This window comes from Callorhinchus milii, unplaced genomic scaffold (genome assembly GCF_018977255.1).
Source record: "Callorhinchus milii isolate IMCB2004 unplaced genomic scaffold, IMCB_Cmil_1.0 Scaffold12, whole genome shotgun sequence".
Classification (NCBI taxonomy): Eukaryota; Metazoa; Chordata; class Chondrichthyes; order Chimaeriformes; family Callorhinchidae; genus Callorhinchus; species Callorhinchus milii.
In genome coordinates, this window is record NW_024704753.1 from 16,817,804 (window position 1) to 16,887,003 (window position 69,200).

Consider the following 69,200-nt stretch of genomic DNA (forward strand, 5'->3'; position numbering starts at 1 on the left):
TTATGGAAAAAGTCATCCTCAAAATACAAGATGGTCAATAGAACCTTTTGAGGAAACGCTTTGAAGGCTGCAGGCCAAAATTCCAGAGGAGGAGGAGTTATGGAAAAAAAATGCCTCCAGTCTCGGGAAGATCGCCAAAAGTAACATTTGAGGAAATGTTTTGCAGGCTGCACGGCAGAATTTCAGGAGGAGGAGATATGGAAAAAATTATCTTTAAGCTCCAATATTGCCAAAAGAAATGCTATATTATGGAAGAATTGCTTTCCAGGATAGCATTCCAGAGGAGGAGGAGTTATGGAATAAAAAATCTTCAGTCTTTTTGGAGAAAATGTTTTTTCTAGTATAATTTCTCGTAGGGGATATTGAAAAAGTTGTCTTCAAGCTCGATTGCCAATGATTTACTACATTTGGAAGAAATAAATTCCAGAGGAGGAGGCGTTATGGAAAAAAGGATCCTCAAAGTCTGAGAAAGATTGTTAGATCTCTTTGTAGAAATGTTATACAGAATGCAAAAAAAATGCATTTGTGTTTTTTGGAGGAATTGCTTCCTACTATAATTTCCAGAGGAGGAGGAAATATGGAAAAAATCATCTTCTAGTCTCTCAGACTCGGAAAAAACTCCTCTGTTGGAGGAAGAAGATTGCCAGCTAGAATTCCGGAGGAGGAGGTTATGGAAAAGTGATCTTCAAGTCTGACTGTTAGAATAAAATGGTATCTAAACAGAAATACTTTCCAGGATGCAGGTCACAGTTCTCGAGGAGATTATTTTTATTTCTGCAAGCTTACACAGGAAAGTGGTATTTAATTTTTTGAAGCAAATTCCTCCACAAGTGTTGAATTACAGAGGAGCAGATTCTAAAAAAACAGAGCAAGAATCTGGGATCCTTAAACAATGTTTTAACAGTGGTCTTGTTTTGTTCAACACAAATTTACAACTCTCATGGCTCAGTAGAAGCGTGATTTTGATTGGGGAAAAATGAATGTCTCTTCACAATATTTTCAAGATGGCTACGATGGTCCACAAGTACCATCAGAAAAAAATCCCCACCAGGAAAAGTACAGGTTTGTGAGCATTACAATACGGCATCCCACTCCGCCACCCTCACACCCCCCCCCCCCACACACACACACAAAATACCACATTTAATCAGTTTTATGCATTTTGTAGGTTACTCTTAGGTCGAAGTGTGGAATCTGCTTCATCTAGTAAACCGAGATAATTTTCCAGCAATGGGGGATCCAGTCTTATTGAGGTGGACCTGTAAATTAAATAGATCATTAGACATGACTACAATACTTAACATCTCGTAAACCGTTTATCGTTTCATCTTTATATCAGTTAATCTGAAACGATGCTAAATTACACTTTGTCCAGATTCAGTATTTCATAAGATTCTGCGCATTTCTACTTTCCATGTTTGACACATGATCCCAGCAATACAATATAATCTGGGTTCCTGGGCAGGAGTTTGCGGTTGATTCCGAACTCTTCAGTGGTGCGTTAGCTGGTAGAGAGCGATAAGAATAATAATCCTTGCATTTGACATCGCGTTTTTCACGTCTTCTCGACGTCTCAAAGTGCTTCACAGAATAGACTGTAAAGTGAGTATGTTTGTGGGTGAAATGCGGCAGCCGATTGCGCACAGCAGCGTCCCCACAAACCGCCGTGGGTCGAAGTGGCCAATCTATTATTTTTTTTTGAGGGATTATTATCGGCGACGAGGAGACCATCCGAGCCCAGGAACTATGCGTTCCAAGTTTTTCCACGAATCAAGCAATCACCGAGAGCCATCCTTTCAGACCCCAAATTTCAGTTAAGTCACACCAAGGCTCCAAGACTTCAATATTAACCGATTAACTCTCCCGTCGACTCTGGTAACCGTTAGCCCAGCCGTGCGCAACTGCCTGCCGCGCGTCGCCCACCAAGTACGGTCCAATCCGCTCGGCAATGTATCCTGGGAGGCGCTTTGAGGCGCCTCGAAGGCGCGATGAGACGCTATGGTCAAACGCGGGGATTATTATTATCATTATTAATATTGTTATTCTTTGTGAAGCACTCCGTGAGACAATCAGGCGCCACAAACCCACCAGCTTCGGTGTCGGCCGGGCCGGGCCGTCGTTTCCGAGCGGGAACCGGTCCAGGGCGTCCGTCCGTCCGTCGAGGCACGCGCTGGAAGTCAAAAGACGGATGGCTTAACGACCGACCATTTTACCCTCTCCCCCCACCCCACCCTTACCCCACCCACACGCCCCGGTTCACCGCACCCGAGCGAGTATCCCCCGTGAAGCGCTTCGGGGCTTCTCGAAGACGTGATAAGGATTATTGTTATTTAAACACCATTCGAGCCTCGTTACAAACCCAATGCGCCATCTCTTTCATAACTTTACCTCATGGATGGATGGACGTCTAAGAGAACTCACTGCAGGGAGGTTAGTGAAAACCAAGTCACCCCCCCCACCCCCCACGCAGCCGCGGCCCCTTCGAACAGCCGTTGCTCCTCTCGCTCGCGCTCAGAAAACCGTTGAAACCGTTGAGCGCCTCAGACCGGGACCACGTGGGGCCGTCCGAGCGCGCGAGCTCCGTTTTCAAATCCCAACGCTTCTTTTCGGTTCGGCTTTCGCACGCGCGCACGTGTGTGTGTGCGCGCGCTCAAGCCTCACCTTACCTCTCCGTCGTCCTGAAGCGATAATTGGTTATGAACGCCATCGTATTATTATCGGGACGTGACTGCAGCGCTGAGCTTCGCGTTACCGCCACACGCGTGGCCGCGCCTCTCCAGCCTTTCCCTCCAGGACCACGCCAGCTGAAGCACGTGACGGCGGCTCTCGCTGCCTTTTATAGCCGGCTCCGAGCACGTGACACCGCCGAGCCGGTGACGCCACCGCGCGCGGCGGCGCACTCGCGCACGGGCGCACCCTGGCCTCCACGCGCCGCTCCGGACGCGTGACGCGTCGCGTGACGCGTGACGCGACGCGTCGCCATGGCCGCCCCCCCCCCCCTCGCGCGCTCTTCCCTTTCAAACCGACACTGATCTTCAAGTCGCTCTAAACCGAAGAAACCGTTAATTTTAAAATTCAGAACATTAAAATTCCACCTTAAGGTACATATATTTATCTCTATATACCCACATTACATATTACATATCATCTCCATATCTATTTATGTATTCTATATCTATATCGACATTTTGATATATTGTATATTATCCATTTATATCTGTGATATATTATATTATTATATATTGGTTCTATATATATATATATATATATATATATTAACTGTGAGGGGCTTTGCTGGTTTAGATACCGCTTGGATTCTCTGCCTCTGGTTACCTGGCAGTGGGGGGGGGTAGGAATCCGGTTGTTAGTCGGTTGGCGGATCGCTTTCCAGAGGGTAATAATCCCTCCCAAAAAAATATAATAATAATAATAATAATAATGACGATAATGGTAATTCGCGCGCTCCACAACACAAGCGTTCGCGGGTCGCCGAGGGGCGCGCCACCGGCCGCCGCCCTTCGCCCGCGCAAAAAAAATTACGCGGTCGATTCGCTTTGCGGTGTGTATTCTGCGAAGTCCGATGGCGATTATTAGTGGGTGATGGTTCTTGCATTTGCGGCAGCGCCTTTATCGTGTCTCAACGCGCCTCACGGAATGTGCTGTCGTACTTCGTTGTCATATATAATAATAGTCCCTCCAAAAACCCCAAACAGTAATAAATCGGTCATTTTCAATCCACGGCTGTTTGCGGGACGTCGCTGTGCGCAATCGGCCGCCGCGTTCGCCCACAAATATACAGTCAATTCACTTTACAGTGTGTTCTGTGAAGCGCTTTGGGACGTCCTCCCGACGTGAAAAGCGCTGTATCAAATGCAAGGATTATTATTATTATTATTATTATTACTTCGCAGAGTGCAGTTCAGTTGAATGACGATATGATTGGGATTACAAATCGCATTTTTTCCCCTTTGGCTATGAGGTTTGATCTAATATTACTCTCTTCTTTACTGCAGAGGTATAATGACAGAAGATAGCGTCGCTTGTGTGATTAAAACACCAGTCCCGCTCCAAATTGGGGATATAAAATCCAACTCCGGGAAGCCTGGTGTTTTTGCAATTGATATCTCTTTTCCACGTGAAAGGGGAATTAATGTAAGTAATATATTGTTTAGCCTCTTACAGTGGGACTGTTGTGGATTTATATCAGCAGATTAGGCTTTAAATCAGAGTACTATATCTAAGGACAATTTGGATTTTTAGAAAATAGATTCTCTTTGCTGTTTGCTCCGATTTCTACTGCTGTTGGAACCGATGGCCTTTGATTTCCCACAGTATAAATCAGGCATTTCTTTCAATAACATATTGAAATATAATCAATGTATACCGCCACTGAGTGGGCAGTGGGCCTTTATTTGTAACCCGATACATCAGTGTAAAGAAGAGCCAAGTATATGGCTTCTCCTTTCCAAGAGAGAGACAGAAAGTGATTCACCCAGTTTCTCGCAAAGTTACTAGTTTTGAAGTATACATCACTTGTAACAGATCATTTGTGTGTGGAGATCTAACTGAGGTTCAATAAACTACAAGGAATTTAGAACCAAACACTTGATTTGTTTTCCACCAGGCGTACTGCTCCCAAGACCCCTTTTCTCACTTCTCCTTTTACACCTATTTGATGGCTAAGTAATAATGAAGCAATTTCACACAAATCGAGACAAGATTTTAATCTGCTATAGTAGGACATTTTTGATCATCTCAATTTATTTTACTATTCAAAAATATCAGTGTTCAATTTTTTAAAATTGTTTTTCTAATATTGTGTAGCTCTAGTTCTGCCTTTCCATTATATGCTCATTGATGCTCTTAATCCTGATTTTCAATCACTCTTCACTAACAGCTTCGGGCCATCACGTTTAAGAATTACTACACTGCTTTCTTAACTATACGTATTCACCGACCTGTTCTCTCAGAGTCTGACAAAAAAACGGCAAAATGGAATACCTGTACAAGGAATTTACCTCTGATGCCCAATCCCCATGCTGAGAAGGGATCTCAGGACTACTTTTCTGTTCATAAACATCAGGTCAGGCTTCATTCCAAGAATATGTGTATCAATGATGAATATCCTATGTCTGAAAAGGCTGGATAAACTGAATCTTTTTTCTTTGGAGCTCACATGGTTCAAAGGGGATATGATAGCATATAAGATGATGGAAGATTTAAATAAGATGAACAGGGAAAGATTATTTGCAGTGGACAGGAGGTCTAGACCTAGAGGACAGAGTTTTAAAATCATAACTGGGATCTCCAGAACAAAGATTAAGAGGAATTTTTTCAAACAGAGAGTGGTTGGAGTGTGGCATTCTCTGCCTCAGTCTGTTGTTGACTGTGTGTACATTCTGCTGCAACCGTGTGTACATTCAAAAAAAGGATGGACATATGGTTGAGGGAGAATAAAGTTGAGGGATATGGGGAAAAGGGTGGAATATGGAACTAGATAAGCCGAATGGTCTGTTTGGGGGCTATGGATCTCCAAGTGCTTAATATTGAGGAGGTCTGACTAACTCTGAAGTATTGTATACAATGCAGCATATTAGCATGCTTTACTATAAACACAACTTTTCTTATAATGTGTTTGCACTGTAATCCCTATTCACTGTGCAATGGCTTGTACAGAATGGTGTGAGTGGTTCAGATGCTGCTAGGCACTGCCATCACAAAACCTAAACTAGGTGAGAAGAGTTTACTGTTTCAGCAATGGAACTCGTGGTATTTTGAAGGCTCTTGTGACTGACATAAAATTAAATTGCCTGACGGATTAAATTGATCATTATCTACAGATGCTGTGCGAACCAAATGGGGTGACAGCAATGCGCCTGATTCTTCGACAACCATCTCCAGTTTGGCTAAGTTTTTCAGTAGAAGACATCAAACTATATGAATGTGACCAGGATGTAAGTACAGTTGAACCCCCTTATAAAATATTTCATTAAAACAGCTGTTATTTTACAACATAATTGACTTTTACTCACCCAGAAAATTCTGCTCCATGGGAATTTCACCAGCGCAAGACAAAATAGCTGACTTCCGGATCACCAGGTCATGCTGGTGTGACTTGAAACCGCAGGATTAGCAGTGGCTTGTTGACCGACGTTGAATTTTTGGCTTCCCACATCCGGCCAAAAGTTTCTTCTTTCGGCATGCATGATGCATGCAGAACACTGACTGAAGATCACACTCCATAAAAGCACTTGTTGGGATGTTATAGGCCCCAAAACAACAACAAATTACATTTGTATAACACCTTTCACGTTGGGAGGACGTCCCAACCATGTTATAACAAGGCTCCACTGTTTTTAAAACTACCCATTTAAACAGCAGTGGTGTGGACCTGCCAGTACTGAATCACTTGCGCTATCTTACTTTATATCTCAGGGACTGGATTTTGACATGTCAGCATAACATTAGTTGCAAAGGTGTCACTATTTTCAATTTCTTGCAGGTCAAAGCAGAGGGATCTATTTTATTGGTGATGTCAGCCTCCAGTTATTTCTAACATTTTTTTTCCCACTCAACCAATTTATGTTCAACCATTTGTTTTATAGAATCTACAGAGAGGAAATGGATCATGGCTGTCCCATCTTACTCCACTGGAGAGACCTTTGAACTTAAATGTTGTGAGTTTGACTTCACTGAGTTTCACAGCTGACTGTTGTATTTCTGCACCTAGGGAATTTTTTCTTTGGTGATTTTTATTCGGCTTTTTTTTAAACAATTTTTGTGCTAGGACGGATAATTAGATACTCATGGGCAGGTTTTATGCTGTTTGAGAAGCAGCAGCTGGAATAAATCGAAGACTGGGCAGGGCAGGAATTACCTGCAACCGCATCATTGAGGATACATTATGGATTATGGTGCACGAGTGCTTTTCAAATTCAGTAATGTTTTTTATTGTAATGTGGCATATTGCATGACAGTGCTAACATACAGAGGTATTAACTATTGATGAAGAACCACAGCAACTTTTGGCAGTATAGGGAGAAGTCGTGAGCTGAGAAAGATCAGCAGAAAATTCCAGAAGGCAAACGTAGCCTGGACCTCAATTGTTTGTTTTTCAAAACTTTCATTAATTTACTTTGCATTCATGCACAAGGCTTTAACCCAAACTTATACCAAATCTGGGAAGGCGACCTTTGCTTTGTGTTATCTATAAACCTACAAAGATATGATATAATTTAGTTTGCTTGCTTTTCATTTCAGACAAAGCAATAAAAATTTCCAAAGACTAACTTTGTGATCAATAAGTAATTTATCATAATGAGTGTGCCATGGTGTGTTTCTGTTCTTCGTGCCTAACTGTGTGCTATTCCTATGTGTATATTTCCTTCAAAAAAATTTTTTTTAAAAATGATAATTTTGTCACTCAATCCACGACTGTTTGTGAGACACTGCTGTGCGCAATTGGCTGCCACGTTTCACCCACAAAATAATCACTTTACAGTGTATTCTATCAAGCGCTTTGAAATGTCTCAAATATGTGATAAGGCGCTATATCAAATGCAAGGATTATTTTTATTATTTTCACTAGACTTAACTTGTGGTCACTTATCTGAGTGAGACACCGGGAATCTGTTCCTTACATTAAGGAGCAGCTATAGATCCAGCCCTAGACAAGGTCCATTTCTTGGTCTCTGATACTGAAAATTAAGCTTACTGATTCACTATTAAGTATACTTGTTTTAGTAACAGTGTGATATTTTTTGCCCCACTCTGGACATTTTCTGTTTTCAGTGCTTTGAATACCTCATCCCACAAACAAAAAAAACAGCCTAATACTTGGGAGTATTCGATAGAAGATAGCTTACAAGATGCTGGGAAGTAAACTAATGGCAGGTGTTTTCTTGAACTAACTGTAAATCTCCTTTAACAGGGCCTCCCCGATCCTGAGGCTGTGGCTTCCAGTGTACAACACATGTGGCTGTTAACTGAAATGGTTCGAAACACTCCGACTTGCACCCGTGTTGGACGTTTTGATGTGAGTATTGTTCTCCAGCAGTGGTAGGTACAAAAAAAAATCAAAATCAATGTATAAAGAAACTGAAGGTAAAACAAACCGGAACACTGCTCATCAAAGTGCAAAGTTTTTTCGAATAATTGAAGACTTAGTCTCGGCAGTGGTAAACCTTTTAAAAATATTCCAGTAGTGGAAGTCTGAACGGTTTGCCACCCTCCCTTCTCCAGGCCACTCCTCCAATGATTGTTATTTCAATACCCCCGAAAAATCCTGATACTCAACCCCGGCTTAATTTGTCACCACCACTTAAGTCATCATGCTGGTAATATCCTGGCGGTATTTAATTACGTATGCCTAACTTGCCACTCCTGATAACTCATCACTAAGCCACTTTCCCTTGGAGTGACGAGTTATCAGGAGTTTACTGTAATTGCCTGATATACATTCATTTGCCCTACCTACAGGTGGATGGTTCCTATGATATCAACTTGCTGTCCTACACCTGACTGCTCCATCCTACAATACAATTTCTTCTGGGAAGGTCTGAATTCAAAGTATCTTATGTGTGAGTGTACATGCTCCTCCAGGTTTGTGTGACTCGATGTCCTTAACAAAGCTTGAAGTGTCACAGGACCCTTTTTGCTATTTGCCAGACCGCTGCTTGTTATCCGCATATTAAGTTATTAAATCTGATAAACTGTTGATTTACCATGCGTCAATCAGATAATTTAAATGCACTGATATATGCCTAACTCCTGTATGTTTTGGTAAAGGTGGGGTCTTAGAGCTGAAATAAAGCTTCCACTTTTGGTTTATCTGTATAATTCATTACATTACATCAGAAAGAATTAAACTTTACTCCTGCCATCTTAATAATTACAACAGTCTTTTACAATCCAAGAAACCTGAAGCACTTACCATCTTGATAGATGATGTTGTGTTGTTCTTAGTTGCTTCTCCAAATTAAGATCACAAGTTTTCTCAGATTTGAGATGGCATGCCATTGGAGTCCTCGGAGGATAAAGCACTCACTTTCCAAGCGAGACACCTGGGTTCACTTCCAGGCAGGGCGAAACCTTGGGCAAGTTTCCTTACTTCACACGCCTAATAATAATCCCTCCAAAAAACAAAACAATAATAAATTGGTCATTTTCAATCCACAACTGTTTTTGGGACTCTGCTGTGTGCAATTGGCTGCCCCGTTTCGCCCACAAATATACGGTCAATTCACTTTACAGTATATTCTGTAAGGCTATTACCGTAAATGCGAGGATTATTATTATTATTAATGACCGTCAAGTCATTACATATCCTGCATGGCTGTTGAGTTTAGACAAGATCTTCAGAGGCAGAACAATAGCATTTCACTTCACAAAGGTTGTCTAGCAGAAGGAGAATAATACAACTATGGCAACTATCCCTACAACACACTCACAATTGTACATCAGTACCTCAGACTCACAATCCATCAGCACAAGTATGGGATATGTAATACCTACCACACTATGCAAAGTTTTCGAAAAGTTCCAGTCTCATGATCTGCTGTCAGAAGAATCATTGCTACTCCTTACCTTGTAAATTCTGTGCCAGTATGGAATGGAAGTACTGAATATGCTCTGTTGCTGCTCAGTTGTATCTTTTTAACAATTTCATAAACACATGTATTGCATTTGCTTCACTGTGCTATCATATTATCAGTCAAAAAACATTTTTCTCCTCTCATCTTGGAGTTTGACCAGAAATCGACTTCCGACAATATAATAACCTATTTGTTCTGATTTGAGATCAGAATAGGAACCATAAACTTATCAACACTAGAAGGAAGCAGGCCATTAGCCCATTGTGTCTCTGCCAATTCTTTGAAAGTCTATTCAGACCCAATGACCAGTCTTTTCCCCATATTCCTTAGATATCAATCATTTTCCTTCTTGAAAGTTAGCATGGATCCTCCCTTGACTACTGCTCTTCACAGGTAGTACTGCTTCCACATACTAACCATCTGTGTAAATATATCCTAACCTCCCCTATTTACTGACTAATACCATAAAGCATCATTATATATCCATTACGGGCATTAATAGGGCATTTGCGACACATACTCGCTATTTATGTAAGCAGGAATTCTCAATTATGAAGTAGATAAAATGTAAGCACTATATATTGGATGGAAATCTGCACTGTAGTACAAATTGAAGATCTTGTGTTTTAGATTAGTCCTTGTGCAGCTCTACATTACTCAATATCTTAATATTGATTTGAACAATTTCAGACCATAACAGCTGACCTCCCTCTCCTCCTCCCCCTCTTCTGTGACCATTACCACATCATCTGGGTCCCAGACCTTAGTCTCTGGTCTGCCTATTTTGTTGCAATTTCGCCCCCCCCCCGTTTGGCATTATTAACACCTCTTTAACCCATCATCCCATCCTCTACCCCATTTTATCCATTGTCTACCTTGCCTTGCCTCCTCCCTCTCTCTTTGAGCCCTTAAAAGCCTCTCCCTCTCAACACGCCCCAGTTCTGACGAAGGGTCATGGACCCGAAACATTGACTCACTTCTTTCCCCATAGATGCTGCCTGACCTGCTGTGTTCCCAGCGACTTCTGTTTTTGCTCTACATTACTGTTGATCAAAGCAAATTGCCAACCTGATTTAATTTTAGAAGCTTTAGTGAATGACAAAAGGAGCATTGTCTTCAATGACGTATTGCTTGAATTTGATGCTTCGTTATATAATTGTGATTTGCACAGCACAAGGCAAGCTATTAAGCGGTCCACAAAGTGGGGTGGGGTGTCTGGCACATGCAGAAACCCAACACGATGCTCGAGTCCAAACCATACTGCAGAGGGTTCCACATAAGTATAGTTTTGTCGGTCTGGTGTGGGATGTGCATTCTTTCAAAGATTGTAGGCACAGGTTGGCAAGAACCAAGATATGGGGACCCCAGTACATTGGCTACCACTGGAGTTTTTAACTCGTGAACGTAGCAAGCTTTCCACTGGCACCGCCTTCCATCACCTCCGGAATGTCGCCAGACTACGGCACTATCTCACCCCTCACGCGGCTGAAACTCTGGTCCACGCCTTTATCACCTCAAGGCTGGACTATGGGAACTCTCTCCTCGTCGGCCTTCCCGGCCCTCCCTCCACACTGCAGGTCATTCAGAACTCTGCAGCTCGTGTACTGTCCCGCACCAGACACCGCGACCACATCACTCCCACCCTCGCTCGCCTCCACTGGCTCCCCATCCCCCAGAGGATCGAATTCAAGATCCTCATCCTCACCTACAAGGCCATTCACGGCCTCGCTCCCTCCTACCTCTCCGACCTACTATCCCCCTACCTACCCGCCCGTACCCTCCGTTCTTCTGGCTCCGGTCTGCTCCACATCCCCCGCCCCAACCGCCCTACCATCGGTGGCCTTCAGCCCCGAGGCTCTGGAACTCTATCCCCCAGTGCCTTCGCCGCCTCCTCCCTTTCCTCCTTCAAGGCCGGTCTCAAGACCTTTCTCTTTGACCGAGCCTTCAGCTCCCCTCTCGACTCTCTACCCCCTCCTCGCTCCCTCCCTTCCCTCCCCTCACCCTGACCATTTGCTCGGGTCCCGACCCAACTGTACAGCGCCTTGGGACGTCCTCCCGACGTGAAAGGCGCTCTATAAATGGAATCTTGTTGTTGTTGTTGTTGTTGCTTGTTCAGCTAGAATCAAAGCCTATTAGGACTTCCATTTGCAGGGTTGATGATCAGATAGGACACAGTACTGATTGAGTTCCAAAGTTCATGGCTTGAGCATGTAGAACCGAATTAGCTGACTCCGCAGAGATAGCCTAACGCTGGGGCAATATCACACGCACCATCTGTTTTACTGGGTTCAGAGGATTGGCAGCCTGCAGCAGCGTGCCCCAAAGATCAACAGTAATCATTAATAATGATAATAATCCTTGCATTTAATGTAGCGCTTTGTCACATTGTCGAGACGCCCAGCGCCTTGGGCCGCCCTCCCACCGCGAAAGGCGCCCCCTACGAACGCGGTTTTTTTTCTTGTCGTCTCGAAAGCGCTTCACGGGAAGCGAGTTGACTGTATTTTGTGGGCGAAATACGAAAATATAAAAGTCAACAGAAGGGGTTAAATGGCAGAGGTCCCCAGTGCCAAATTTGCACAAGTCCTGAAGATGAAGAGGAAAGTAGCTGAGTATTGTGGAGTCCTGTAGCTCAGGGGTTAGAGCACTCGCTTTGTAAGCGAGAGACCTGAGTTCAATTCCAGGCAGAGGGCGAAACCTTGGGCAAGTTTCCTTACTCCACACAGAGCCTAATAATAATCCTCCAAAACCAAAAACAATAATAAATTGGTCATTTTCAATCTACGACTGTTTGTGGGACAGTGCTGTGCGCAATTGGCTGCCGCGTTCGCCCACAAATATACAGTCAATTCACTTTACAGTGTGTTCTGTGAAGCGCTTCGGGACGTCCTCCTGACATGAAAAGCGCTATATCAAATGCGAGGATTATTATTATTATTATTATTATTACACTCCCTCTGGTGTGTGCACTCAGCCCCAAGGAGAGCCCCTCTGGCGATCAGCTGCTCGCCCCTCCCTCCTGCCAGCGGGAAGCACTGCACCCTGGGAGTTGCGGTTCGCGCTCGCCGCCCCGCACCGCCCAGGCCTACAGCTCCCAGAATGCCCTGCGCGCCCCCCCGAGTGACTGCGCATGCTCGGAAAGTGGCTGCTGCTGCTGCTGGAGGCAGAAGGGAGAGCAGACACACAGCTGTCAGTCAGGCAGTCAGAGAGGGAGAGGGAGGGAGAGGGGGTGCATCATGCTGAGGGTCGGTGTGGGGCTCAGGCTGGGGCTCCGGTCGGGGGCCGGAGTCCGTCCTCAGGCAAGATTCAGCCACGGCGGATCGGTGAGTGACCGTGTCCCCGGGGGGGGAGGGGGGGGGGGGGAGGTGTACCGTGACCGCACAGCCAAGGCATTGCTGTGGAGGGGAGGCGTTGGGTTGGGTTGGCGAGGGGTGGGTTGGGTTGGCGGGGGGTGGGTTGGGTTGGCGGGGGGGGTTGGGTTGGGTTGGCGGGGGGGGGGGTGGGGGTGGGTTGGGTTGGCGGGGTGGGGGTGGGTTGGGGTTGGGTTGGGTTGGCGGGGGGGGCGGGGTGTGTGTTGGGTTGGCGGTGGGGTGGGGTGGGTTGGGTTGGGTTGGCGGGGGACGGCGGGTGTGTGTTGGGTTGGCGGTGGGGTGGGTTGGGTTGGGTTGGCGGGGGTGGGTTGGGTTGGGTTGGTGGGGGGGTGGGTTGGGTTGGGTTGGCGAGGGGTGGGTTGGGGTGGGGTGGGTTGGGTTGGGTTGGCGGGGGACGGAGGGGGGTGTGTTGGGTTGGCGGTGGGGTGGGTTGGGTTGGGTTGGCGGGGGGTGGGTTGGGTTGGGTTGGCGAGGGGTGGGTTGGGGTGGGTTGGGTTGGGTTGGGTTGGCGGGGGGGACGGCGGGGGGTTGTGTTGGGTTGGCGGGGGTTGGGTTGGGTTGGCGGGGGGGACGGCGGGGGGTGTGTGTTGACACGGGCGCATTGGCAGCCCGTCACGACTGGACCATAATAAAAGGACGCCGGCGATGCATTGGCGTCTTGTGCTACGACCGGAGACGTTGGCTGGAGACGTTGCACTAAAGCCCAAAAAATGAGAGTAATTGGGTCGCTCGATCCACGGCGACGCTGCTGCGCGCAATTGGCTGCCGCTTTTCGCCCACAGAGTACACAGTCAATTCGCTTTGCAGTATATCCTGTGAAGCAGGTTGTGACGTCTTGAAGACGTGATAAAGCTCCATATCAGATGCAAGGATTATTATCATCATCATCATCATCATCAGACAGGCTCTTCGCAAACCAGCAGGAGGAATTGGCAGCCTGGGGGGGATTATTAGATTAGATTGGGTGGTGGGGGGGGGGGTAGAGGGATTATCAAACCATCCCTCTGAAGTATGAAGATCCTCATCTTGCTTGTATCTGTCGGGCTACCGGTGCTGCAGCATTTTGGGTTGATTGACGATGAAAAAATAATTGAGTTGCAGACTTTTCGCAGTTAGGTGGCTACGTCCGCTCTCCCCTTTGTTTAACTACTGTGCACAGGACCGGCAGGAGTCTTACAGTTCTGAAGCGGCTTCTATACGGTACAGAGGTCGCTCTTTTTTTTTGGTTTGGTTTAAATTACACTTGTTACCCCTTTCTCGCAGCATCCTATGTCAGGTTGTTAACCTTTTTTTTTGTACATTCTTGTTTTTGTGTTCTTGTTGGCAATCCTGTACATTATAACGTTTCAGACTTTTGTTTTAAAAATGAACTTTAAATTCAAGGTCGCAGTATGTTGAACTCTGGAGTAACTTTGCAACTGTAATATTTTCAGTTGATTTCTAATCTGCTTGATCTACTTGATTTATGGTGCCTGAGCTACATGATTACATTACTGCAGTCACTAAAAGGTATAGGTTGGCTATGCAATGCAAAATCTGTCAGATGTTTTAAGATGGTGCGAATGTGTTCGGCAGTGATATCCATTTCTGTTTTTTGGTTCAGGAATCTCTCAGGAAGACCCCTCTCTATGACTTCCATCGGAGCCAGGAGGCTCGGATGGTAGATTTTGCAGGATGGAGTATGCCGGTTCAGTATAAAGACAGTCACATTGCTTCACACTTACACACAAGGGAGCACTGTTCACTGTTTGATGTGTCTCACATGTTGCAGGTAAGGCCACAACTTAATACAGACTGACTGATAAACTTGGCCCTTACCCTGGAATCCATACATTTTACCTCCATTTCCTTACTGCCGACTCTCTATCTGTTCAGTTAGAGGTATTTTTTGGGAGGTGTAGTTTTATGTGGCCCCTTGACACTTTCACCAGTGTAATATTTAGGTATTTGTTTTTAAAAAAAACATGCTAACACCTACACTTGTTTTAAGTTCCTCTTGAACTTACCTTGACAGTGCTGATTCTATATATGCCCTGTCGTGTATTTTTAAAACATATACGTAAGCTCATTCAGATCTGTATTTCAGTCTAAGGTGGTGGGGAAAGACCGAGTGAAGTTCATGGAGAGTTTGATCGTTGGGGACATTGCTGAGCTCAAAGAGAATCAAGTGAGTAAAGTCTTCTATAAGAGGTGCATTCTTCCTATTCTGACCGTCTACTCTTCGTGTTAATGATGGTGCTCTTCAAGCCGATTAAAACAAATCTTTATTTATCAATTTAAATTCTGGTAGGTTTTGCTATAAAGTACAAATACTGCGCTTTTTAAAATTTAACTTCAAGCTTTTTTAATCAAGGCCTGTAGTCAGCAAACGATGGCATTCAAAAAGAGTCGATGAGACGAATCAAGAAACAATAGTTAGGTGATTTTAAAGGCTTGTAGATTGTAGGAAGAGGGCGAGACTGAGTGAAGTGAGGTGTTCCAGTCTTGTGGTCCTGGGAAAAAATGAGTTAGCTGAAGTTAGCAATCAGTTTTGATTTTAAGTTAGCGATGATGAATGAGGGATAAAATCTATGTTAAATTATTGTCACATAGTGGGGACGTTGTGTGGTTAAATACGGCACTATTTTCCATAGAATATTTATGCCTCTCTGCTTTTCATGACCTCACCAGTCATCCTTTGGCCAGCGATTGGGGGATGTTGGATGCATCTAGCTATTCTGTGTAGAATATCTTCTCTTACTGGTTTGCAAATAAGGGTCAGTGAATTATGTATTCTCTTGTGACTCTTTGCTTGCTTTGTTTCAGGGCATGCTGTCCCTCCTTACGAATGAGAAGGGAGGTGTCATTGATGATCTAATAGTGAGCCAGACATCAGATGGGTATCTGTTTGTTGTGTCGAACGCTGGCTGTGCTGACAAAGATTCTGCCCACATGAAGGTCTGTTGATAAAGTCTTGAGGGTAAAGCTCAAGGACTGTAGAAACAAAGGTGTTTCTCTTTCTTACACTAATGTAATTGAGATGGGGGGTGAGAGGCAGTTATTATATTGTCAAGTATTATAAAATTGCTGATATTTTTCATAGAAACGCCTCTTCCAGCTCATGATCAGGGACTTATTGAGCTTTATCAGTTCATTCCTGGGTCTTGTGTGAGATTTGTAGCTTTATTTCCACCAACTGCTACCTCGGCTGAGATAGTCACACTCACAGCACAGTCTGGGATATGAAGGTGCATGTTTCTCATCTATGTAGCTCAGTACTCACCAAGGACACAGATATTCTTGGAACTAAGAACCAATTGGAGGCCGGTGGGTAGGCATTGGATCTGTTCCCAGGGAGTTGCAAATGCTTCTGCTGATATTTATCTTCTACCCAGTGGAGCACATTAGTGGCCCAGATCCAATAAAGAGCCAGCTCCAACAAGGCTCTACGTACTGTTTGCTGGCACAGAAACCTGCACACACTGTTCTAACATCGCATTACTGTTATCAGTGACTGAATTTTCTGTTTTGTAGCGTAAACTTGCAGAGTTTAAAGCTGCTGGATACGATGCTGACTTGGAATTTTTGGAAAGAGGATTGATTGCGGTGCAAGGTAACTTACTATATATCCTGTGCGCAATCGGCTGCCGCGTTTCGCCCACAAAATATAGAGAAGCGCTTTGAGACGTCTCGAAGACGTAATTAGGTGCTATATCAAATGCAAGGATTAGTATTATTTTTAGCCTGCAACTCTCATGTCCATGTTCAACATAACTGTTATACTCGTGCTGTTCGCTATATAGAATTATGAATGGCGATGAATGCTCAGTTGTAGGAATTATTTGTTCCTCCAGCTAAGTGTCTGCACATACACAGCTATCAGTGGAACCAAATCCCTTCTGATCGAGATACTAGTGCGAAGAGCAAGAAAGTCTCTGCATTTTCTCTCTGTGGAAGTTAAGCTACTTTAGTTCCACACCCATTCAAGTGGCCACCTGAAATAGTTGACCTATTGTAACAAGTGGCCCGAGCATTTGATCAGTTCTCTGCTGTGTCCTTGGAGACGATGTTTGTTCTGTGCACTGGCAATCCTTATTTTTGTTCCTAACGTAATTTTCCTATCTGTGCTTCAGGGCCATCAACTGCGCGGGTTTTGCAGGAGGGCATGAGCGACGACCTCAGCAAGCTGACGTTCATGTCGAACGCGGTGATGACTGTGTTTGGGGTTCCGGGCTGCAGAGTCAGTCGCTGCGGATACACTGGAGAGGACGGGGTTGAGGTAGCTATTTCTTGCTAACAGTGTACTGGAGCTCTTTTAGTAATTAATTGAGTGGGCAGGGTTATGCGGCGCAATGGTGTGCATTTACACGGTGCCCTACACACGGAGCGCTTAAAAGATAACACGGAAGAATAGCAATTGGAAGCGTGAAAGCGCCAGGCATTGGAATTAAAATATCTGGCGAGATGGAATAAACTGGCGTAACAGCCTCGATGGGCTGAATGTCTCAGTAATAGCATTCCACGTATAAGCTGTGTCTGAGAGGGATGCCCTACCTATTCCTAATCTTATGCCCTGTTACTCAGTGAGATGTCGTTACTCAGTGAGACTCTTATTTGCACCTTACTGGAATTTGGGAACTGTGTTTGTAACACTCTTCCCCAGGCACTTATATTCTGGAGTTTAACTGAAATGGATTGCTTGAATTTTTGTGCAATTTAGGAATGTGAGCATAGGGAAAAGGTATTACCTAGTTTATGAAGGGATCAAGCCCTAGAGGGATGTGAAAAAATTGAGTGATAGAGGAATACAGAGGGATTTGCTGCTGATTAATAATAAAGTAATAATAATAAACCTTGCATTTGATACAGCGCCTTATCACGTCTTTGAGACGTCTCAAAGCGCTTCACAGAATATACTATAAAGTGAATTGACTATATTTTGTGGGCAAAATTAAACCGTAAAAACTTACCTCGATTTGTGATACAAAGAAGTTCGGTAAGGATTTGAAGTGTAAGGATTTGATTGAGAGATTGGTGAGACATTCTCCCGACTCTATACCTCAGTGTTAATTATTCTTGTTGTTTTAGATTTCTGTTCCAATTCAACGCACTGTTGAGCTGGTGGAGTCTTTGTTGAAGCACAGTGAGGTCAAACTCGCGGGCCTTGGATCCAGGGACAGCCTACGCCTCGAGGCCGGACTCTGTCTCTATGGAAATGACATTGATGAGACCACCACTCCAGTGGAAGCAACCCTGATGTGGACCATAGGTAGTCAATGGATTTCTTTCTCAATGTCTCCTTATTCTAGTCTAGTTTTTATTTCTCCTATGTTCTCCAGGCAACATGGGGTGCTCTCCGTTACTGAGACATTACTGTCATTTCTGCCCGTGTTGAATTCTGAATGGACTGAACCTGCTTTGTTTCTTCCTGTTCGTCCATAGGGAAACGTCGGCGTGTGGCCGGGGATTTTCCCGGAGCTTCGGTCATTCTCGGGCAGATCAAAGAGAAAACGAAGAGAAAGCGAGTGGGTCTGACCTCGACAGGCCCTCCCGTCAGGCAGCACACCCCGATCCTAAATGCAGACGGAAAAAAAATCGGTGAGTTAAGCTGGAATGGGAGATTGAGATTGCGAGGTACACAAACCTTTTCATTTCAGTCAGTTGTGTCTCTCACGAGCACACCTCATCGTGCTCTAGGTAGGAGAACTCGGCAGATGTTCCGTTTGCTGTTTTTTGTGTAATCTGTCCTTCGGGGAAAGGGGAAAGAAACTCCTCTGATCAGTTAACTCAGCATAGACTAGAGTCCTAGTCTTTCCTAGTTTCAGTTTAGCCACGGGCAGAATGGCTTTAGCGTTACTGTTCTGAAGCAGAATTGGAGATGGATACGAGCTGCATAGAGCTCTAAAGTGATCTCCTTTCACCGCCCTCCAACCACAACACTGCTCAGTGAGCGCAGTGTACTCAAGCGCTCCGGGACCCTTGTAAATGCCAAGTGGGTTCCCAGCTTCTTATTCTGTTGCTAGCTCCATCAGCCACCATGGCTGTAACTTGTATTCCAGATATCAATAAGAAAACAAACCACCTGAGGAGGTTAGTTTCTGTTCTTCTAACCCCGTTTCACATTATTTGACCCGCAGGAGAAGTGACCAGTGGCTGCCCATCACCCTGCCTGAAAATGAACATAGCCATGGGCTACGTGGAGTCACAGTACAGCAAGGCAGGCACACCCTTAAAGGTGGAAGTTAGGAAAAAGATTGTGGATGCTGTTGTCAGCAAGATGCCTTTTGTGCCGACCAAATACTATATTGTCAAGTGATCTTTGCCCCTTTTCGAGCGGAGAAAGAAAGGAGTAGAAATCTAATGCCTTGAACAAGAGATCTGATGAATTTCAGACTTTACCACAATTGCGCTCATATTAATTCGCGTTATTTGGGTATCATTTGGTTGAGACTTGAATAGTGTTTGGGTGTTGGTTCACAGAGGTGATTTTGTGAACCGATGTATAATGTTTTATATCGAGAAACTGCAAAATACCTGTTGATTGTAACATTGGTATCCAGAACACTGAGCAGTTTCAGCAATGACTTTTGGACATTTGAACAACAGATTGACTTTGTAGCTCAGCACTGTATTCGGCTAGTTTTTTAACCATCTCACACTGTTGGGACATCTGTCCACAATTAGTCAACTAACACCCCTTAGGTGTCTTTCAATTTTGTACATAAATAATTTGTAGGTCACTGGAGTTTATATTGTAAAATAGAATTATTGAAATGTACAAACTAATCAACTTGCAAATAACTCATTTTAAATTTAGATGTAATTTTGTACATGTGTTTTCCTGATGTGATGATCAAATATTACTGCATTTCATTATATTTAAAAAAAAGTATCCTCAATGGTGACAGTGATGTAATTGCTCATTCACCTCTTTGAGCCATGATTTACTCTATGGAACGATTGGTGAGGGAGTCTGGTCACAGATAGTGTTTGTAGTACTAACCACAGTTTTTCTGGATGATCATGAACACTGGGATAATAATAATAATCCTTGCATTTGATACAGCGTCTTATCACGCCTTTGAGATGTCTCAAAGCGCTTCACAGAATAAACTAAAGTGAATTGACTGTATTTTGTGGGCGATAGGCGATATCAGTGGCCTGAGACTGGTCAGAATTTCACACAAGATCAGTTTCTCAGGGGAAATTGGGAATAGCTTTCAACATGGGCACTTTTAGGATTGTTAAATTTGTTTCACACTATTTTATTGTGCAAATCAATGTTCGGAGGTCGTGCCATCGGGTTTCACAGTGCCAGTCAGGAAAGCAGACACTGCTGCATACAAGAAGTTCGAAACCTCTCAGGATCGTTGATTGAAAGCCTACTTTCTACACATTCAGTCTGCTCCTCGCAAGTACTCTGATGAATCACTGGAAATTTTGCAAAATCTTAAACTTCAGTATTTGCCTTCGTTCTTTTTTTTTTACATTCCGGAGACTTCGACGCTTGATTATAAAGACGTTTTCTATGTGTGCGTTTGTACGAGGGGAGGGCGGTGGCGGTGGCGGTGGCGGCGTGGGGTGGGGGGTGGGGGGGAGTTGTAATCATGAGAGATTGTACTGAAATTATTCGATTAAAAAAAAAAATCGACGCTTTTGTCTCCACGCCTGTGTGCATTTATTTATTTGCCTCGCAATTTGCTTGTCGCCTGATTATTATTATTATTGTTAATGATAACAATAATAATTTGGTCACTCAGCTGCTTATTATTTCATTCACTGTTCACTGAAGGACATGGGGTGGGTGGGTGGGGGGGGGGGAGGAGGGGACACGTGTTGGGGGTGGGTGGGTGGGGTCAGAGGTCAGTGCGGGGCGGACCTCTCGCCCCGCACAAGCATGGCGGCCGCGCGCGGCGCATGCGCACCCGGCGGCCGCGCGCGGCGCATGCTGGGAGGTGCGGCCTGGTCGGGGCGAGCGGCCATGGAGACCAGAGCGAGAGGATGAATAAAGGTTGGCTGGAGCTGGAGAGCGACCCCGGTGAGTGCGCGGGGCGCCGCCTCCCCCTCCTCCTCCTCCTCCCCCTCCCCCTCCCGGGGGGGCAGAGGCTTCCGATTCACTGCGTTACCGTCCCCGGCGCTGAGCCTCACAGCGTTACAGCGTTACAGCTCTCATCGTGTTACAACCTCCAACATTACAGCTCATAGTGTTACAGCGTCACAGTGTTACAGCATTACAGTGTTACAGCATCATAGTGTTACAGCATTACAGTGTTACAGCATTACAGCTCATAGTGTTACAGCATTACAGTGTTACAGCATTACAGCTCATAGTGTTACAACCTCCAGCATTACAGCCTTCATTATACAGCATTACAGCATTACAGTGTTACAGCATTACAGTGTTACAGCATTACAGTGTTACAGCATTACAGCTCATAGTGTTACAGCATTACAGCTCTCATCGTGTTACAACCTCCAACATTACAGCTCATAGTATTACAGTGTTACAGCATTACAGTGTTACAGCATTACAGTGTTACAGCATTACAGCTCATAGTGTTACAGCATTACAGTGTTACAGTGTTACAACCTCCAGCATTACAGCCTTCATTATACATCGTTACAAGTCACAGTGTTACAGCTCATAGTGTCACAACCTCCAGCATTACCGCTCACAGAATTACAGCCTTCATTATACATCATTACAACTCACAGTATTACAGCCTCCAGCATTACAGTGTTACAGCTCACAGTGTTACAGCCTCCAGCATTGCAGCCTTCATTATACATCATTACAGCTCACAGTGATACAGCCTCAGTATAGAGCATTATAGCCTCCAGTGCAGGGCATTACCGCTCATGGCATTACAGCCTCAGCACAGGGTACTACAGCCTCCAGTAGAGAGCATCACAGCCTTCATTACACATCATTATAGCTCACAGCATTACAGCCTCTGGTACAGAGCATTACAGCTAATATTACTGGAGTCCTGTAGCTCAGTGGTTTAGAGCATTCTCCTTGAAAGCGGGAGACTTGGGTTTGATTCCTGGACAGGGCTAAACATTGGGCAAGTTTCCTTACTCCACACACCTCTGTTTACCTAACAGTAAGTAGGAACACGGTTGTTAGTCGATTGGCAGATCGCTTTTCCGGGGGTAATAATTCCTTAAAAGAAATAATAAATCAGCCACTCAATCCACGACTATTTGTGGGACATTGCTGTGCGCAATTGGCTGCTGCGTTTTGCCCACAAATATACAGTCAATTCAATTTACAGTATATTCTGTGAAGTGCTTTGAGACGTCTCGAAGATGTGATAAGATGCTAGATCAAATGCAAAGATTATTATTATTAGTCTCCAGTGCAGAGCATTACAGCTACGACACACAGTAATACAGCTCCAGCATTGTTTGTGGAAGGGGTAGGCTTGGTGGGCTATATGGGGTTTCTTTTTCTATGATTTATGTTGTATTTTCTTACACGTATTGGCTGATATTGGTCAAAAACAACTTGCATTTACTGTATAGGATTCTCTTGTGTAGGAAAATGTCTGGAAGCTGCAGTTTGTATTCATGGTTTCTCTTTGTTCTTGATTTCAGGGCTCTTCACCCTACTGGTAGAGGATTTTGGTAAGTGCCCTGTTTATCGTGTCCACTTTGATCACAAAGAGTTTCTAAAAGCATAAACAGTGGACATTATTTTCCAGAGGCCCTCCCCATGCTTTGTTCTTTATTGAGATTATTTGGTGTAGATTCATGTTGGGACGGATGTTAGCTGAAGTCTAACTTACACAAAACATTGCGGTAGCAATCTTTTCATTGTGTAGTGGAATCTTTTCTATTTTTGCTACTCAAGTAAAATAATATGTGTTATACTAAATAGTAAGGCAATATTTTTCACTATTCTTAGTCAACCAGGCACCTTGACACATGCGGAAACATCTCACCAAGCTTAGGAGTATTTCCTGTATGTGGAATGAAGTGCACATTTGCTCCCTGAAGGAATGCACATTGCTTAACTGGAGAAATTAGTATTAGGAGCAGGTTGGGGACTGCAGAGGGTGTTAGTTTACTGCTGGAGTTCAACCAGTTAAAACCGTATGCTAGTCCAATCTGTTTTCCATCTGATCGTAAATGTCTGGCAAGCTCCTGCTGCTTGACCAGCTCGGACCACCCTACACCCGTTACATCTTTGGTTTACAGGGTGAACGGAAGCTGAGTGGGAAGAATCCCTGCTCCCAATGACCAGTCTGCCCCTCCGAGTCCTGTCAAACAGCCAAGCTTTCTCGTCTGTCATCAGCAATGCTCTGGTGTACTGCAGATCCACTTTATTTTGTTAATATATTACTGTGTGGATATAAGACATTCAGAAGTAGAGGTACACTTTTGCTACCTTTCCAAACACCAGAATTCAACTAGAAAATGGCATTGAACCTAAGATGGGGGAAAATACAGGGACTTGGCAGGATCCTATAGCTGTTCACATATTTGACATAAAGAGCTTGAGCAGCAAGTTTGGCGATTTGCTGAAATAAATGCTTTGCTTATTGTGTGCGACAAATTGTCGATTTTTCTTTTCTTTGCAGGTGTGAAAGGGGTTCAGGTGGAGGAGATCTATGACTTACACTGTAAAGTCCAGGGGTGAGTCCAGTCTGTTTGCCGTCTGGTAGGAGATGGACATCTTTGTGAAACATTGATTTTTAAATCAATACGTAGACATTTAGAGAATTAAACAACTACTGTTTTTCCTGTTAAGCAAGTCTTACAATAGGTGTCCTTTTGGTAAGGTGATGGCTTCATTTTTAAAAGAAGTTTAGTGCGTCCAGTTTTCTCCCCATTGACATACGCCTCTGCTCCTGGTCCTCTGGGTTGTGTTCCATGGGAGCCCTCCACCATGCTCAAGTAACCATTGTTCATGTGAGAGCCATGACAGTGACTTTTACCGACATTCAGGTGACTAAAAACTGGCTGTCTTTCCTCCCTCTATCCCAGGAAAGGCTTGGGCCAGTTTAGCCTTCCCCATGTACCCCCTGGCTCAAACCAACAAACTCAGGATTCGAGCTAGTCTCCCAGTCCATAAGTGCACCCAACTATTCATTACACCGTTGGGATCTGCCCCCAAATGGTTTCTATATAAACACAACTTGTTCTTGAGCTAATGATATTGTTCAAGTAATTACTTGACCATTGCAATTCTGATATCCGTTGTTCTTCCATCTCCAGCCCAGTGTATGGGTTCATCTTCCTGTTCAAATGGATTGAAGAGCGCAGGTCGCGACGGAAGGTGACGCCACTGGTGGATGAGACGTCTGTGATCGATGAGGAGATTGTTAACGACATGTTTTTTGCTCATCAGGTAATTTTTGACACTACGAGTGTTTGCTTACCTTTTGGAATTGGAAAATAAGGCAGACGAGGTTCTCAACAAATTTCTGCTATGCCAATATGTCTCTACCCACTGGAACTCCCACCCATCTAATCAAAATATTTTAATCTTGTTTCAAAGCTGATCCCAAACTCGTGTGCGACTCATGCCTTGCTCAGTGTCCTTCTGAACTGCGATGACGTGGAATTGGGTCCTACTCTCAGCTGGATGAAAGACTTCACTAAAGGATTCAGTCCAGAGGTAAAGATTCCTACTGAGAGTATGCTGCCGGACTAAAATTTGAATGCATTTTTTTGAAGATATTTTTATGAAATGCTTTGTGCCAAAACTATGAGGAATTTCAGATGGCAGTTGGAATGAAAGTGGATTCACACTAAATTTATTTGCCAGGTGCTGGATTTTCTCAAACAAATTCATTCTAGGTCAAAATTCAAAGTACTGAAATGCTGAAATTCAAAGACAACATTATGTCGTGTGACTGATTTTGGACCTACTTATTAAAGAAAAAAAATCTGCACTTAGATTGGAGTAAATATGACAGTTCTAAAGTGTGACTAGATTAAAATCTGTTTAGGCACAGAATCTGAAGCCCACAATATGTTTGAATGAAGCTCGATCGAGTGGTCACTGGGCGAATCGTGAAGCTACTTTTGCAGATGTTTTAGGAATCTGTAAGTGACCATTTGTTCCCTTCACAGAGCAAAGGTTATGCAATTGGCAACGCTCCAGAACTAGCCAAGGCCCACAACAGCCATGCCAGGTAAGGTGTTTTGTCTTCAGAGGTGCTTTTTCTCCTTTTCTCTCCATATTTCTCCCCTAACATTGAGAGCCTGTGATCTGCATCAAACGTGTAAATAGTTCTACCTCTTGCTTGAATAATAATAATAATCCTTGCATTTGATATAGCACCTTATCACGTCTTCTAGACATCTCAAAGCGCTTCACAGAATATACTATAAAGTGAATTGATAATATGTTTTGTGGGCGAAACGCGGCAGCCAATTGCACGCAGCAGTGACCCACAAACAGCCATGGATTAAGTGACACAATTATTTTTTTGAGGGAATTATTACCTCCGGAAAAATGAACCTTCAATCGACTAACAAACGGCTTCCTATTTACTGCTAGGCAAACACACAACCCAAGGAAACTTGCCCAACGTTTTGCAGTACCGTGAATCGAACCCCGGTCCTCTCGCTTGCGAGGCGGGTGCTCTAACCACTGAGCTACAGCACTCCACATGAATGGATGTGAATCAGGCAGAGATTTAATAGTGATTTGTCAGACACAATATTGTTTTAGACAACAATGCGAGCTTGTTCATTTTCTAGGCCGGAACCACGACACCTACCAGAGAAACAGAACGGGATCAGCACAGTGCGGACCATGGAGGCCTTTCACTTTGTCAGCTACGTTCCCATTAACGGTCGACTCTTTGAACTGGATGGGTTGAAAGCGTACCCCATCGACCACGGTATAACTTTACTGTGCATGGTCTTACTTATTAACATAAGGTTTGAATCTATATTGTTTCATTTGTTGAGCGAGTTGAACAAAAGTTTGGCTCCGCTTCCACGAGGCGCTCTGATTGTGGAGTGCTTTCTCACACCTCGCACAGTGTGTGCTCTACTGAAGATTGAGGAACTCTTCTGTTTCCAGGGCCATGGGGCGAGGATGAAGAGTGGACAGACAAAGCGAGGAGAGTTATAATGGAGCGAATAGGACTCGCGACTGCTGGGTAATAATAATAATAATCCTTGCATTTGATATAGCGCCTTGTCACGTCTTAGAGACGTCTCAAAGCGCTTCGCAGAATATACTGTAAAGTAAGTTGACTGTATATTATGACTGTGAATGAAAACTCTTGTTGCAGAGAACCGTATGATATCCGCTTTAACCTGATGGCAGTGGTGCCCGATCGAAGGATCAAGTACGAGACAAAGTTGAGCCTTCTGAAGATGAACCGGCAAACAGTGCTGGAGGCGTTACAGCAGGTACACTGATCATGCGTTCAGAGCCGATGTCACGGGTTAGATTTGGAAACTCGCGCCCCAGTAAAGGAAGGACGATTTTCTGTTGTATTGCAATCTTAGTTGGTTATCAAAACATTGTTAAGTAAATGACTTGTCTTTTCTTCCTTAAATTCCGGATGTAACTTTAAAAAAAAATATTGATAAGCCATATCTACCTGTTTGATCGCTTGCTTAGCAGGCTCCATCCCGTCCCACCATCGGCGGTCGGGCCTTCAGCCTCTGCCTCCACCCTCTGCAACTCCATCCCCATAGTCCCATCGCCTCGCTCCCTCCCTTGCCTCCTTCAAGGCACGTCTCAAGAGCCTCCTCTTCAACCACATCTTCGGCCACCCTCCTCCGTACTCGATGATGTCCCGTGCATTTATTGTTGGAGATCAGATTCATGAAGGCCAACAGCTCTTCCTGAATACCAGATGATTTTAGTCTCCAACCTTCCCTATCTCTGTTTTGCAATGGTCCAGCACATTTGTGGGCTCAAGAAGCAGTGAGATTGCCAGCATGCATGGGATGTCATTGCACATTATGCTGTTGTTTCGAGACTGGGGCTGACAGTGAGAGGCAAATGCAGGTCTGAGGTCTACTGGCAAAGGAGGTGCTCTTACCAATGGCCCAAGGAAGGCTGTATCTTCTGGCCTGTGGTTGGGACAGTAAAGTCATGGCTACTGTCACCTGCTGATCCATAGCTTAATCCTTGAATCAATTGACCCACTAACAAAGCAGTGATTTAGCTCGGCTGTTACTTTCACACACAGCTTTAACATTCCTGTATTTTAATGGACTAATTGTTCTCTTTCCCTTCTCACTTTTCTTCCTTTCTCCTTCTGTCTTCTCTTTTCCTTACCTCCCCCTCCAACGTTCGTAGACGGTAAGTTACTGCCGTGAATATTTGCCAGGCATTCTTTCAAGTAAAAGTAACTTCGAACTTACATTGCAGATTTAATAAGTTTCCATTACTAGCATGCCAGCGCAGCACATTTGTATAGCGCCTTTCACATCAGGAGGACATGAAAGGCTTGGATACGGGAATGGGTTTAGTGATAATGTTTTGCTGCTGAAATTCCAACAACATAAAAATATGAGTTTAGAGGAATAGCTACTTCCCCAACGGTTCTTCCTGGGAAAATAATGATGGATAAACTGCAGTTGCATGTTCTTTCCCACAGCAATGTCCCATTAGGAAGGTCAAGGCTGATATGAGTGGCTTCACTGTGCTAATGTATGTTCTTTTTGAAGTACATGCGTCTTGCTGAATTCAAGACAAGATAATCTGACAATAGGGCTTTCATTTCTGTATTTTGAAAAAAATATAGATCTATGTTCATCCAGTAGGTCAGTTGGTATTTGTGTAGTTGAACCACACAGACTAGGAAGATCCCAGATTTGATCCTTGGTTTGTATTGAGTTAACTGAGTGACCTTGGACTAGGGAGGGAAAAATCAGCTGGATTGCCTGCTTCTTATCACTATCCAGTGTCTCCTGCTGGAAAGAGTGTGTGTGTGTGTTTGTGGGAATGTTGCATGTGTTGAATGTTGAATGGGAACAATATCAGGCTTGGCTGTGATGCTGACCCCCCCCCCCCCAAGTCACAAAGCTTTATATTGCCTTTACCTACAAAAATGCACAGTCATTACAATCTGCAGTAAATCCTGAGAAACAGTTTTGGAGACGTTTCAATAATGTGATAAGGCTTTAGAGCAAATGCAAGTATTATTATCATTGAGGTATATAATGGTAATCCTGCAATTTACCCATACAGAGTACTGTATGTTTTTTGGTATTTATTCAGCTAGGTTCGTCTTACCCATCAGGGCTTTGACTTGCAGGGTTGAGGAAATATCTACACCCTAAATCTTACCAGTGAGCTAGACAGGCTGGTCAAATATCAACAATGCCTGGGATTACTGCAAACCTGCTTGGCTTTGCCAGGCATGTCTCCTCAGAGCTGGTTCAATCCGGGGATAATCCCATCTTTTCCTTCCTTGTGAACCATGCGTTCCTCGGGTAACCGTGTTAACTCACCTTGCATTTTGTTTTTTGAAGCTAATCCACGTCACTCAGCCGGAGCTGATCCAGACACAGAAACCCCAGGAGGCTCAGGCCATGGAGGAAGCGAAGCAAGCCTTAAAAAAACCTGCAGCTGAAATCGAGGCCGTCAAGACCCAGCCTGTCCAGGACACTGCACAGCCTGGTCAGTATTGAATTAACTTACAAACGTTTGTTTTAGCTACAGAGCTAAAACTTGTCGGTCCTAGCAAATGGTTGTTCACTCGCGGGTTCATTGCCTGTCTGGTGTGAACACGTAATAAGCTCCATTCTGTATTTCAGGATCCACTGAAGACCCTGTGGCCCAAATTCAGCCGATTTCCACAACCAGCCCATCAAGCAAACCCAACGTTCCAACCAAAACGCCAGGTCCCAGCACGAATGGACCACAACCGTCCCCCAGTCTTGTTCCACAACGTCTTCCTGCTTTTCTCGATAACCACAACTATGCCAAGTCACCAATGCAGGTAGTTGATTCACTTTCTCTGCTAACAGTTCACAGTCCGACCTAATACCATTGATCAGAGTTCAAAGAATTTGTCCCACGAGTGAGCTTGTGATGCCCACTGCACGGGTGAGATTAAATTCTTTGGCTAACAAAAGTAAGTGTCGTCAATATTCTTTAATAGACTGTTTGTAAACTGAGTAACTGCATATACAATCCCACTGGTTCAAGCCAGCGTGCTGAAGGCCCACAGCGGAGCTTAGTTTGGGGTCTTGTTCGGTAACGTTAAATTTGGGTGTTGCTTCTTTGCAGGAAGAGGAAGATCTCGCCTCTGGTGTTGGCCATGGCCGAATACCAGTCTCGCAGCATCACCATTACTTGAACAATCAAGTCGATGATGACTACGATGAGGAAGATGAGGATGATTGTCACAACACAAACACTGCTGTCAGGTCAGACACACACGCTTGCACCAACACACACACAAAACTATCAGGTCAGACACACACACATGCTCACTCACTCACACACACACACACACACAGCTATGCGCCAAAAAGAAAAAGTATTCTCCTACAGTGCTTGAGAATTTAATGGGATTTTCTTTATTTATGCTTTTGGGGTAGGCTAGAGGGGCCGAATGGCCGACTCCTGTTCCTAATTCGTATGTTCTTATGTTCTTATGTACAGGTATAAAAAGAAAACCAAATTATTACAGGAGCAGAGACCCAGTAAACCTAACGAGCAACTTTCCCTCCTTCAACCCAACACTATCAACGTGCTGACCGAGAAGCTAAAGGAATCGCAGAAGGACTTGTCTCTTCCTCTCTCTATAAAAACCACTGCGGGTGGTATCGCTGTCCATTCCCAGCCTTCGCCAACCCCCAGCAATGAGAGCACAGACACCGCTTCAGAAATCGGAAGTGCTTTCAACTCTCCCCTTCGCTCCCCCATCCGGTCGGCGAATCCCACCCGCCCTTCAAGCCCCGTCACCTCTCAGATCTCCAAAGCGTTGTTTGGGGAGGAGGAAAGCCTGTCACGAGTGGACTGTATGCGCTATAACCGAGCCGTGCGTGACCTTGGGCCGGTTGTTAGTACGAACCTTTTGCATCTCGGAGAGGGAGGAGTGCTGCAGACTCTTGGAATCACCGGTAGGTGTTCAGTAAATGAAGGGAATTCAATTCTTTAATGAGGATGTAAAGAGCCTTTTTTTTTGACCAGTAAGAGCAAGGATTGAAATGAATTTGGGGGGGAATGACTGGTGAGGGCAAGATCGGGCTTGGCTCTGTGATATCATACTTCATGGCTATAAAATATCCTCCTGAGTTGAACTGGCTGTACAGTGTAGTGACTATCACAATTTACGCACAATTTCTCGCAAACAGCCAATGAAGCAAATGGCCAATTTTGCCGAAGGAATGTTGCCAGGACACCATTTTTAAATAGGGCCCTGAGATCTTTATTGTCCACCTGAGCAGGCAGACCAGAACTCAGTATAATGTCTCATCTGAAGGCACCTTCAACAATATGCCATACCCCCAGCACTGCACTGGAGTACGAGTTCAAAGTCCAGATGTGGGCTTTGAACCCACGATCTTCTGACTCCACGGTGAGAGTTAGGAACTGAGCCAGGCTAATGCATGCCCTGTAGACTGTGAGCCAAAGCTTTACCAGGCTTGTCACAATGGTAAGCTATGACGTTACCACTGATTAAAATTTTTTTTTAATATAGTTTACAAGTTTCTTTGAAACTGTTCGCCAATTGTACCCGTTTCCCCTGAAAACGTTCAGTAACATGCTGTTTGGCTTATCAAATTTGACTGAATCTCTTTATTGCCACCGTTTCAGTTATAGAGCAGCAGAAAACAGACGGTATTAAAAGATCACCGTTGGCTCACAGCGGAGTCAGCCCCAGTGAAATCAAAATGGAAGACGGTAAAGAGTCCTCAGCATTGTGTGACCGGAAGGAGAGATCGCCAGTGAGTGGGAACAATGAACCAAATGTTGCAGAAAAATATTCACCAAAAGTAGGTTCCGAATCTGCGGCCGGCTATGTGGCAATTACAAACTGAATCAAAGATGTAGGTTGTTCCTGATCTCCGGCTTCGCTCTGTATCTTTGTCGTAGTCATTGCTCTACATGGCAGTCTTACTATAGTTTTGTTTTATCTGGAACCGACGTTAACATATCACATGAGCTCAAGGCACTTAGGAGTCATAGAAACAGGAGGAGGCCATTCAGCCCCTCCAGCCTGTTCCGTCATTCTACAAGATCAAGGCTGATCTATACCTCAAGTAAATAGTTTTTCTGTACATACTCTTATCGAATCCCTTTATTATTTTAAAAACTCGTTCAACAGACTTACTGTTGATTCTGCTGTATAATCTAATACCCTTCTACACAGGGGTGGGTTAGAGTAATTGGAGGTAGATTACTGCAAGATTTATCTGGGAACAAAGACAACTGAAAAAGGGGTGGTTATCTCGCCTTCCTTCATTTCCTTTCACTAATTATGCTCTCTGTATTTTACAGGAGTTGCTGGCATTGCTAAAGTGTGTAGAGGCTGAGATCTCCAACTACGAGGCGTGCCTTAAGGAGGAGGTGGAAAAGCGGAAAAAGTATAAGGTAAATAGAGTTTGTCTTCCGTGAGCAATGCAGATTAGAAATGTTACAGGTTTGAATCATTATCACGTGCTTCAGTTAGCTGATCTCTGCAGGGATAGTGCTTGGATTTCACTGAGCTTCCATGGAGGGAGAATATCATCCCATCATTTCAAACTGTTGGACGTTATTAAGTAAGGTAATGGATTGCTTAGTTGACGGTTTGTTTTTTTTTAAAAAAAACTCTTGTTTCCAATTAGATCGATGATCAGCGAAGGACCCACAATTATGATGAGTTCATCTGTACCTTTATCTCCATGCTGGCTCAGGAAGGTAAGAGACTGGTGACAGGCAAATGATCTGACTCACAGTTTCCTTCGAAGTCGGGAAGGAGACGTTCATACCTGGTCAGTGTACCATTAGTTGCAATCCTCGTGCAGCTCAAGTACTGAGTCCCAGCGCCCTGGGCTGTGAGGGAGCTGTGCAAGTGTAATTTGCTGTTGTTGAGCATTAAGGTCACAAGTATCCTGTCTTCATATGAACATAGGACGTATCCAAGGTTAGTCCTGCCTGTAACTCTGAAGCCAACTATGCGTGAACTCATAACTTAGCATTGTCCAGTGAATCTGACTCAAGCGTTGGTCTACGGAGTGAATGTTTTACATCAATTGTGACCTGAAACTCAAGCTTTTACGAACCCAATTTTAAAATCTGGATCTTTGTGAAAATCAGCTCATTTCAACTGACATTTACCGATTTTTTTCATCTTCTTCGATGACTGACTGCTCTGTGTGTGATTTGCTGCGTTGCTGACGTGTGGCTGTTCACTTTACCCCCTAGGAATGCTGGCAAGCCTCGTGGAACAGAACATATCTGTTCGCCGGAGGCAGGGTGTGAGCATCGGACGTCTCCACAAACAGCGTAAGCCAGATCGGCGGAAACGCTCCAGACCGTACAAAGCCAAACGGCAGTGATATTAAAGACTGACTGCACATTAGCACGGACGTCATGCTTGAGCACCCAAGCATTCTCTGCGAGTGTCTGACAACAGCTCTTGGTCCTGAGACCATTTGCTTCAGGCTGTCTGTCCCCGGCAGAGGACAGATAATTACACTAATGTTGGATCTGGCTTGGAAAAGAAAACTGAGGATGGGAGCGGTAGAATGTCAGTGAGTCAAGGCTAGTGGTGTCAAGGAGACTGTTTTCTAAACGTGGACCACAACAAAATAGCACAAAGCTGACCACCCCCCCCACCCCAATCTTCTTATTGCCCTTACCAACAGAAGCATGACAAACTACACTGGGAGGTATAGCCTTGATCTGGCTTCTATTGTGTACGCAGACTGAATGAACTGCTTTTATTCCATCTGATCCACCCACCCAACCCAACCCCTGGGTGAGCAGTATCCCTCGTCATTTCATTTTGGGGGGTGGGGGAACACTTATTTTGTGGACAGGGAAAGGACAACTGTTCTGCTGTTACAACCCTGACACTGACTGATTGGATTGAGGGCTCAGAAGGGAGTTGGTTGCTTGAAGTTGGCTGCGACACATGTAGAAGAACACCGAGGGTTTGGATACTCGCTTGGGGTATCTTTGTTTGGAGGTTTCTTGTTTGAATTTTGAATTAATTGCCAATTTAAATTAAAGAGCACTTTTTAAAACGGCTGCATTGAGCAATAAATTGAAACAAACCTGAAATGAAAGGTACAGGGTCTTGAGCTTTTCTGCTGCAATATTGGGTAATATGACTGACTGCCCGGATCAGCATTAGGTCATAGAGGTTACATATCTGTGCTGTTAGCTCAGTGCAAAAGTACAATGTATTTTGGGGTGAACTGGAAAGGTATTCCACCTCAGGTAACCCAGACACATGGCTTGCAGTCAGGTGTGTAGCAATCCAAGACAGTGTTAGTGATTGTCAGGCTTGTTTGGCTCATCAATGAGACCTAAACCCAAGAGAGAGGGCAGTACTGGCTAGTTAGAATAACTTATACTATATAACATCTTGTGGCATTTTGCCACTCTCCACTTTATCTTTTAACGCATCACCTCTGTTATATTATAAGTAAGACTATTAAAGGAAGCTGAAGTCTCTATTCACCTTTGAACCTTAATTAAGATGAATCCACAAAATATTGTCTGGAAAGCTATGCCAAAATAAACCCAGAATCCAAAATGTTACGTTTTGGAAACGACGGAGATATTTCAGCAGCATTCAGAGGATGATGTTTTTCTCGTCTGCTGCTGTTGGAACTCATTCCTTGAAAGTCTCTTTCTTTCTTGCTATTGGACCTGTGTGAATGAAATTTAATACATTTAAATAATTAAAAGAACTGGTTTCAATTTCAGAGGAAGCCAAAGTGCAACCCTTGCTCTCTCTCGTTTTAAATATAAACCCAGAGAATTGATCCCAGTTTCAGTCACTTTTTAATGAAGTCTTGCCCATTATGGTGCATTTCTTGAGCACCAACCTCAGGAAGGTCCCACGTCTCCATTGGGTCACAGTTATGGGATGAGAGCACGGTGGCCGTACCGTCAGCCACCATGCCCCGAAAACCCCCTCAATCCCTCCGCCTTGCCCCTTCCCACTTTCAAATCCCGCCTAAAGACCTTTTTTTTTTGATGGTGCTTACGGTCACCTCCCCTCTTCCCCCTGGCTCGAGGTCACACTCCGCCACCGTCGAGCACTCCAGGACTCTACCCCGCATGAAGGTACTCTCCATTGGTCACTCATTAATGGTATGAGAGTTTATACTTTCCATTGATCCCAGTGAGGGGATGAGTGTTTGTGCTCTCTATTGACCTCGGGTCTTTTATTGTGAACTTGGAATATGAATATCAGCATCAATGCTCTGCCCGACATTGACAAAGACCAGGGATTAATCCATGAATCTTTATGAAATGTGGAGTTTGATCATACCTCATATCTTATGCGCTGAGCCGCCATAAGATATGAAGTATATCAAACAGACTGGTATTGTTTGCAGAACTACTTTAAAATTATCATTACTTACAAAAGTTGCAAACAGGTATGTCAATCCAGTATTTCAAGCCTTCCGCGCTGTTTTCGTGGAATTGATTTGCATACTGAGGAAGCAGTTGAGGTTCCACCGCCGATTTACCGCTCGGATAAGCCTCTAAATTTGAAAGGAAGAAAGGTTCAGTTGGTTCTCAAAAAAATATGTAAAAATTAAATTTTGTTTAAAAAAAAAACTTGCTTCATCACGGTAAGTAAGATTGAGCATTTAAGCGTCTGTAATTAAGACTAACCTGGCTTCAACTGCACGTATTCGTTCTTAAGGTAACCAGCAATCTTCGACATTGGGACAACATGCAGACAGCCATCGTAATTGAAACGGGAGCGTGACTCTTTGTAAACGGGCGGAGATCCTAAAAATTGGTCGCAAACAACAAAGGTGTGAGGTACAAAGATCCCGGGGGAGAATTCTTGTTTTCAAATTGTTTTGAAATGCTCCTTTGATCTGGAATGGGAAGTATAAATCACTCGGGTTAGTATGAACTCTGAACAGGGGCAACCCTGTTGGAACACCACTCTGGTTGAGTTCAAATTCACTTAGAGCTTAGAGCCATTAAAAGAGACAACATAAAGATGTTGGTCTGGGTAGGAGTGGAACCAGGAAAATGTGAAGCCAAAGGGGTGGATCAGAGGAGGATTGAATGTTCGACAGTGTCAAATGTAGCAGACGTGTCCAGGTGGACTGTTAATGAATATTACATATTTTAATGATTTACACATTAAAAGAAACAGCATAGTTTCAGAACAGTGCACTTACCTTCAACCCCCATGATACTTAATGTAGGTGTCTGCAATAAAGCGAAAATGTTTAATCATAATCTGAATTTAACTGTTGCTTTACCATTGTATCATAGATTTATTCACTCTTAATTAAATCAACCGGTTGTTAGTCGATGGGAATCAAACCCAGGTCCTCTCGCTTGTGAGGGGAGTGCTCTAACCACTGAGCTACAGGACTCGAAAGTGCTATACCTGGTACTTCAGTTTGACCCAATGATCATGTAGCATATGAGGATAAATGGCTGGATCGTTTCTGTCCCAGATGCTGAAGCTGGATAAACGAACAAAGATATGATCTATTATAATAAGGATAATTGATGAGTTTGAGGTGGTAAGTACTTGGGGAACGAAAATCACCTACCAGGTACGTTTTTCAACCTTCCGGCGTCTCGACATCCTGCCTTCAGTTAGTAGTATGCAAATATGTTAGTGCTGGGAGAGTGATATGTGGAGTTAGTGCCCGGAGAGTGATATGTGGAGTTAGTGCTGGGAGAGTGATATGTGGAGTTAGTGCTGGGAGAGTGATATGTGGAGTTAGTGCTGGATGATTGACATCCTATCAGTTATGGATGAGAGATATGTTGAGTTGCGAGCAAGAGCAAGCAACCCATAGTGACCCAACAAGTCCATGGTGACAGGGTAGTGACAAGTGGGCATTGGCAGGGACAACCATAGGTGCTGCCCTCTGCCCAATTCCTACATAACCCTGATAATTCAGCAGCCCTCTTTTTCCTAGATGCCCAATACAGCATTGACAGAGAAAGTTTCTTAAATAAACAAAGCATTTCTTCCTCTTGAAAGCAGAGGCCTCTTGCGATAGTTCTATAGGTGAGACCTTCCCTCTTGTCCATTCTGTGAACTAAGGTAGTGAATGTTGGCTCCTGGTTAAACCTAATCCACGCACTCAGCCGCTACGCCCCAAAACTCTGGAATACTCTCCTTTGATCCCTCCTCTTTTTCCAAGTCCCACCTGAAAACCTTCCTTTTCAACCATGCTTACTGTTACCTCCCCCCAGCTCCGCCACTGTTAAGTGCTCTGAGACACTACCCTGTGAGTGCGAGTTGCTGTCGATACAGTCCTAGTGGAATCATTGGATAAAAAGAAGCTCTTAGCCCAACACCCTGATTCCCATTGTATTGGCTGATCAGGACTCCCTCCATCTGTGAGGCTCGTGATAACATTTATCTAGCAAGCTATGGTTGTGAACCATTGGCACCGATTACGTGACACAACCCTGCTCTTTATAGCCAGAATTTCTGTAGCAAAGAAATGTCTCGTATTCTTTAATATGACAGCAGTATAACTAAACCTAATTTCTTCACAAAAACTTAACAAATCCTTGCATAATTAGATGAGTTTAATTAGAGTATTAATAATACATACGGAATATATACAATGGAATATGTATAAACATGTGGTTGGTTGATTTATTTATATTAAAAAAAAAGTATAAGTCTCTGCTGCTCAACACTGACCACAGTGGTTCAGAGACGCTGTCCTACATAAAGGACGCTATGGAAATATAAGTCATTATTGATGATCCGATATGACCCGGACACTAGAACATGCCTTTAAATTCTAACTACTGTATAAGATAGCTTGTCAAACGAAATGTACAGCCAATCAATTCAACTTGAATTTCTAAAGTCTGTGAAAGCATATGTTGCTGCCTGTGTAGTGCGTAAGGCTCCACATCCCTTTTAGGCTGAGTGCAAGCAAAATGAATATGATTATGTTTTAAGTTGACAATGTTTTTCTCTCCACGCTGCTATTAACATCATCAAACTGGTCCTTTAGTAAGACTCCAAAAACTGCTCCTTTGGTACAGGAGTGAAGAGCAGACACCTGGCTCATTTTTCTCCTCCTACTCCCACAGCATAGACTAATTATCAATGACTAATTCTACACAGACCAAGGATCAAATCTACAACCTTCTTGTCTATGTGGCTCAATTGTATTGGTCCATTTGACCCCTGAGCTACGAAATATAAGTATTTTGAACCCATCAATTTAGACGAAAGGAAAAGCAAATTCTGTTAACATCTTAGTCCAAGAAGAAGTCAAAATCTACACCAAAATAAAAAATTCCAACAAATTTTGTTTTTTTAAAAAAAAAATTAGGGAAACCCTCAATTGGACAAAGTTCAGTTTGCCCCTCTTGTAAAAAAAAAAGTTTCCTTTTCCTGGACAATGTCAATGGGCAAATCACAATCTGATGGTGGGTGGAGTGTGTTCCAATAAGACACTCATAACTTGGCTCGGTGCAATAAGTCATGGCTTTGGGAAAAAACAGTTCAAGTTCTCATTCATCCAATACTTAGTTAACTTCTAAATTCTCCGAGTTTTCAGACAGCTGTTGTAGTTGCCTGAGGTCTTTCTGGATGTTTGGCCCATCTTCCAGATCTTCGTACAGTGACCTAACAATCTCCAGCTTTCTGTAATCCTCGCGCTTCACAAGACTCCGCACCACTTGTAGGCATCTCTCCTTTAGTGTATAAACTAAGAAAAAAGCACAAGCCTGTCTGAACGTCATTGGACAAAAAAAGGATTGAAGTGTTTATACATCATTAACGTCCATCTGATAACATCTCATCAACAAAGCAGCGTTTCTTAACCCCCCCAATCATCACTCATCAATGTACACTGGGTTCAAAGTCCTAATGTGGGTGGCGCTTGAACCCACAACCTTCATATTCCAAGGTGAATGTTACCTGGTTCACCAGGCTGATAACCAAGCAATATATCTGAGGAGAGGTTGGAGAAGTTGAGACTTTCCATTGGAGCAGAGACGATTGAGGGTGTGATATGTTACAGGTGTTTAAGATAATAAAGGCTTTAAAATAATTTAAATGGTGGAAAACCTCTTTCTGCACAGTAGGGGAATTGAAGACAAAAGGATATGAATTCAAACTCGTAGCTTGGGGGGGTAAAGGAATAGTTTTGAAGAACTCCCAGAGAATTAGAAAAGTACAAGGAAGGTTATTAGAGGGTAAAAAACAGGGAATTGGGATGGATAGCAAACACCAACAATATGGCCACTGGCATCTTGCTGTATTGCACATTTCTATGGTTTTACGGAAATGATTGCCGTGAAATGGCTTCCTGATCCTCTGTAACTCGGGAGGACTACTGTAACAATACCACAACACCTCTGCAGGTAATTTATAGTGGGGCAGGTTCAACACAGAACATGTTTGAATCATTAAAAGGTACCAAAGCTCCTATGCGTGCGCAACAGGTGTCACGAGGCACTGACACCCCTGACGTGAAAGGGGCCATACAGATGTAATCTTGTTGTTGTTGTTGTTGACACCCACACAGATCTTAAGTAGCATCAAACACAAGTCTGCCCATTGACGTGTGGCAGTGTTTTACCTGGAATAGTGATGTTGACCATTATGTAGCTCGGCACCCCGTTTTCATCCACTTGCCCGGGAGGCGACATAAAGATCTCCTGCCCGTTTCCAAGCAGTCGATCTTCGTGGACTGCGTCTCGGAAGATCCACGGATGGCCTGGAAGGGGAAAGCGAGCAAGAGGCCCTTTTGAGCGTTATCCAGCTTCCCCCCACCCCACCCCACCCCCCCAAAAAAATCAAACCCCGGGGACTGTGCCCTCCGGAATCTCCGGTCCGTTCCAGAACAACTCCGGCCCCTGTTCTCTCCCCCCCCCACCCCCCGCGTGCGGCCAGTCCATCATTTCCCCGCCCTCGCTTGACCCGCAGTAATATTTCTCCCGAGGCCTCCTGAGGGACTTGTCCCATCCCATCATCGTCATCATCATCAATAATAATAATAATAACCAATTCACGCGCGACGGTGTATCCCGCGAAGCGCTGTGAGGCGTCTCGGAAGATGCGATTATTATTATTATTATTACTATTATTACTGAGGAAGGTTTTCAGCCACTTGGGCCCTCTGCTCTGTCCTCCCCTCCAACACCCCCCCAAAAAAAAACTTGTTGTTGTTGTGGTTGTCGTGTGAGGGAAGCACCACTTTCCCTGGAACCCTCTGGTCTATCAGCTGTTGTTGTTCTCCCCCTTTTGGGGTAAAGGGGCAGAGAAAGGGGGGGGGGGAGGGAAAGGGGGGGGAAGGGAGAGGGGGGGGGGAAGGGAGGGGGGGAGGGGGGGGACTAACTGAGAGCGCGGCCCCTGAACCCACCCATGAAGGTGTTCATCCTGCGGCCTGTGCGGGCCACCATGTCGGGGTAAGGCACCGGGTCGCCGCTGTAGTTGATCCAGATGGGGCTGACGGACCGCCGGCTCCGGTTGCAGAAGATGAGGAAGGACCGCTGGGGGTTGCCGACCGAGCGCAGCCGAGGCTGGAGCCGGGCCTCGGCCTCCATCACATTCTCCGGCATAGCGCGGGCGGCGGGTAAACAACTGGGCCTCAGGCCCCGCCCACAACTGGGCCTCAGGCCCCGCCCCCTCGGGCCGTTCCCCACAATTCAAACCCGAAGCCGTTGCTTTCACGCGCAGGACGACCCCGCGCGAAACCCCGCCCAATCGCCCGCCCCGACGTCACGCGCAGGCCGCCCGCGCCCCCGCCCCCCCCCCTCGTTCTCCTCTCCCATTGGTTAGTTACCATCACCCCGCCCCAGGCTTCAGAAATGATTGGCTCTCTCGCCTGGCAATCAGACGAGGAAAACCCGCCCCCCCCCCAACCCCCCCCGCCCCGCCCACCAAAACCGTCGTCGCTTCACGCACGCGCGGGGGACGACGACGACGACCACCACCGCCGCCACCGCCAATATGTTGTATAATCATAATATGTTATGCTGCAGTGCGTTATTATAATTATTATTATTATTACAAATGTCATTTTGTTCTCGTCTTTGCGGTCGCGGTCGTTCCACCTCGAACCCCTCACCCGTTCCCAATTGAACCTCCTTACCTCGAACGCCCCCCCCCCCCCCCCACTCCCCTTCCCCCCACTCCCCTCCCCCCCCCCTCCCCCCCACTCCCCTCCCCCCCACTCCCCTCCCCCCCCACTCCCCTCCCCCCCCACTCCCCTCCCCCCACTCCCCTCCCCCCCCACTCCCCTCCCCCCCACTCCCTCCCCCCACTCCCTCCCCCCACTCCCCTCCCCCCACTCCCCTCCCCCCCACTCCCTCCCCCCACTCCCCTCCCCCACTCCCCTCCCCCCCACTCCCTCCCCCCCACTCCCCTCCCCCCACTCCCCTCCCCCACCCACTCCCCTCCCCCCACTCCTCTCCCCCCACCCCCCCTCCCCCCTCCCCCCCCCACTCCCCTCCCCCCCACTCCCCTCCCCCCCCCACTCCCCTCCCCCCCCCCCACTCCCCTCCCCCCCACTCCCCCCCACTCCCCTCCCCTCCCGCGGCAACCGTTCCACCGACAGCCTCGAAGCGAAACGGACACCGGTCTTTTGACGCGGAGGGATCGAAACGAAGGCGGGAGCGGCCGGGAACGCCGCGGACCCCCCCGGAACGTCGACTCGCTGCCCTTTCCCCGCGGAGACAACCCGCCCGAGCGTTCCCGTTCCCGTTCCCGGCGGCTTCTGCTCCTGTCTCGGGGGTGGGAGCGGTGTGGGGGTAGGGGGGGAAACGCCATTCCCCCCTCTGTACAAACCACGCCATGGGATTGCTAACGGATCGAGGACACCACCAACCCCGAGCCAGGGAGACACAAATTGTCCCAAAACACCTGAAAAGTACCCGGTTTTAGTTATTTTTTGGGTGGGGGGTGGTGGGGGTTGTGGTGGGGGGGGTAACCGATTAATTAATTTCGCAGTACATCAATAATATCTGAATCTGAATGATCGGTTAATAAGATATGGACAACACCGTAATTATTTGGTGTGACGTGGCTTTGCTCGTTTGCTCACCATCGGAGGGAGTACCGACATCAGTCCTTGTGGAGAATGGGAAGGAAGTGAGTGAGGAAGAACTTGCAGTTTAAAAGGGCCCTTATCGCACCGAACCATTGCACAGTCCTTCGCGCCGACCGCTGTCACGCGTAATTGCCCTTTTTTTTGGGTTGGGAAATGCAGCTGACATTTTGCCCACATCAAGGTCCCACAACCAGCCTCGTGGTGGAATGATCAACAGCGGTGGACTAGAAATGTCATCGAGGGTTCAGTCAAGGCTGGATTGGGGAGATGCAGGAAGGAGAGATAGTCTGGAGAAATTGCGTAGAACATTTTCTGATAACTGGATTGAGGGAACTCTATGAACGAGCAGATAAGATACAATCAATCTCTGAATCAAGGGCGTTTGTTCTATTCTTCATACTTTCCTGTAACAAGCTTCAAAAGAGCCTCAGACTTTCTACTACATATAGTGGGTGTCCACTGGTGGGCAGAGGCTCTGTGGTCCAACAACAATGAGCATTTTTTTTTTACCCTTATGGAGTCATTAACGTCATCAGATCCTGCACTTTAGAGCTCAAAGAAGATAAACGTAACCTCTGTTGATTGCTGATGGACAATGTGTGTACGGTTTGGAAGATTGTGTGTAAAATTCCAGAGCGTTAAAACTCCCCTTCCTGCGATTGAGCGGTGGGTTGTTTACCTGCTTGTTTCTACCTTAATTATTAACGATGTGAGATCTCGCTTTGCAGACCTGTTTTCAGCATTCGAATCCTGACGTCGCTTCCATTCTTCTCAGAATCGGTTTAGAGGGCGATCGTTTTAGAAGAACATTAAATCACTGCACCACAGCTCACGTCTCAAATGGCAGTGAGTAAGGCTCTCCCTTTGTTATCAAATCTTGCTGTGTCTCATACCGAACTGGCACGAACCCCAGCACATACACAAGCTTTGAACAGAAAAGCGAGAGGAGCGAGTTGCACAATTCACCTGTTAAATTAGGTTCTCTCGCCTGTCGCTGGGCTTCTTAAGCACGACACAGATTTCAGAAATACTCCTTGGGGACAGCCCCGGAGAGCGTCACTTGCAATCAATTGCGCCGTACGTGGGATTCAAACATAATACACACTTACTTGATTTTTTTTTAAGGTAGCCCGACTCGGTTGGTAGCACTCTTGCCTCTGATCCAGAAGGTTGCGGGTTCAAGCCTCACGTCGGGACATTTTAAATCAGAGTCCAGGCTGACACCCATCACAGTGCTGGGGGTCATGCTGCATTGTTGAAGGTGCCGCCCTTTGAGTGAAACGTTAAACCGATAACCCTTCTACCTGTTCAGGTATTTTTTTTAATTACTTTTTTTAATTCATTTAATTTTTGGGGGGTCAGCCGGGTGCCAAAAGATGAAAGGAAGAAGGAGGCAAGAACTCACAATGCTGAAACGCCACAAAGTACTTCACAGGTAATCTCTTTTGTTGCGTAGTGACTGTAAGCAAACACGGCAGCGCTTTTATGCCCAGCAAGGTCCCAAGAACATCCATGAGATGAATAATTAATAATAATAATAATCCTTGAATTCGATATAGCATCTGATCACATCTTCTATACGTCTCAAAACACTTCACACAATATACCGTAAATTGAATTAACTGTATATTTTGGGCGAAACGCGGCAGCCAACTGCACACAGCAGCGTCCCCACAAACAGTCGTGGATTGAGTGACCAAATTATTATTGTTATTATTTTGAAGGAATTATTACCGCTGGAAACGCATGCTTACATTTCAATCTTTTTCCACCCTATAAACATTAGTTTCCTGATTTACAATTGCCCTGCACTGAATGGTCCTGTGCCTGAGAAGGTGAATGTCAGCCAGGGCTTTAGCTCCTAAATCCATTGATCTCGTCCTGAAGTGTGCGTGGAACTGTGAGTGTTTGCCAAGCACAGGATCGGTCCTTAGGTGTGATTCCTTCCATGGTTAAAATTGATTGTCAGCATTTACTGCCAAAGCTCGCAAATTAATAACCACTTGGGAAAGCGCCCAGAGAGCAGCTGTCACTCCTAAAACTGTGTCACCAGCGAGAATCCCTGCCTTCAGAGGAGATGGAGAAAATAGTCGATGAAATAATAGTAAATATCTCCAGAGCGCCTTCTGAACACAAGAGTAAAGGCAGTATATGTAAAGGCAGTATATATTTATTAAAGGCTACTTGTGTGTGGGGAGTGTGGCGTGCTGAATATATTTTTATTCTCAATGCCTCGTGTTTGAATAATATATTCAGGCCTGGGAACTGGCACCAATATCTATCAGCATTCATCTTCAGAACTGAATGAGCGCCCTGCATTATGTATAATTTAAGGAATTGTTTTGCTGAATTAAGGTTTTGCCCTTGCAGTTCGCATGCCCTGACATCTTTGAGAGTTTGCTGTCGGAAATAGATGTGAATTAGGAGCAGGGTTGCTGTGATAGAGGTCAGTGGTGTGGGCGCGTGACGCAACTGATAACTATATGTGTTCTTGTCAACCGTAACGTGACCAAAAACCTGCAACCTGATGTTTCAGTGGAAGCAAAATATCCCTCCATCCCCTCAGCCTCTCTGGCCCCAGCCTTTGGAACCCCATCCTACAGTCCCTTTGCCTCGCCCTCTCCCTTGCCTCCTTCAAGGCATGCCTTCGGCCACCATCTTACCCCTACCCTGCCTGCCCTCCACCCCACCTGAGCCCAACCACCGCTCGGGTCCAAATCCCTGACTGTCCAGCGCCTTGGGACGTTCTCCTGACATGGAAGACGCTACACAAACTTTATGCGTTGTTGATGATGGCACTGTCCTCCAGGGTCAGTTCTTGTGCATTATTTCACCGTACTGTTTCTAATTCATTAATTAATGCTTGCCTTAAAGGGCATTGCTGTAAGATATCTGAGGCAGCGTCATGAGAATCAACTCGAGAGGTGGTACTTCTGGAGACTGCATTAAAGGCCCCTTCTATTCGTCCTACTAATAGGTTCTTAGGGAAATCTACGTACTTAATTCGGAGTCCAATGTCTCCTTCAAATGAATCAATATACAGAGCATTTATAAAGAGCCTTGCCCTTTCCCTTAATTGCTTGGAAACCTATTTAAGTTAAGGGCAAATATTTGGTTTGTATTGAGAGATGCGATCTTTGGCCGTGCACTCATATTTTGCTTAAAAATAATGATAAGCCGAACTCTTATTGTTTCTTTCCTGCAGGCATTTTAGATAGCAAATAAAAACCTCTAAGAACTGAGTGTGCTGAACTGTGTTGAAATTAATGGTGATTTTAACGTGACAGTCTGAAAACTTCTAATCAGGGAGGACAAGTTCATACATTTGGCATCGCTGGGGTTGAAGTGGGGGGGAGGACACACACAGTTTCTGTTGCTGTGTCAATGTATTTGTGCGCCTCAACATCCTAAATGAATGGTCGCACACAGATGGGACACACGTTGTGTTTACCTCATATTTTGAGTTTTGGTCGATCTTTAAGAATTTCTTTAGACTGCCGTTTGTGCGGTTATCACACAAGACATCAGAAAGACGATGAAAAGCCTCTGTGGTGTAGAGAAATACCTCGGAAACAAGCTCCCATTGTAAGAGGTTTTTGCTGTAGATTCTTTAATACATGTAACGCATTCAGGAAGGATATCAGTTAAACGGGGTTGGGGTGTGGGGGGAGAGAACATGCTGAGGCTTTGTTCAAACTCCCAACTTCCATCAGTAGGCATTTGGAAGATCTTTTTAAAACATTTTGAGAAACACATCTGCACAACTCCTTCCAGAAACTACCAGAGTGAATGCTCTCTGCACCTTTACATCATTTACATGTTACTTTTAATTAGCCATCAATACATTCCTTAACTATTCAGCGCTCTGGGATGTCTTCCTGACATGAAAGGCGCTATACAAATGTAAACAGTGAAAAAGTATCCGGAGAATTATTAGCCGATGGAATTTGCGTGCACAAATAAAGTATTTGTGTAATTTGTTGTTGCAACAATATTTCATGTTTTATGCCCTTTGTTATCAGGAGGAGATAAATACTTCATTTGTGTGCGCAAATTCTATCGGCTAATAATTCTCCGGATACTTTTTCACTGTTTACATTTGCCAGAACTGCGCTTTTAAAAATCATTATTGCGGTCGGAAGGTTAAGAAGGATAAATTAACCCCTCGAGCTGTGCGTAAGGTTCACGAATCACCGTGGACAGCGCAGGGTTAATGCGTGGCGGGGAGGGGGGGAGTGACAAATCCGATGTAGGAACAGGAGTAGGTCATTCAGCCCCTCGAGCCTGTTCCGCCATCCTGTCTGGACCGTGGCTGATTTCTATCTCAAGTGACCAGAGTACCATCAGTGCTGACACTGGCAGTTTCTCTATCATTCTGGTCCATGATCAGACAGCAGGCTGGCAATCCCCAGAGTGGAATGAACAACACTAATAATACCGTCGCGCCGGGCACAAATGTCACTGAAGCACAATGAGCCTCAAAGGGTAATTTACCGGACTCATAAATTATATTTATATATCCTCGTTAATGAATTGCCCTTCACAATGGAATCCCGGCTCACCTGCAAATCATGGCAGGCAATGTTCTTATCAGGAGTTCAATTCGCTCCATGATACAAAAGCCTTTCGAACGCACCGTGCTATTAATTGGAGACACGTCCATTGCAAGATTCGATTGCCTTCTAAAATACGAACCTGACGGGTGCGGCTATTTTCAGAAATACCGCGGCTGCAATTTCAAAGGCATTTCTTCATCCGTTTGCAGATTTTCATGTGTTCGGGGGGGACATGCATTTTGTAGGGATTTATCCGAAGCTGGACTAACATCTACTTAATAAACTGCTTGTAATTATACTCACAATCTTTTCCTACCCCCAGTTTTCAAGCTGCACGTTTTAATTCTCCTTCGCTAAATAACGCTTATTCTGCAACCCTTCAATTCGCTTTACAGTACATTCTGTGAAGCACCTCGAGACGTCTCGAAGACGTGATAAGAGGCTATATCAAACGCAAGGATTATTATTATTTTCCTGCCGGTGGCAGGATTATCCCCCTCGGAGGAGATATTATCTCACTTCAAATCAGGGCTTGAACCCATATTCTTGCCACTAGATTGCACTGCATTTAGATAAACCTGGGCTTTGTTCTGCCCCTTCTGTTACACTGCACACCAGCGGGTTCCCCTCCAAACCATAGGCTTCCAGCGTTCAAACAAGAGGAAGATCTCTGGAACTTGGCGGCAAGAGAACGTATGAGTAATGCCAATAAGAATGTTCCCGTGAGAAACTGCTTTAATAAACTAGAGCTGCGCGTTTGTGGGGAAAAAAATGAACCAGAGTTCTTCCAGCTGTTTAGCTCTGATCTGCTGGTACCAGGGTGGCTTTGTGCTTCCTGCCAGAAGAGTGCGCCAATACATCAGATACTAAGATGGAAATGCTCTGGGCAACAGCAGATTAAAAGGGAATGTAAGGGTGCAGTTAGTGTTGTCTCCTAAGAAACAGCAAGTAATAATAATAATAATAATCCTTGCATTTGATATAGCCCCGTATCATGTCTTCGAGACGTCTCAAAGCGCTTCACAGAATACTCCGCAAAGTGAATTGACCGTATATTTTGTGGGCGAAACGCAGCAGCCAATTAATTGCGCACAGCAGTGTCCCCACAAGCAGTCGTGGATTGAGTGACCAATTTATTATTTTTCTTTGAAGGAAGTATTACCCCCCGAAAAGCGATACGCCAATCGACTAACAACCGGGTTCCTGCTTACCGTAAGTAAATCGAAAGAAAGCTCTTTCAGCAAATGGTTTACAGCACGGTTGCTCAAAGACGAGTCTGAAGACTGGAACCGGTTTGTGATAACCCCATGGCCGGTCCATACCAGAGATCTCCTTAGATACAATCATCGGACAGACTCAACGACCACCACTTTTTAAGAAGATCTCAGGGACCGAGCCGCTCGCTCCCTGGTAACAAAAAGGGCTGATAATAATAATAATAATAATAATAATTGTTGCATTTGATACACCACCTTATGAGGTTGTTGAGACATCTCAAAGCATTTCACAGGCTATATTGTAAAGCGAATCTACTGTATATATTGTGGGTGAAACACGGCAGCCCAGCAGCGTCCCCCAGATGGTCATGATCTACAGGAAGCTTCCACAGGCAGCAGCACTTCCAGTGACTTTGAATGCTTTCTGCCTGGGCGTTGTTCCTTTATTGTTTCTCCACATCGCTGGGAAAGCACCAATGGTCAGGAGGTTAAAGTTAACACTCAACAGCACCTTAATGGGAACAGAGAGGTGGAAGTTTTGCCCTGTATCTAAGCGCTCTGGGACTCTACCCTGCGTAAGGGACGCTATATAAGTGCAAGTTGTACGTAACTCACGATGTTACCTGACGTCTAGTGTTCCCTGACCTAGAAGTGCTTGACCAGAGCAGAGGGAGTTTGATTTGATATCAACCTCTCCCTCTCCCAGCTACACTCTTTTGGTTGAATAGGCTGCTGACACTCATTAAAGTGTCTTAACACACAAAGGACAGTTGGGTTAAATATCAGAGGGCGGCCACACATATGGAACTATATAACAGAAATGAGTCAGTGCCTTCAGGAGGGGAATGAAGTAAATTGGAAGCGAGTGAAGGGAGGAGAGAGGCAACTAAATTAATGCAATGTACTCCTGATCAATGATTTAACCAGTTGCTACCACTTAAGTACAACAACAACAACTTGCACTTAAAAAGCACCCTCGCCTCAGAGCGCTTGACAGTGGCGGAGCCTGACTCCGAGCCGGGGATGGGGGAGGTGGCCGTAAACACAGCAGAAGAGGAAAGTTTTCAGGCAGGACTTGAATAAGGGGGAGAGAGAGGGGCGCAAGGCGGAGGGATTGAGGGAGAGCGTTACAGAGTTTCGGGGCGTAGCGGCTGAAAGCCCGACCTCCGATGGTGGGGGCGGAGGGTGCGAGGGACGAGCAGGAGGCCGGTGCCAGTCGAGCGGAGGAGCCAACCGGGGGGTGGATTGGGTAGTGAGGAGGTCGGAGAGGGTTGGAAGGTGCCAGGGAGTGAAGCGTGAGGATCTTGAAGTCGAGCCTTGGCCAGACCTGGTGAGATATGACCACACTGTCAATATCCTGCCTGATTCCCATGCAAGGTATTACTAAGGGGCTCTGCTTTACTTGTCACTCCATGGAGAAGCCCTCCAATAGACCAGAGGCCTCTGAGCATGTGCATCGAGCCTCCACTGAGCGCCCGCACCAGTTACAGCACCCCCTTGTGTCCTGGGAGGACCTAAGCCTAACTGGCCACTCTGGTTATCAAGTTGCCGAGCCCCTTTCTCTTGGAGTGGCGCATTATCAGGAGTTTACTGAGCGATTTCACGTGAATCCTTCTCATGGAAGGTGGACCGCAGCCTCTGAAGGTTGGTGTACTGGGGTACGTAGCTGGGATTACTCTGTATGGCATCTGTCCCTTGTTCTATTATTATATTTCCATTTTATTCTCTGATCATTAGGCTAGTCTTATTGCGTTGTCTGCTGCAGCATTGGCACGGTCCATGTGGCATTTATACAGGAACTTCACATCTCAGACCAGAATCCCATGACTCATTGTACGGTTATTCATCGTGTGGCTTAGCAGATATCTGGCTTGTCAGTACCTGAAGCTGGAGTCTAATCTTTGCTGATGATCCCTCAATTTACACATCTATCTGGCCGCTAATCTTTGCATTGCTGGTCTGATGTTCCTGCTGAAAGTACTCATAGCCATAATATCGCCTCTCCAAACAATGATGCCTATCAGACACCATGCATGCTTTGCACCCAAGGCTATCTCCTAGGTATTTGAACTATCAGATACAAAGCTTGTACAATGGCGAGAGCAGGGCCCAGGATCTGTGCACACATTTGGAGCAGATAAGTGAATGTTGCATTAGATTGAATTTACACAAGTATTCACATCTGCTAAAGTACAGTCACAGCATTTAAATGCGGCCTGAGGCATGTTGGTAATTTCTTCACTTAATTACTTGCAGAGCAGCAAATTGCTTTGTCGGTGAGGAGGTTACTGAGGTTATTCCTTCTTAAGCAATTCAACTTTAACCATTGTCCATCAAGTCATTGTTTTAAGTCTAAGTGGCGTTTTCCAAGTCTTTCCCCTGCTAAGCGGACTTGACTTAAACGGTTTGAGGGTCTTGCCTTATGATCCTGTCATACTCTCTAAAGATGTGTGGAAAAGCGATGTGCACACTGTGCTTGTAAACCATTTATATAAGGTCTCCAGAGTGTTTGGCTTTGCACGTTCTGGGAATGTGTAATCGCCACTGTGTGGGTTTGAACTCTTACATTACACTCTGTGCAACATACAGCTGCATCTATCTTCTCCAACCTCCCTGGAAAACGCTTACCCTCTAGCTCCTCACCAGCATCCTCTGTAAATCTAAATCTCCTCCTCTCTCTGGGGCATCAGTCAGGATTTTGCTGATCCTTGCAATCTCCAGGACATGTTCACCAACATCTTCCCATGCTGCCGAAAGTCTGTCTTTGCTGTTATGTGTTATTATGTGCATCACATAATAACAAATTTGCTGACTTTAATAAGATGTTACCGCAGGTACTTCCTGAGCGATTCAAGCAGCAGAACTGCTCCTTCAACATCATAACTATAAATATATCTCCAGTGTTAGAGGATTGAGCTGTGAGCAACGATTAGCCAAGCTAGAACTCTTCAGTCTTGAGAGAAGATGATGGCTCAGAAAGCCCTCGTAGAGATGTGTTCAATTTGAAATGGGTTGGAAAACGTAAACCCAGATTAGGATGCAGCAAGACGCTAGAACAAGAGGACATAGGTTTTGAGTTGTTAAGAGCAATTTCAGCACAAATACCAGGGAATTTTTCTTTACTCTTGAGGGTAATCAAACACTGGAACAGGTTGTCAGGAAGGATGGTTGAGGCCAGGACAAAGGACTCATTTACAAAGCCTCTTGATACTGTGATGGAGAGACAGTGAAGTGGGTGTTCTGTAGGGATGAGATCAGATGTTTTTAACTTATGGTATCTTGTATCTCACGTTGATTCTGCCCAAACTGGATGTTCTGTAATCACAGCTGTGATCACCATTGGGGAATTATGGCTGGCATTGAATTGTTCCACTGTCTAAACTTTATTTTGACTGTGACAAAAAAAANGTCTTTTAATTAGAAACTAGTGAAATAAAAGATAAACCGTATCTGACAGGTCCCGGATTCGATTCACCCCATGATTTATCTTCCTTACCAGGAGCAGGATTGGGGACACATACAATTGGGGCCCAACATGTTTGGTTGTGGTTTAATGGTTTCATTTTCACTTTGCCCAGTGGGTGCCAATGGAACTAAAACCCAGAACCTTTGGTGGAGACATTTAAAGGGAGGAAACAAAAATGTATTTTTCCATTTTGAATCTTTCCAGGCGCTTTCAGGGAGAAGGTGGAAGCAGGAAGTGTTGATTTTTCTTTTAGGAAATAACATTATTGGATACAGTACATAGGTAGTTCGGGACATGTGTGCATGCGACCACCAGGAAGGTGGAGGGCGAACGAGTTGGACCTTGGTCTTTTTTCGTCTAGCATTTCTTATATTTTTATGTTGTATTTGTCCAGACTCGGTGTCAGACCTTTAAATTGGGATTGTGCAGTTCAAAGTGCTCCACTGGCCTCAACGTCTCAATCACAGCCTCAGAAAATGGCTACCAAGGACCTATCTGCGATTGAGACAGCAGGAATAGAAACACCCACCTGCTTGCCTTACTTGGGTAAGGTTACAAGTAAGTTATGGTCGAGTGTAGTTTTGCTCTCTCTGTCCTCAGGGCAGGCTCGGCCGTTATAGATTTTGATTGTTTTCTCCTTGCGAGGTTCTCTACTGCTGATCAAGGAGTCAATGAGATAAGCTGTGCCCGGTTCTCTTTGCTGCTTCGCGCCTATCTATCTCTGTGTTTTGTAGAAACAGTTGAAAGGACATAGAAGGGATTTACAGAAGTCTGCCTCTGTGATATTAAGAGATCAAAGGAAAGCGTTCACAAGCAACTCGGACGTACAATTGAAGACAGGACAAAAGAACCTTCTCAGAGGCTTTGTTCACAAATGTTGGGCCGAGAAGGAGATGCCGCAAGAAGCATTAATATCCATTTTGCGGCGTGGGAAACGGATGTGGTATCGCTCCCAGGGGTAGAGCAATTCGGAGATGGATTAGATTTCCCACTTCTGATCACTCGCTGGAGCCTGAGGGTGCAAAACCAGATCTTTAATAACGTTAAAGAACTTTAAAGGGATTATTTGTCAATGGAAGTTGAACGGATTTGACCATCTGACTTCATCATGCAACAACGCCAAGCGATGCCCTGCTAAGGTGCTGTCGGTAACCAGGCTTCAGGAGATTGCTCCCCGGGGTTGTGTGTTGTCCCCTTGATCTCAAAACTGAGTTTGAGATTATTTCCAGCAAAAGTCAAGGGAAGCTTGCTTGAGAGAATGACTGGAGCTCGTGTTTATCCAAGACTTGAAATCTGATCTTGTGTCTGTGAGACTCTTCTAACAACTTTCCATACTTCTAGGACTGGTTTCCAGAAAAGTTTCCCCCACAAATTGCACAGTCAATTCACTTTACAGTGTATCTGAAGCGCTTTGAGACGTCTCGATGACGTGATAAGGCTCTATATCAAATGTAAGGAATATTATGAAAGATCCTGTACCATACTAACTGTTTTTCCAGGTTGTTGCTTCTGTGAATTTTCCTTTCTTGTTCTTCTAGAACAAATATTACCAGCCTACACATTCTTCCTCATCCCTGCAATCAACATTTTTTTTATATATATATTTAGCTCATCCTTCTTAAACTTGACAGTAATTACTCATGAATTGCTTTGAGGCATTCAGCTTGATTAAGATGCTATAAAAATGGAAGTTTTTCTTCTTCTAAATCCCTGGGGTGACTGAAGGAGAAACAGGAGAGTCTTGTTGCTCATTCCTGACCTTATCCGTAGCAACATAATGTTTTGTACCCTGGTGATTAAAACTGTGTTCGGTATCGAGTGCATTGCAAAACCTTTCCACAACATCAAAGCTGTGTAACTCAGCATTCTAATAGCTTATTAAACATTGAATTGGTTCGCTGTTGCTCCCAAGCCTCCTCCTTCCTCTGACTTGATCCTATTCATTGTGCACTTGCGGCTCACATTTTTCTCTCTGCGTCACCCTTCACATTCATCAGCGCCAGATCGTATTTGTCATTCATCACATTATTGTTTTCAGACCCGATTTTCCAATTCTTGCTGAACCTGGCCTTAAAAGAAGTCAAAGAGCTTTTCCATAATTATCTACTCTTCGTGATCCATCCTCAGCCTTTTATTTACCCGTTTCAAGCGCTCCGGGATGGTTTCCCCCTGAAGGGCGCTATATAAATGCAAGATGTTGTCGTTTCCAGGCGTGCAGAACCTTACAAGTGCTTGTCAATTCCTCCATAAGTAATATGCCACAAACGTCTTCTCTCTGAAGTGGCCTAGGGGTATAGAAGCAGAAGAAACATCTGCTTCTTATGGCACCTTAATCAAGTGGAACATCTCGAAGCACTTCACGACTAGAAACCTAGAAACAGGAGTGGGCCATTCAGCCCCTCGAGCCTGTTCCGCCATTCTCTTAAGATCATGGCTGATCTGCAACTCAACTCCAATTACCCACCCTTGCCCCGTAGCCCTTGATACCCTGATCTAACAAATATATATCCTGCCCTAACAAACAGTAATTATTCTGGCTACATAAGTAATTATTGTCAAGTGTAGCGGTGACTGTTTTTGTAGATAGATGTCACGACTATTTTCAGCAGCAAGCTCCTGCAAACTGCAGTGAGGCGAATGATCAATTCATCCAGAAGCTTGTTAGCGTGGACACAAAGGGAACTTTGCCTCCTCTTTTCAAACAGTTGTCACCCTGATCTTTGAAGTCCACCTCAATAGGCAGATTGGTGCTACCACAGCAATTGGATGGCAAGTTAATGTTCCGCTCCAGTGAATACTTTCAGAATAAATTCATTTAATATTTGATCTTCTTTAACTTCGCTGAGCCTTTCATCTTTTCGAAATCCAACTCCTTCTCTAACTGCTCAGATACTGGAAGCTCCTTTAATATTAGGCTTAGGGTTTTTAGCTATGCTCATCTCCAGGGTCCTTTTTGCACTTCTTAGATTCCCTTTTAACTCATTTTTTAATAAATTCTTACACCCTCCAGCGTTTCTTCCTCCCCCCCCCCCCCCCCCCGTAGCTTTCTTTTTATTTTCTGATTTTCTTATTGATTGCCATTTAATTAGTCTATTTATCCAATTTGCTGAATTGAAGCAGGAAGAGAAAAGTATTTGTGCTGCATTTCATTTACATTTACTTTTCTGAAATCCGCAATCATTTTGCACACGTGGAGTTATTAATTTAAAAAATATGATACCTGTCCCCCACTGTTATCATTATTATTATTATTATTATTATTATCTGTCCTCAATCTTTCAGCAGTGATCGTCAATTCATTTATTATGATGTGGTACAGTGCCTTTTCACATCAGGAGGATGGCTCAAAACTCTTCACAGGATTATATTGATTCGCAGGATTATACAGTCACTGTGCATTTGTAGGCAAACAATACAAACCCAAGCAGCTATTAAGTTACTTTTGATTCTTCTTGCATTCCTTTGAAGTTTGCCCTTTTTACAATCAGATGCTTCAACACCGCCTCTTAAGTTTCTGAATCTGACAAGCGTTCAGTTCTTTTTTTTTTGAAAAAAAAAGAATATTTTTGCACTCCTGAATCGCAAATCATCTCGCGGTTCCGTAATGTTTCTGATTAATGGGATGAGACTTATCGGGACCCCCGATCGGAATGCTTTATCTTTCCGCGCTGTGCATCAGGACTGCATCAGGACTCTGCCTTCGACTTATCAAACGCGGGGATTATTGTAGTTAGCAGCAGATTTCATGTGAGGGCTGAAAGGCAGGAATGTGGGGTCACAGCCTCTCATGCCACGGATAGCTAAGTGCCAGTTTTCAGAGGTGCTAGTTATTGCTGGGCTTGTTTGGGGGAGTGACTGCAGTGGGAGGATAAGGCTGGTTTCGCTCGCGCTGGTATTTATCCCTCCTTTGATAAACACACTGAATTTTGGTGGAATACATTTCCCCAGGCACTGAGTTCACTCCCGCCCCACCCCACTCCCTCACCCACCTACAAACACCCAATGTGCCTCTTCCAAGTGACCAATCTTTCTGCGTGTGACGCTGAGTATCAGTAAGTTCATGTGGCAACATGATCAGGCCGGGCTCCGGTGTCTCTCTCTCCCTTGAGGGACTCATCCTACTTACCTAATTCCTGAAAGTATGAGGCTCAGGTTGGCGAGAGCCAAGGCTTGGGGACACCAATGCACTGGGGTTAACTGCTAGAGTCTAACCAGCTAAAACTCCGCAGCTTGCCATTGATATTAGGTGAGACCAGCATTGTTCTGAGTTGTGATTCCTCACCCAACTATCCACCCACCCACCCACCTAGAGCAGAATATCCAGCCAATATTCAGTGACTAGGATGCCATATGATGAATTGCCATTTTAGAATGGAAAGGGGACAGTGGACGACACTTGTGGAACCACACCCCAGGAACAGCATAATAATAATAATAATACTAATCATTTGCATTGGATACAGCGCCTTATCACGTCTTCGAGACGTCTCAAAGTGCTTCACTGGATACACTGTAAAGTGAATTGACTGGGTATTTTGTGGGCGGAACGCCTTCAGGAAAGAGAAGAAAGTAAGAAAATTGACGAGCAAAAATTTTTGATCTCAATGACAACAAGAAACCGAATATGACAGATCCATCTGTACTACAGGAATGTCTGTAGGAGCACTCAGTTCCTTTGTCACCACCGTGTTCAAGCTTTGAGCTCCTGGCCCTTGTACAGCGTTCAGTCACTCCCGCGATGCTCAGCTGAACGCAGCAAATGAATGAAATAGAATCCGATGATTTGCCGCCCTTGTCCTTTTTCAATTCTGTTTTCATTCCAGCCCGGAATTCGCAGACAGCTGCTGTGATCCGCCAACCACCATCTCATCACAGACACTCAATCCCCAAATACCAACCTGCTTCCTTCATTAGTTGGAAACACTACACAGTTATCTGTCTGGTGTCAGTCTCCTGTCTCTCTCTCTCTCTCTCTCTCTCACACACACACACGCACACACATTGACTCAGGCACAGGGCATCTGTCAATTAAGCAGCGCTGTATTTTACCGTGTTTGCGAGCAGTCGAGAGATTTCTGAACACAGGCAGGTGCTGTGCTGCAATACTCAGAGTTTTAAAGGTTGTAAATCAATGTGTGCACCACCCACCTGCCTTTTGTCAGCCCCCAGAGCAAGGTTATAAATAAATACAGCCCTGTTTAGCATTACTGTGCTTTGCCACTCGTTCCAGGCAATGCAAATGTTCTCTCACTCTGGCTTCAGAATAGTTTTATTATTGTAATAATAATAATAATCCTTGCATTTGATGTAGCGCCTTATCACGTCTTCGAGACATCTCAAAGCGCTTCACAGGATACACTGTAAAGTGAAGGGACTGTACGTTTTGCGGGCAAAATGTTTGTGCCCCTTGAGCTCGACATGGGAAAAAAAAATCAAGCGCTTAACCTGTTGCTGGCACCTAAATACATCAGCTCAGCGGTAAAGGACAGTGAGCCCAGCTGAATCCTCACCTCTGAACTACTGTGTATGTTCTACGGTGAACTCGCATCGCCTCAAAATGTTGCAGTCCCTGTAATTGCTCTTCACACCGTGACTCATTGCCTGAAGAATGAAGATAGAAATTGGTTTGGAAGAACGAGCAGGGAAATAGATCACACACACAGCCTCCTCCCTTGTTTGAAATCTCAGTAATTCTACAAATGTGTAGGAGGTAGAAGTGTGGGCTGTACACGCAGAGAGACGCCAGGAAGGATTCGCAGGTAAAGGTGAATGTGTCCGCCTCTTCGAGTGGATGTTAACGATCCCTTGACACGGTTCCAAAGGAAAAGGGAGTTTCTCCCGGTGACCTGGCCAGCAATCCTCACTCACTTCACGGCTGTTTGTGGGACCTGCTGTTCAAAAATTGGCTGACGTGTTTGACGACAATTACAGTCACTACACTTGACGGCAATTATCTGTGAATGGCTTTAAAGTGGTCTACGGTTACGGGCGTTAAATTAAATGCGAGATTATCGTTACCAATTCGTACAATTTCAGTTCTCAAACCTGCTCTCTGAATCAGCCACTTGATAAGATCCCCACAAAGCCACAGCCCCAAACAATCTGCTGACAGTCACTACTGTCTCGGACCACACGAGCAGGACGGCTACTGGGGGGAACAGCTGTTGTCCAAGACCCGCGTTTCATAATGAACAGCACAGAAGAGGAGCAAAATGTTGGAAAGTAATTGTAACATCGGGAGGACGTCCCAAGTCGCTGGATAGACATGGATCTGGACCATGTTGGGGGGGGGGGGGTGTGGGGGTGGGGGGGTTGGGATTATAAGGAAAGGCAGCCGAAGAGGAGGGTCTTGAGACATGCCTTGAAGGAGGCAAGTGAGGGAGCGAGGCGAAGGGAATGTGGGATGAAATTTCATCCATTTGTTGATGTCAACAGATGTGTTGGAACTCGCGCAGAAACAGGACAGAAGCAAAATAAGGCGGTAGTGTGTGTGTGCGCGCGGCTGCTCCCGCGCCCGCGTTTCTTTATGTGTCTGCCTGTGAGTGGTGTGCACGTGGTATGCAGATCCGGGTGAAGGAGTGTGCGTTTAACCTCCTGAATGTCGCTGTGACTTTGCCGGTGGGCGGAGAGCTCTCGCAGCGCAGTCCCGGTCAGTGTTCTGAAATGGTTGCAGTTGTTTTCAGGGATGAGATGTTCCGACGCGTAAGGCATTCCTTTCTACATTCCACTTCACCCAAGGTCGCTGAGTAACATGATAGATGGGCAGGAACAAGCCCACGGGCCTGGATGGGGGAATAAAGGGCCCACAGTCTAGAGCAGAGCCTGCCGCAGCGAATAACATTCTCCGAAGGTCATCCTGGCTTGTTGTCACGTTTCCTTTCAGCTCTACTGTACATTCTCATGGTAACTGCATCTGTAACGCTCTGGTCTCTTTGGTCAGAGAAATCTTTTCACACTCTCAGTTGTTTCAAGAAACAGCTGCAATAGTTGTACCTGAATTGTCTCGGGGGGGGGGGGAAGGAAAAAGTGTCCCTTCTGTCTGTGTCGCTCCAGTCTGCCCACCTGCCATCTCTCTTCACTGTCCACTATATCACATGAAAGTATTATTATTACTGAGCAACTCTCTGAATCTTTTCCTCCCTGTTCTGTTTGCCGGAGATAAATCTTTGTATTTGATCGTCCTTATATTAATAATAATCCTTGCATTTGACATAGTGCCTTAGTACGTCATCAAGACGTCTCAAAGTGCTTCACGGAATGTACTGTTAAGTGACGTGACTGTGTGTATATTGTGAGTTCAAAGTCCGAAAGTGGGGCTTGAACCCACAACCTTTTAACTCAGAAGCAACAGTGCGACCGACTGATCCAGGCTAACACCGAGATACATTGATAGAGAATTACACGTACGATTCCTCGATACTTGATTTGTGCTGAGTTAGCTGATCTCAGCACGGACAGCAGTAAGAGTGACACAAATGGGCACAAGGAAACGTTCAGGTTGCGATAACCCCTCAGTCAAAAAGCTTCTGCTAACCCTCACCATCTCAGCTCACACAGGCAGAAGGGATAACAGCCAGTTCGGTGGTAACCCCACCATCTATGCATTCACAGCATTTTCTATTTGGATTGCAGCATTCCCTGATTGGTGTTGTGTTTGATGTGATTTCCAACGGCTTTGAGTGTCTTTCCTGAGCCCGTGCCGTTGATTCTTTTAAGTACGTCCACTGTTTGACTGAAATCACACAAACTATTATTCTCCATAGTTAAGTTCACTGATTTGACACAAAGGCTTTTGAGAGCGGAAGACACAGGGCAAACAACCAGTGATTTAAAAGGCTGAACCTAAATAGTTTTGTTTATGCTGAAACTCACTAATCCTTTATAGTTTACAGTAATACAGGATAAGAGGCTTAGAGTTAAACTGGATGTCTATATTGTAGTAGCAAGGTCTCTGGAGATCCCAGCTATCAGGATAATAAATCATTTGATTTGTTGTACTCCAGCCATTTGCCTCAGTCAGACTTATAATAATTCTTGCATTTGATATAACGTCTTATCACGTCTCCAAGATGTCTCAAAGCTCTTCACAGGATTTTACTGTAAAACGAAGAGATTGTGTATCAATAGGCAAACATGGCAGCCAATTTGCACACAGCAATGTCCCACAAACAGCCATGAAGTGAGTGACCAATTTTCTTTATTTGGTGGTTTGTTGGCGAGGGCACCAGGAAAGACCCCTTTCTGGCTTTTCAATAGTGCCCATGGAATTTTCGGCGTCCACCTGAACAGGCAGACGGGACCTCAGTTTAAATGTCTCATCTGAAAGACGGCACCTCCATCAAGGAATAGCACCTCCAGCACTGCACTAGAGTGTCAGCCTGGACTCATGTGAACTCAAAATATGAGGCTTGAACCCACAACCTTTTGACTCAGAGGCGAGAGCCCGGCTGACATGGTTACTTACACACCTGCATTCCAAACCTTGAAAATTGGACTTTGCTATTAATATTAGATAGAATTACACAGATTGTACTGCACAGAATCAGGTCATTCAACCCGACAAGTCAGTGCAGGTGGTAAAACTCCACATGAGCCATCCATGCCACCTGATAGGCACCTTCCTAGTCGTTAGGTTTGAATTGGGGTCTTATGAGTCTGTTGGATAAATGCCAGGTCATCTTTAATAATAATCCTTGCAATTGACGCAAGACGATTACAGAATATACTGTGAAGTGAATTAACTGTTTTGTGGGAGAAACTCGTCAGCCAATTGCGCGTAGCAGTGCCCTGCAAACAGTCCCACAGCAGTGTCCCGCAAACAAACTTTCCCTATCCCCTTCATATCTTTATTCTTCAAGTAATAATCCAATTCTCTTTTAAATGATGCAATTGGCTCAGTTGCAATAGTTGCGAAATATATCACACATTCCACATCCTAATAACCCAGGAGTAAAACCTCCCTCTTCATATGTTTAATCTTAAAGGCATTTTTTTAAAACTATCCAAGTCTCGCGAACCCTCAATTAAGCCGCTATCCACACTACCACTTTGCTTAAACTATGCGCCTTGATTTTCACAACAAGTCTCTTAAGTGGCACCCTATCAAGGATCTTTTGAAAGTACGTGTATATAACGTCCACTGTGTTCCCTTTATCTATACCTTCAGGATCTGGTCAAACATGACCTGTCCTTCACAAATCCATTTTGACTGTCCCTGATTAGATCGTATCTTTCTAAGTGTTTACCGTTATCCCTCAACATGGTCCCGAGAATGTTTTTTTTTTCACATGGGCTAATTCCAAGTGCCACTAATAGTGCATACCAGATTGTCAGGAATCCCACAAATATTTTTCTGCCCAATTTATTTCATGTTTTGTAATTTTTGTTCTCGTGTTTTTCTGAATTCGCTCATTTTCGGCCGTAGAGATCCACGGGCACATCCGCCATTTTGTCCCAGTGACTCTTTCTTATGTGTTGAGCCGCAATAGTGAGCGTCGGTCAGTTTCTAACCAAGAGGACATTACTGCCAAACTGAATCCTGCGCTTGGCCATAGAACACCATTGGGCAGTGTTACGGCTCTGAATAGCTCAAGAGTGGATCTTGAAAGTTGGTTGGAAGATACAAGGGGGAATCCATCGTTTACTGGTTATTTACTGGTCAAAAGTTATTGTGGTGGACAATAACTTTGACTTGGACACTGTGTTTTTGCGTGGAGAAGAAGTGAAGGGCATTCTTATCCCTCTCTAATGATAGCAAAGTCCCAAGGCAGGTGATGATTGTGGCTTACAAGATGGATGTCCAAGGGTGTTCTCTTTCATTGCGACCTGCTGCGTTATGCAGCAGAGAAGTTTCTTCTGGCCCAATTATAAAGCCCAGGGAAAAGCAGCAAGGTAGATTTGTACCTTAATAACAATGACAAAGCAGTACCCGAAGACAGCAGGATACAGTGGGCGAACCACTACCTCAGCAATCGATTGCCATGATTTGCAGTTCGAGGCGGTTCACACAGGAAGGGCAGTGATGTGGTTTCTGTATTGCTCACCTGTACAGATCGTGTTCAGAGATCACCAAAAAAGTCAGCGCACGCGCGCGAGAGAGAGAGAGAGAGAGAGAGAGAGAGGAAAATTGCAATTTGATTCTTTGCATTCCATTGAGCAGCGTAAATGGAGTAAATCAACTCCAGTAGCTCGAGGGCACTGCAAAGCCGCTTCTATTTGAACCAACTCTTGTAGCTTCGCTAGAGTTAAAAAAAAAAGCAACATAAATGGAATTACAGGTGACTGCACAGCTACCTGTTGTCATTTAGGCAATCCCACATTAACATTCCCCGTCGCTAAGTCATTCTTGGCTGTAGTGTGGGAGCGCCTCTGGGAGGTGCGTTGTGGTCAGGATCCGGTGTTGTTGCCAAGTCAAGCACTCGTTTATTAGTCTCAGGAGCCAGTTTTTAATCTGTTCTCTTCTCCCGGCTGGGAGTGCAGAGATCACAGACTGAGACGACTTTGCCAGCACATGACAAGATCACACCATTGTGTGCAGCCGCTTCAGTTGTCAGACACTTTGTGAAACTCTCTATATAACAGCGAGAATAATTCTTACATTCCTTACGTATCGTCCCAATGCGCTTCAAGGGATTCACTATGAAATGTAGTGACCGTGTATTTGGAGGTCAACACACATTAGCCGATTTGAGCACAACAAGGTCCCACAAACAGCCATGAAGTGAATAAACAATTTTTTTTTAACTGGGGGGGGAATTGTCGGCCAGGACACTGGGAGCAATCCCCTTTTTTTTTTGACTATTGCCATAATGTGCAGGTGAACAGGTGCGCGGGACTTTGGTTTCAGAGTCTCATCTGAAGGACGGCAATATCAACAATGCCAGGACTGCCCCAATACTACACTGAGCGTCGGCCTAGACCGTAAGTGGGGTTTGAACCCACAGCCTTGTGACTCAAAGGCGAGAGTGCTACCAAGTGAGTCAGGCTTACAATATCATTGATATCAAAGACACCCGAACATTTGTCCATCCGTGGCTTCTGGATTGTGCATTAATGCAACATGAATAATTCGAGATTTGGGTTCGATTAGTCGATTGATACTGTGTCCTGCCGGTGCCCGAAAGCTTTCCAGGGTGCAGACGTTGAGTGTTGGACTGCAGTAGCTGTTACAACGACTTGGATGGTGGTAAATGCTGTGGAATGTGGCTGCACCCTTGATCAAAGAAGTACATGCATACCTGTAACATTCTTGAGAGGCCAGTGGTTTCCGTCATTCCCAGACAGGACATTATTGCCCGGTTGGCAGGATATCTTCCCATCCTTGGTGATACATCTACAGTGACAGCAACATTGTTCCACGATAAAATATCCAACCCATTGGCTGAAAGCACGGCACAATACTGCAATGGCGCAAAATCATAATAATCCTTGCGTTTGATATAGCGCCTTATGACTTTGTCGCGACGTCTCAAAGCGCTTCACGGAACATATTGTAAAGTATAGTGACTGTATGTTTTGTGGGCGAAGTGAGAGCAAAGCGTCTTGAGTCACAAAGGAATAACTTGCTCTGGCCATGGACTGGAATTTATGTTACTTCGAGGCAGTCTTCGTTTCTCACAGTGGAGCACACATTCAGCTGCAAATGCTGCGTAGAAATTATACCGTGCCAGGCTTTGCTTCCAATAGATTTCCACATCAACTCATTATAACTACCAGTCTTAACAAATTGCTGCACAATTCAAACAACATTGCATTGTGTCAAAAGAAGGAAGTCTAAATAAAAAGTGTAATTACTTTAATAGATGGCAGTCTCACAGAAGCTGTGGGGAACCACCCATTTTTCTTCTTAAACAACGAGTGCATCTCGAGGGTATCTCTTTGCTGACACTCCACGTTGCGGGTGGGTAAATGGTCGTGGTGTCTGGGAGAGAAATCTTGCACATTGTGGAGAGGATTTTCAAAGCACAGGTTAAGAAGCCATTAACATATTCAATAGGGTTGGTTTAATGTTTGGCTGTGTTTACTCATTATCCTAACATCTTTTGTGAGCTGAAAATCTAACCTGCTTTACTATATGTAATGTATTCGTTATTCTTTTGAACGGTCGTTGACTTATTATGCTTCATTTTACATAACAAGTTGTGGCACTAGCCTTAGTAAACTGTGCCTTGACACACCCCAATATTATCAGTCAATATTATAATGATAATCCTTGCATTTGATACAGCGCCTCATCACGTCTTCGAGACGTCTCAAGGCGCTTCACGGAATATACTGTAAAGTGAATTGACTGTATATTTTGTGGGTGAAATATTCCCCTTCTCCACAGACATTTCACATTCGGGTATCAAGATAGTCCTCTCCTTGTATAGCAGCTATCGCTCTTATATAATCTGATTTCCTTTGTGAGACTATAACAGTCCTTTAATGGTTAAGCAGCACTGTACTTGAAATGACCTTGGCAAGTCTGCTCTGCGTTCTGATGTAGAACACGTACAATGCCTTTGAGGCGTTTGATCCTGAATTTGTGCACCTATTGGGAGATGTTAAGAGGCTGGTTAAAAAGCTCCTTTGATGCTGTTCCAAGAAACAGTGTCGAGATTCCCAGCCCCAGTAGATATAGCGCAGCTGCACTTGGGAGATATTACCAGCATCTCTGCTCGAAACACGCAATGGCTGATGATAAACTCTTTCTAAAATACGGCATTTACATGATCGGAGGTGTCCCTGCTCTCACCGCCTGTGCCCTGCTCGTGAATTAAAAAGGACTTTCGGTTGTGTTAAATACAGGCTTTAATCACATTACCTTCCAGTGTCAGAGCTGAGCTGCTGTGCGGTGATTGCTGCAGAGAAGCCCGGGCTCCTGTCACTGAGATAAGTAACAATAACCCTCTGGGTTAATCCCCCCACCACCGCACCAGGGTTTCTGAATAAAATAAATGCAGGGTTCTTTTTTTTCTGCGGTTATTTATAGAAAGAGGCGGGGAAAGGAGTTGCACTATCCAACAGGGAGAACTGGATAGTGATCAGGAATAGCAACACAATTTTTTTTCTTTCCTTTACGAGGGCACTGAGCCCAATTGTAACACCACCTCTGCTCCCCTCCCTCCCTCCCTCCCTCCCTCCCCACCCACCGGCTGAGATTAATGGGTCAAGACTTCTTTTGCCAAAGCAACTTTCATCAATTTGCTCCCGTACCAAGCCCAGGTTTATTCTCTTCCATTATTACCCTCTTAACGTAGCGCGTCTGTTTTATTAGATGTTGTAATGGTATCACAACATTTTGGTTACCCTCGGATGTCCTCCCAACGTGAAAGGCGCTATACAAATGTAATTGTGTTGTTGTTGTTGTATACATTTGCTGCTCGTTATCTCAGGCCAATGTCCGAACAATGCCTAATAATATCAAGGCATCTGCGTCTTGCGAAACACGACCAGCAGCTCTTTTACAGGAAACTCCTGATAACTCGACCCTGGCTTCAGTTGTCACTACCACTTAAGTCATCCCACCGTCAATATCCTGACTGCATTCATTTACGTATCTGTATGTCTGAGTGATACATCTCCACTATACGAGGACCTGTCTTATCCCGTTGCTCTCTCCCTGCTGCAACCTCGTTTCCTCCCACTTTCTGGCTGGGCTTCTTTTCCTCCTCGAAGTCCCCGTCACTCTCTTACCCCCTCCCTCCCCCACTCCCCCCCCCGCGTCCAGGCCGCCTCTCCCCCTGGCCCTTGCTGTCAAATCCGAGGCAACTCTTCCAGTTTGCAATCTCACACGCTGATCGTGGAAACCACCGCTGGGAAACCACACAGACACGCAATACAGGTTTAGTCGCACAGCAAAGCTCCCTCTACACCGACCTCTGAATCTCGAACCTGAAATAGTATCTATTAATCTCTTCCGTGCAATTTTAAGGAGCAGGGCTTCAACAACACAGCCCAGCAACAGGCACTGAGCCAATAAACTCCCAGGGGCAAAAAAATTCCGACACGTGTTACAAAACACCCATGAGCTCACTGAATCAATTTGTCCCCGGCTTCGGATTCTGCACAGCTCCTTCGGCTCAGCTCTGCACGTTCCTTCAGGGAGAAATGGCAGCAACTCTCCATCATTCTGCAGCAGTGAGCAGAATGATACAGCAATGGCCAAAGCAAACAGCAGGAACGAGCAGAGTGAGTGCAGTGTGAGGCAGAGAGCAGCGCAGGGCACCAGGAACAAGGCAAACGCTGACTGGATGGTGGAATGCGAGCGAACTGGATGGCCTTCTTTTTCGACAAGCAGATTCTTAGGCTGACTTAAGCTCGCACGGCATCCAGAAGGAATGGTTACTCAGACCATAAAACTCAGACCATACTTCCACAGCCACACACCACGCATGCCTTGTCAGCGATTTCACCTGAATAAATAATGATAATAATCCTTGCCTTTGATGTAGCGCCTTATCACGTCTTCGAGACGTCTCAAAGCGCTTTGCAGGATACACTGTAAAGTGAATCAACTGTATATTTTGTGGGTGAGTGAGTCTATCTCCTGAGAGACATCATTGTATTAAATACCCTTGAGCCCAAAGGCAATCAGGTAACATTAGCCTTCTCTTCTATGAAGTAACCAGAGAGCTCATCTGCCTATTTTTCCATTGGCCACAGAGTGGCCTTCACAGCTCCCGACGTGAAGGGCTCCAAATCAAGGGAGTGGTTGTTATTTGCATATCTCACTACTACACACAGCCTGTGATTTATCCAACAGAAATGGCCATTCTAAATCGAGACCAAATAAATTAAAACTTTTTGAATGTGCATACACTAATAATAATAGTCCTTGGATTTGATAGAGCGCCTCAACACGTCATCGAGACGTCTCAAAGCGCTTCACAGGGTACGCTGTAAAGTGCCGTGACTGTGCGTTTTGTGGGCGAAACTCGGCAACCAAATTGCGCACATAACACCACTTTATGTGAGAATGTTTATTATTATTATTATTATTATTATTATTATAATGTCAAAGCCGAATGATTGCAGTGGCCCGGTTTGATTTGCTGCTTGGACCTACATCAGGTGACTCTGATCTTCGGCTGTCCCTGGGCTAGCACTGTGATGTGTGAAATAAACCTGAGTTAGTGTGAGTGTGGGTGATTAACGTTCACTGTGACTAGCATTAAAGAGTTCAGTTAATGTTTAAACCTGCTTTTATGACTCAACGCAACATTAACAGTAAAGAAAGTTTCACACAGGGGTGTTTACCGGTGTATTGCTTGTTAAACTCTCCAGGTTGTGTGGCAGGAATGTTTTATTTTGATCGAATCTGGGATTCACTCGATAGCGATCAAGAGTTGGAACCTTGGTTTAGTTTCTCCTCTCTTGCCCAACAACAACAACTTGCACTTACGTAGTGTCTCAGAGCGCTTGCTCCTTACTTGCGCTCTCAGCTATCGACGAGCAGATTCCGAAGCACGACTCGACAAAGTAGAAGAAAACAAGTTCAGGGGAGAGAGAAAAAAAAACTGCCCCCTCAATAAAAAGAAAGAAAATTCAGTGTCTGAACAAGTGAAAGCTGTCTCCTTCAACTCCAGGTTTCCCCGCGCTCTTCTGATGAACCTACTCCTCACAGGAGAAGTGAGGTTGGGTTCTGAATACTGCAGGAGATGAGGAACGTTGGCTTCTGTCTGTTTAGCAGGAGTTGCTTGGAGCCCGGGACGTCATGCTCTTTTAAGCACCGAGCCGAGCTGCAGACAAGTGCCACATAGTCAGTGGATGTTGATCAAGCGTTTGAGAAGCCTGATTCACTTGTCAACTCGGGAGCTCTTTACTGTGACACCCAAGTGAAGCCTTCACCTGGACAGAAACAGGACCAGACACATCCAGCACTCAGTCAGCCCGCCAGGATGTGAAGGGGAAAAAAAACACTTTCATTTAAAAAGAGCTACAATCTGTGAGGCATATTAAGGTGTCGCTCTCTCTCTCTTTCTCCCCTTGCCTTTAACTTAACTGTGGTCAGGAGGAGTCTATTACAAACCGGTTTCAGAAAAATGCGTGACTGCTTGAATTAATCTTAAGTTATTGCATTGCACTCTTCATGGGCTCTATCTGTGCGGACTCCACATATAATATATCTGCCACATTCTTTCTATAATATACCTTGCTTTTGATATAGCGCCTATCATGTGGAAACGCCACAGTGTTTCACAGGGCTTTCAGCAAAGTGCAAAGAATCTAGCAGCCAATTTGTTAACAGCAATTTCTCACAAACAGCCTTGATTTGCATGGCTAATTTTATCTGGAGGAGTGAGACTTCAGGAGAAACTCCATTCTCTTTTTGGATAGTGTCGTGGGATCTTTATTGGCTATCTGAACAGGCAGATGGGACCTTGGTTTAATGTCTCATCCAAAAGATGGCAGCTCCGACACTATAAATAAATAATAATGATCTTTTATTTGGTACAGCATCTTATCAAGTCTTTGAGATGTCTCAAAGTGCTTCACAGAATATATTGTAAATTGGATTGACTGTGTATTGGAGTGCCAGCTGGACTGTAAGTTCAAAGTCCCAACTTCGGGCTTGAACCCAAAGCTTTGGAGGAAAGAATGCTACCAACTCAGCCAGGCTGATACATATAGTTAGTACAGATCGTTTCCTTATTACACTGAGCAACTCTGCAGGAAAGGGAGACAACTCGAATTTGTACAGAGCCCCTCACGTAGAGTAGCATCCCAGAGCAGTTACGAGAAAAGTTTATAAGAAAATATCCCAGAGCGCTTAGAAGAAAAGCTAAGGGCATTCTCCTGTACAATTTATACATTTATACAGTGCCTTTACGTGTCGAGAGGATGTCTCAAAGAAGTTCCCAGAGCTGGCTGGGTGCGAGAGAGGACCCAGGTTGAAGAGTTCTGGATAGTCTGCAGCTTGTGTTGGGTGAGCAGGGCAACTGCTATCACTAACTCCTTTCTCTTACCTATTGTGGCGTTAAGATTTATTTTGAATACCCACGATATTTTTGCTCTCCAATCCCAAGGTCAGATTGTTCCAAGCATTTGCCAAGCCCCGAGTGCAAAATTGGCAGAAGTTGTATCCTTTGAATCAAACTAAATCTTTACTCGAGACAGTCACTATGGTGTGGCATTTTATTGTTGTGGGAATGGCCTTTATAATGTACCTAGAAGAAGCCAAACTGTTTGAGATCAGATTTTAGCAGATCTTATGATATCCATCATGCCATTAAATATCCAGGAGATGAAGGCACGATTGAAATAGATTTTCAAAAATACATCACTGTTTAAATTGTTTTCGAATGGAATTAATTTTTAAAAAAACATGAAAGCAATTTTTTACATATTTTCAAAACCATGAAATTAATATTGTAACAGTGCAAATATGCAATCAGTTAGTCTGCGTCTGTTCTAGAGACTTGATTAGAGATATCTTCAAGTGTTATCTTTAGCATCTATTGACTTGGTAACGACAAGATAATAATAAAATATAATCCTTGCATTTGATGTAGCGCCTTATCAAGTCTTCAGGGCGTCTCAAACCACTGTGAAGTGAATTGACTGTATATTTTGTGGGCAAAACGCGGCAGCCAATTGTGCACAGCAGCGTCCCCACAAACAGTCCTGGATTGAATGACCAAATTATTATTTTTTTGAAGGAATTATTGACCCACCAATCGACTAACAAACGGAAATAAAGCAAGGAAATGCACTTGATTCCTGCTCCAGTGGATCCAGGATTGTGAGACGCCTAAACACCACAGGCTAAGGATCTGCTTGTGACTTGATGTACAAGGACCATTAAAGTAATTTGTTTCTGCTTTTCACCACTAAGTACCTCTTTTTAGGTGAAAGTTCATCTTACTACGTGTGTATAGATATTGCGTGCACGTGGGCATAATTGGATCCTATGCTGGAGCGCAGAGGTAAGATTTTAATACATCTTAACGGTGAGGATATAAAAAGAGACATAAAAAGAGCCAGAAAATTAGGAATTTAGAGAGAGGGGAAGAAAGAAGAGAGACTCAGAGACACGGGTAGAATCAGAGAGAGAGAGAGAGAGAGGCTGGTACAGTGGGACTACAGTCACAATATAACACCTGATTAAATAATTATTTAATTAACACTATAGCCAATTTGTATTTTGTGTGTTGTTCAATTATCTACACCCTTTGCTTCTCCGCAATGTTGTCGAGAAGACGTGAAAAGTGCTCTATCAAATGCATTATTATTATTATTATTATCGGCTCTCTAATGCATCAATAATTGTATTCATCAATGGCTGAAGGAAGAAAAGGAAAAATGTAAGGAGGGGTTGAGTTTACACAGGTGCAAGAGGAGATGAAGAGCCTTTTTTTTAATGCTGGATACTTTGCATTTGTACAGTGATTTAGAGGTTTCCCCCTTAGGGGGTCAGCCTGTTTATCAAAGAGTCATATTGTATAGTGTATCGCAGTGAGAGAGAGAAACAGTCAGACAAGGTCTTATCTAATTTCCGATTCAGGCTTCGGGTTTCATTGTGGCTCATAATCATAGTTGTAGCCAAAGGCATGGGCACCTCTTCCACAGGGAACCTTTACAGGTATTTACAATGCTCCTAATCTCTGGTTGGAATGACAGTATCTGGCTACCCACGTCAGTCAGCCTCTTGACCCTCTCCTTTCACAGAATTCTTTCAACACGCCAAAACCTGCAGAGACTAGCTCCGAACATGATTGCGACAACATTCTAGTCTTTGTACCTCCTCCTCCTCCTTTTAAATCTTGTGAGTAGAATTTGCAATTTCGAGGGCGAACTTAAATAATCCACTTCAGAACATATGGGTCAGGATAAAGTATTAATAATATCCACTGGAGTCACAT

The 69,200-nt window shown here is 44.8% G+C and overlaps 4 protein-coding genes and 1 long non-coding RNA gene across 10 annotated transcripts; 3 read left to right on the plus strand and 2 right to left on the minus strand.

Moving 5' to 3' along the window:
* Window positions 1–1,124: 1,124 nt before the first annotated feature.
* Window positions 1,125–2,829, minus strand: LOC103176709. 3 transcript variants are annotated; one of them, XR_487621.2, is made up of 3 exons: window positions 2,667–2,829; window positions 2,089–2,170; window positions 1,125–1,259 (listed from the first exon to the last, which is right to left on the minus strand). It is a non-coding gene; the product is annotated as an uncharacterized LOC103176709 (long non-coding RNA). The 3 variants fall into 3 exon arrangements; XR_487622.2 differs by having other exon boundaries at window positions 2,662–2,829; XR_487623.2 differs by lacking the exon at window positions 2,667–2,829 and adding an exon at window positions 2,389–2,600.
* Window positions 2,830–2,998: 169 nt separating this feature from the next.
* On the plus strand, window positions 2,999–8,835 carry nicn1 (nicolin 1). 2 transcript variants are annotated; one of them, XM_007890424.2, is made up of 7 exons: window positions 2,999–3,101; window positions 4,014–4,152; window positions 4,898–5,083; window positions 5,841–5,954; window positions 6,606–6,677; window positions 7,931–8,035; window positions 8,479–8,835. In XM_007890424.2, exons 2-7 carry the CDS (start codon window positions 4,021–4,023, stop codon window positions 8,518–8,520), a joined length of 651 nt encoding a protein of 216 aa, XP_007888615.1. In that variant the 5' UTR covers window positions 2,999–3,101; window positions 4,014–4,020; the 3' UTR covers window positions 8,521–8,835. The 2 variants fall into 2 exon arrangements, with proteins under 2 accessions (XP_007888615.1, XP_042195712.1); XM_042339778.1 differs by lacking the exon at window positions 4,898–5,083.
* Window positions 8,836–12,768: 3,933 nt separating this feature from the next.
* amt (aminomethyltransferase) lies at window positions 12,769–20,040 on the plus strand. The gene is made up of 9 exons (XM_042339772.1): window positions 12,769–12,913; window positions 14,565–14,732; window positions 15,048–15,128; window positions 15,767–15,898; window positions 16,475–16,553; window positions 17,074–17,219; window positions 18,029–18,209; window positions 18,383–18,538; window positions 19,078–20,040. The coding sequence occupies exons 1-9, from the start codon at window positions 12,827–12,829 to the stop codon at window positions 19,254–19,256; spliced, it is 1,209 nt and encodes a 402-aa protein (XP_042195706.1). The 5' UTR covers window positions 12,769–12,826; the 3' UTR covers window positions 19,257–20,040.
* Window positions 20,041–20,888: 848 nt separating this feature from the next.
* On the plus strand, window positions 20,889–33,154 carry bap1 (BRCA1 associated protein-1 (ubiquitin carboxy-terminal hydrolase)). Of its 3 annotated transcripts, none has more exons than XM_042339658.1 (18): window positions 20,889–20,978; window positions 22,541–22,570; window positions 23,527–23,581; window positions 24,164–24,296; window positions 24,447–24,566; window positions 25,025–25,086; window positions 25,658–25,800; window positions 25,986–26,064; window positions 26,200–26,320; window positions 27,222–27,224; window positions 28,400–28,547; window positions 28,685–28,869; window positions 29,160–29,299; window positions 29,538–29,998; window positions 30,696–30,874; window positions 31,380–31,472; window positions 31,709–31,781; window positions 32,289–33,154. In XM_042339658.1, the coding sequence occupies exons 1-18, from the start codon at window positions 20,942–20,944 to the stop codon at window positions 32,420–32,422; spliced, it is 2,196 nt and encodes a 731-aa protein (XP_042195592.1). In that variant the 5' UTR covers window positions 20,889–20,941; the 3' UTR covers window positions 32,423–33,154. The 3 variants fall into 3 exon arrangements, with proteins under 3 accessions (XP_042195592.1, XP_042195595.1, XP_042195593.1); XM_042339661.1 differs by having other exon boundaries at window positions 30,696–30,826; XM_042339659.1 differs by lacking the exon at window positions 27,222–27,224.
* A 3,454-nt stretch (window positions 33,155–36,608) lies between these two features.
* Window positions 36,609–39,738, minus strand: vhl (von Hippel-Lindau tumor suppressor). The gene is made up of 3 exons (XM_042339800.1): window positions 39,428–39,738; window positions 38,645–38,782; window positions 36,609–37,768 (listed from the first exon to the last, which is right to left on the minus strand). Exons 1-3 carry the CDS (start codon window positions 39,624–39,626, stop codon window positions 37,587–37,589), a joined length of 519 nt encoding a protein of 172 aa, XP_042195734.1. The 5' UTR covers window positions 39,627–39,738; the 3' UTR covers window positions 36,609–37,586.
* Between the last annotated feature and the right edge of the window lie 29,462 nt (window positions 39,739–69,200).

Bases quoted from the DNA above. Each gene is read 5' to 3' on its own strand.
- nicn1 (XM_007890424.2), top strand. From the start codon at position 4,021: ATGACAGAAGATAGCGTCGCTTGTGTGATTAAAACACCAGTCCCGCTC. The intron at 5,955-6,605 runs GTAAGTACAGTT...TTTGTTTTATAG, and splicing joins TATATGAATGTGACCAGGAT to AATCTACAGAGAGGAAATGG. The intron at 6,678-7,930 runs GTGAGTTTGACT...CTCCTTTAACAG, and splicing joins GACCTTTGAACTTAAATGTT to GGCCTCCCCGATCCTGAGGC.
- amt (XM_042339772.1), top strand. From the start codon at position 12,827: ATGCTGAGGGTCGGTGTGGGGCTCAGGCTGGGGCTCCGGTCGGGGGCC. The intron at 14,733-15,047 runs GTAAGGCCACAA...TCTGTATTTCAG, and splicing joins ATGTGTCTCACATGTTGCAG to TCTAAGGTGGTGGGGAAAGA. The intron at 15,899-16,474 runs GTCTGTTGATAA...TCTGTTTTGTAG, and splicing joins AAGATTCTGCCCACATGAAG to CGTAAACTTGCAGAGTTTAA.
- bap1 (XM_042339658.1), top strand. From the start codon at position 20,942: ATGAATAAAGGTTGGCTGGAGCTGGAGAGCGACCCCG. The intron at 25,801-25,985 runs GTATAACTTTAC...TTCTGTTTCCAG, and splicing joins AGCGTACCCCATCGACCACG to GGCCATGGGGCGAGGATGAA. The intron at 29,300-29,537 runs GTCAGACACACA...TCTTATGTACAG, and splicing joins AACACAAACACTGCTGTCAG to GTATAAAAAGAAAACCAAAT.
- vhl (XM_042339800.1), bottom strand. From the start codon at position 39,626: ATGCCGGAGAATGTGATGGAGGCCGAGGCCCGGCTCCAGCCTCGGCTG. The intron at 38,783-39,427 runs GTGGGTTCAGGG...TTCCCCTTCCAG, and splicing joins CAGGATGAACACCTTCATGG to GCCATCCGTGGATCTTCCGA. The intron at 37,769-38,644 runs GTAAAACACTGC...CTTTTTTCTTAG, and splicing joins GGTCAACATCACTATTCCAG to TTTATACACTAAAGGAGAGA.